The sequence below is a fragment of the Lactuca serriola genome, chromosome 8 (genome assembly GCF_051521515.1).
Source record: "Lactuca serriola cultivar US96UC23 chromosome 8, Lser_US96UC23_V15, whole genome shotgun sequence".
Classification (NCBI taxonomy): Eukaryota; Viridiplantae; Streptophyta; class Magnoliopsida; order Asterales; family Asteraceae; genus Lactuca; species Lactuca serriola.
Window position 1 is genome coordinate 3,870,182 of NC_136415.1, and position 72,089 is coordinate 3,942,270.

Here is a 72,089-nt window from a genome sequence, read left to right on the forward strand (position 1 = left end):
TATCTTTAATCTAAATCTTAGGAGTTTTTTAGTGATGTGGAGCTGTCTTTTTTTTCTAGGATTATAAGTTTTTTTCCCTGTAGCCGTTGAGGGCAGTTTTTTATTTTTTTGGATTGATAATAAAACATTGAGACTTTCATTGTTCTCGTTTTCTTCTACCTTGTGATTTTCTGGCCATTTGATTTTGCTAGCTTTTGGCATCATTTGGTATCAGAGCACAGGTTATCTCTCAAATGGTCGGACGTGGTAGACATGATCCTCCTCCCCGTAGATACGCCGATAGAGGCAACGAAGGAGAAAAACCAGATCCATGAGATGTAGAGATCTAAAGGCTACAACAATGAGTTCGGGAATTGGAGATACAACAAGAGGCTCAAAACCAAGATTCTCAATCAGAACACAACCTTCAAGATAACGAAGAGAGGGATGTGAATCCGTTTGGTAGGGGTTTCCATGGAAGGAATGCATTTAAAACTTATCAACGGAATACCCAAAGGCAACACTATGACGACCCTTTATGAAACTTGGGAATGAAGATAGAGATCCCTAAGTTTGATGGGAAAGCACATCCTGACGACTTCATAGATTGGTTGAGCATTGTAGAATGAGTCTTTGATATAAAGGATATTTCCAACGCCTTGAAAGTAAAACTTGTAGCCATTAAGCTAAGGAAGTTTGCTTCACTTTGGTGGGAACACATGAAGAAACAACGCCAACAGGAGAAGAAATCAAAAATCGAAACATGGTCGAAGATGAAGAAGCTATTACAGGGAAAGTTTCTCCCGGTAAATCATCGTCAAGAAGCCTTCTTAGATTATCATAGTTTAGCCCAGAAAACGTCTTCTGTTGAAGATTTCATCGTTGAGTTCGATCGACTCAGGATGCGATGTTCTGTTGAGGAAGAAGAGGAACAAATAATTGCATGTTTTTTGGGAGCCCCCAAACCTGAGATTGCTGATATTGTTCACTTTCAACAATATTGGACATATGCTGATGTATGTCGTTTGGCCTTAAATATTGAAAAACAGTTAAGAAATAGAGGAAAACTTGGAGCAAGCAGGTTTGTGTCGTCCTCCCGTTCACTACCGACGCAACAAATCATGGCAACCAGCTCTAAAATTGACACCCCAACAGGTATGACAGCCAATCCACCTGCTACACGTGTTCTTCGATGCTTCAAATGTCAAGGTGCGGGTCGTATGGCGAGGGAATGTCCAAACAAACAACTGGTCACTTTGTTGGGGGAACCGGACCATGTTTATGATATTGAAGGGAAGGATGAAAGTGACGGGGAGGAGATCGAGCTGGTGTATGCTGATCATGGAAATGATTTAGTTACTCAACATGTCCTAAACGTTGATGTAGAAAAAAACAGTAAATGATTGTTCTTGGTTGCGCAACAACATTTTTCGCACCAAGTGTACATCAAAAGGCAAGGTTTGTAGTGTCATAATCGATGGGGGCAGCTGTGACAACATGGTGGCAACAAAAATGGTGGAAAAGTTAGGGCTCAAGGTGGAAAATCATCCAGAACCATACCAGTTAATTTGGCGCAAGAAGGGGAATGTTATGAAGGTAAATAAATGTTGTTTAGTTCAGTTCTCGATCGGAAAAAAAATATGAAGATGAAGTCTGGTGCGAGGTTATTCCCATGCATGTGTGCCACGTGTTATTGGGAAGACCTTGGCAGTATGACTGAAAGACCAAACACGATGGTTTTTTGAACACATATAGTTTCAAGAAGGATGGAGTTAATATAGTGTTGGCACCCCTAGACACCAGGGATAGTAGTACTCGTAACAACTTGTTTATCTCCAAAACAGAATTCATTGGGTTAACCAAACTCATCCCTCAACCTACCATTTATACTTTAGTTGTGACAGAAGAAAATGGTTTTTCCTCAACTGTTCCAAATCTGATCCAACCATTACTCAATGAATTTAGGGACGTCTTCCCTGAGGATATTCCACCTGGTCTACCTCTTATAAGGGAGATACAACACTGCATTGATTTCTTACCTGGTTCCACTATTCCAAACAAGCTCGCCTACTTTGTGAACCCAAAAGAGTTTGAGGAGTTACACCGACAAGTCAGCGAGCTACTCAACAAAGGACTAATACGAGAGAGTATGAGTTTGTGTGTCGTACCAGCCTTGCTAGTTCCAAAACATGGGGTACCTTTTGCATGTTTATTGATAGTAGAGCTGTGAATAAAATCATGATTAAATATTGATTCCCTATTCCGCGTTTCGATGAGTCAATCGATCAGTTGCATGGGTCGACAATTTTCTCCAAGATTGATTTACAGAGCAGGTACCATCAGATTCATATGCGACCTGGGGACGAGTGAAAAATCGCCTTTAAAACATGTGACAGACTATACGAGTGGTTGGCGATGCCTTTTGGGTTGTCAAATGCACCAAGCACTTTTTATGCGGCTGATGAACCATGTTTTTAAAACTTTCATAGGTCAATTTGTTGTTATTTACTTCGATGACATTTTAGTTTACAGCCAAAGTGTCGAGCAACATGTGTCACATCTTCGACATGTGTTTGTAGTCTTGTGGGAGCAGAAACTATACGCCAACGGGAAGAAGTTCCATTTCCTAACTAATGAAGTTATCTTTGGCTACTTAATTTCAGGTGATGGTATTTGGATGGATAATTCCAAGGTTGAAGCTATTAGGAACTGGCCTACACCTACTACGATCCATGATATAGGTAGCTTCCATGGGCTAGCCTCCTTGTACCGATGTTTCATTCGAAATTTTAGTACCATTATTGCCCCTATGACGGAATGTATGAAGGGCAAGAAGTTTTCTTGGACTAAAGAGGCTGGAAATGCATTTGAAGACTTAAAACAGAAGGTTACACAAGCTCTTGTTTTGGGTTTTACTAATTTCAGCGAGGTGTTTCAAGTCAAGTGCGACGCTTCGGGTCTTGGTATAGGCGGTGTTCTAAGTCAAAATCAAAAGCTGATTGCTTTTTTTCAGTGAGAAGTTCAATGAAACGCGCCGCAAAATACTCTACCTATGATAAGGAGTTCTACACCATTGTTCGTAGTTTGGAATATTGGCGACATTACTTACTCGTTAACGAATTTATTCTATATTCTGACCATGAAGCCCTCAAATATGTCCAGGGACAGCAGAAACTCAACCCTTGCCATGCCAAATGGGTCGAATTCTTGCAAGCTTATTCCTTTGTTATTTGACATAGGGCTGGTTCTTCAAATATTGTTGTTGATGCTCTAAGTAGACGTCACGTGCTCCTTTCAGAAATGAAATTTCAGGTTTGCGGTTTTGATTCATTCAGGGACTTATACCAGGATGATCCAGATTTTAGAGCCATCTGGAATAGCTGCCAGGACAAGCCCCTTCACGACTTCTCAAGACACGACGGTTACCTCTTTAAGGGTGCTCGGTTGTGCGTCCCCGTGAGCTCGTTATAGGACTCAATTATCAATGAAATCCATGTTTGGAGGTCTTGCGGGTCACTTTGGCAGGGATAAAACCTTGGACTTAATCCACAGTCATTTTTTGGCCCAAGATGGAGCGTGATGTTGCCTGTATAATTGCTCGATGTCATGTGTCATATGTGTTGGATTAGTGTCTAATCCCGTAACTATATTTGGTATGTACTTGACCCGGTTGTGCATGGTCCTTTTGGGTTGCCTTCACCAAAGCAACTTGACAAGGTAATTTGATGAGAAAGAGACGATATTATGATTTGTTAATATATAATAAGAATAATATATTAAAGGAGAAATCATATTTATTTAGTTAGTATTACTCATAAATTAATTAGGATTTAATTTGGTGACTAAAAGAGATTAATTGAATAAAGGAGCATAAACTGTCAAATGTGTGATAGTTGTGTTTTGGGCTAGGAAACCTAATGGACTAACGGAGAACGAAATTATGATGAAGGATCGTCATATTTTCGTCCAAGGCCTTATTCCAGAAGGTTCCTTGGGTTGCTTGGTGACTAAGCTGTCCATTAGGGTTTAGACTGAAACCCTAGCAGCCTACAGTATAAATAAGACCTCTAGCCTTCAATTTTCGGCCACTTGCTTCCCAAGAGAAACCCTAGGCCGAAATTAAGCATCTCTTCCCCTCTCTTAAAGCTGCCTTCTTGCTTGTGGTGTTTGTAAGTCATTATAGGAGTTACACTTGTGACTCTAAGCTCAAGAACAAGAAGATCCAAAGGATTTCAAGCCAATTGAAAGAGGTATTCACTTAGATTTGTTCTTATAGTGTTAATTTCGAATTATGTATGCTAGATTAGGGTTTGCAAGTCTTGGATTCATTGCATGTACAATAGAGAAACCTAGATCCAAGCTGTGACATCCCCAATTTCATGGCCAGAAAAGACCGATTTGTTTATGCTTTGTTTTTAAAATCTGAGTAATCGTTTAAAGAAAATTGTTGCGGAATTTGTCCCCAAAATAAAAAAAATATGATAAGAATTTATCAAAGCATTTCTTAAAGAAAAGTATTTTCATTATATAACAAAATCTCGGGATGTCATGTTCCGATACAGACACATAAGCATAAACAGAACTTACATTTATTTACACTAATGATTTACATCTCCTTTATTCTCTCAGTGAATTATGTCTTCGTATTGATACCTGTGATACAAAGAAAACTGAGTGGGTCAGGCTTGGGAGCCTGGTGAGCATATAGGGTTTTCAACCCACAATAATACATTTATTAAATTCAATTATCAACAATCAACCCAAATACCCATCCCCATTATATTCTTTATTTATTAAGGTTTTACCCTAAGAATCGATTATACTTTCTTCATTCATTCCTAAGGGTTTACCTAAGGAACTGGCACACAGTCCATTTGCTACCACGATTTATACAACAGGCACTACGTCGTATAGTCACCAGGGTTCATACAATTGGCACTACGTCTCATAGTCACCAGGGTTTACACAATATGCACTACGTCTCATAGTCACCTGGGTTTACACAAAAGGCACGAAGTCACATCGTCACCAAGGTTTATCAAATAGGCACGAAGTCGCATCGTCACCAACTATTCCATCTACCCATGTTCTACCCAACATTTTTGTAGATATAAATACAAACACAATTTAAATCATTTAACACCCGTATAAAAACATCAATTCCAAATCCATCTCAAATAGATAATTTATATATAACACATAGCACGTATTTTATAAAATACTTCATATTTATGTGTAAGATGAAAGTGACTATACACTCACTTGATCAGAAGATGATCGGGCAGCACTACGGCTTGCAGAAGTAGTGTTTCTCCGTAGATCTGGAAGATCTTCACAAAAACCGGCTCCTCGCGGGCAGTGCTTCGGCTCGGGAATAACGCTCTTCGGGATCCTTGGGGCTTCGGATCTTGCTTCGGTGCTCGGAAATATTACCGGGGCTTTGGGGTATAAACGGCATGCAAAACGAGGCAAAAACTAGAGAGAAGAAAGAGTTTGAACAAGAGAAAATGACTGATTTCAAGTTCTATTTATAGGCTGAGGGTCTGGGATTACGTGGGGCGTAATCTCAAATTACGCGGGGCGTACTTGAGTTACGCAGTGCGTACTTTGACGTCATTGCGTGCGTCGACTGGTGGCACTCGAGTATTGGTCAGACAAGTTGCACCCCTTTGAGTACGCTGGGCGTAATTTGACTCGTCGAACTTCTAAATTGTGTAACTTTCGCATACGAGCTCCGTTTTCGACGTTCTTTATATCCACGCGTAGGTGAGACTACGCTCTACAACTTTCGTTTAGACTCCGTTGGCTAATTTTGACTTTATTTTTATTATATTATTTTTAGTAGGCCGGGACTAGAAAACTCCGTTATAAATTCATAGCTTCTTCATCCGACGTCCGTTTTCGCCTATCTTTTTATCGTTTCACTACAATTGTCGAGATCTTCGATTCTCATTTAGATTGTTTCGGCTAAAAACCGCTCGATCTCAAATCGAGTATTCGGGCTGCATACTGCTAAGCTGAAACTTAGAAAAATCATAACTTCCTCATACGAAGTCAGATTTGGACGTTCTTTTTATGCACGCTCACGGTTTAACGTACTATACAACTTTCGTTTAGATCACTAAGGCTAAATATCGCTCTAACATAAATTCACTTTTTACGTCATTCAGCGTCGTGCCGGTTCTGTAGCGAAACTTCGACAGGTCATAACTTCTTCGTTATAACTCGGATTTCGGCGTTCTTTATATGCACGGAAACCTTGTAACATATACTATAACTTTAGTTAAGATTATTCATTCTAAATAATCTTTCATCAAAAAATCCATTTTTGATGCCTATCGTCTCTAAATTGACTAGCCCGGATCTACGGGCGTTACACAAGCATTAGGGTTTGTATGAGCACAGATGATTGTTCTTATGCATAAAACCCATCAATATGGCCAAAACCCATCACACTAATGCGGGCCTATATACACCGTTGCCTGTTCCTGTTGCCCTGTGGGAGGATGTTAATTTGGATTTTGTTCTAGGTTTACCTCGAACTCAAAGACAAATAGATTCTATGATGGTTGTTGTTGACAGATTTTCAAAAATGACTCAATTTATACCCTGTGCTAAGACTTATGATGCGAGCCAAATTGCAAGATTGTATTTTTCTGAAATTGTCAAGCTTCATGGAGTTCCAAAGACCATCACCTCGGATTGGGATGTTAAATTCGTGAGTCATTTTTGGCAGACTCTTTGGAAAAGTATGGGTTCTAAGCTGCAATTCAGTAGCTCTCACCATCCACAAACGGATGGCCAAACCGAAGTTACAAACCGGAGTTTGGGGAATCTTTTACGGAGTCTTATTGGTGATAACCCCAAGCAATGGGATTTAACCCTTGCTGAGTTTGCCTATAATCGTTCCACGAACCACACTACTGGGTTCAACCCGTTTATGGTCATATACGGTCTAAGCCCTCTTACTCTGCTTGATTTGACACCCATTCCCCTGGTTGACCAAGTTAGTGTTGAGGCAGAAAATCAATCACAGCAGATCAAAACTCTCCATCAGAAGGTTCGTGATGAAATCATTAAACATAATACAGTGTATCAAAATCGAGCAAACAAGCATAGGAAACAAGTTGTCTACAAGGAGAGTGATTGGTTTGGATTCATTTGAGAAAAGAACGTTTTCCAGTTGGTCGTTTTGGGAAGTTGAAACCCCGTGCTGATGGTCCTTTCCGGGTGCTCAAGAAGATTAATGATAATGCCTATAAAATTGAACTGCTTGGTCATTACAACGTGTCGACTACTTTCAATGTTGCTAATTTATCGTCATTTCAGAAGGGAATAGATGAAGGAGCACACTCAAAGGCGGTTCCTTTTCAAGGCAGGGAGGATGATGCAGGAGCATCTGATCACAGCCTCATATTGGCTGTTTTTTTTTTTTTCGTTTTAGTCAATTATTTAGTTGATTTGTTTCCTATTTGAATTATGTTAAAATAATAAGAGATTTAGTGGTAGATAATATATGTTTACAAAATATATCTTTAATCTAAATCTTATGAGTTTTTTAGGAAAGTGGAGCTATTTTTTTTCCAGGATTATAAGTTTTTTCCCCTATAGCCGTTCAGGGCAGTTTTTTTTTGGATTGATAATAAAACATCGAGACTTTCATTGTTCTCGTTTTCTTCTACCTTGTGATTTTCTGACCATTTGATTTTGCTAGCTTTTGGCATCAGGTTGCTTCCATTATTTGTATTATAATCTTTATTATGTTTATTGATTTGTAAAAGTATTGCATGCATCATATCCATTTTGCGGGCTCTCCTGTCTTGCTTATTTCGGCTGTTATTTTTGGCTCAATTGGTTTGGTGTGGTCATTTCCTTCATAAAAAAAAAAAAAAGTTTTTGTAACCTCCATCTTTTGTATGTATGGTTCATGAGTGCTCCGCATTCATTTGAAATTTTTACTCGAACTCTTTTCCATCTTTCATTGTTAAGTCCCAACCTTCAAATCCCCTTAAATTCAACAAAAGATATACAAATAACTTTGCTCACCCAATAAACATGCAATGTTTTGAATTATAAATAAAATATATGATTTTAAGCATGTGTGTTATGCAAAAACAAGAAAAAATATGCTAAAAATGTACCTAACAATAATCGATTAAAATGACAAAGTCGAAATTTTTTTCCAACAGTTCCCGAAAGTCTATGGTTTACTTTTATATTAATGCGGATGCTTAGTCGTGTGCAACCACTACTTATTCAAAATCTTGAAACTTGAAATTAAAGTCTAATGATGTAAATTGAGACCTTACATAGTATATTTATGAGCTTATTAAAATGCAATTATTATGCTTAATTATAGAAGAAGGGACAATGATGCTCAATAATTTGTTTCATAGGGTCTCAGTTGGTTGCAAAATTCAATTTTGGATCTTATACCACTCTGTCTTTATTGTCATGATTCCATGATTGACGCTGATATATGTTGTCATCCCCTCCCTCTGCTCACACAACCTTATCATTCTTGAAACCCCAGAAGCAAAAACGATCCACCGAGTCTAGATCTCTCACAAAATTCGACCTTTTCATGGGCTTTCTTCTTCAACCAACTCCTGCTACTCCATGGGCAATTCGTTCTCTTACTCTCACTTCATCTCCTCTTCTTTGAAGCCACTTCTTAAATTACCCATCACTCGTTTCCACCTTCTTCTTATCTTCCTGCATACCCTTTTATAACTCCTTGCTTTTAGTCGCAGTCAGTCAAACCTCGAAATTGAAGCGGTGTTCTTGTTTTGCAACTTCGATTTTCACCCAAAACGACCAATTTCCAAAACGGGGCTGCTTTTTCGCTTATCATCAGTAGAGTCAACCCATCAATTGACTATTCAAATCTCCAAAACCGATCAATTGCAAATCAAGTAAATGGCATCGGTGTTTTTGTATCATGTGGTGGGGGATCTGACGGTGGGGAAGCCGGAGCTGGTTGAGTTCACCGAGAATGAGACGCTCGAGGCTGCGATTAAGGCAATCGGAGAGTCGACAGAGTGCGGGATAGCAATTTGGAAGAGGAGGTCGGTGCAGAAGGGTTTAATTGAGAACGCAGAGATGAGGCATCAGAGATTTGTGGGTATCTTAAATCCGCTCGATATCGTTGCTTTCTTGGCAAGAGATGATTGTTTGAATGATCAAGAGAAAGCTCTGAAGACGCCTGTTTCTGAAGTGGTTGTTCCTGATAATACTTTGATGAAGGAAGTTGATCCTGGCACAAGGTTAGCTTTCATCTTGTGTTTTTGTTTAGATTAAAGCAGTGAACTTGACATCAAACCCTAAAACACTCGATTTATCATTATCAATCTGTTGTCTTCATCTTTCGATTGTTCTTGTGTATGAACTTTTTTTTCGAAAGAGTTCTGTGTATGAACTTGTTGACATATTTGTTTATATATTAGTAATTGATCTTGGAAGGTTTTGGTCTTTCTTTAGGAGCATAAGATCTGAGATTTAATAATATGATAAGTTTAATACTTCATATGATTTTACATGAATTCAGATGTTATAATCTTAAACATTCACATTGTTTTTACAAGCTGTTAATCGGTAGCCATATGCGGATCTGTTTGGAATCGTACACAGTTTCCAGTTACCAATACTTACTCCGTTAAGAAAAGGGTTACTTTTTGATTCAACATATTCAAATCTACTACTTTTCCAATAAGACATAGATTCTTCTAGCTTTTGGGAGAAAAGGTTGGTTGTTGATGTTGATGTGAAGAGAATGATTCTTTGTCAATTTAGAAGATTATTATAATGTATATATGCAACCGCCAACAAGTACTAAATTTATCATCAATTTTAGGATTTACATATATGTGTGCTTCCTTGTATCCATCCATTCCATTAGATTCCTTATATAAGAAGAGACCATGGTTGGCATACATAAAAAGCACAACGTAGTTTTATCAAGGTTAAGAAATGGCAATGTACTTTCTTAGATTTATTTATTGTATCTTATTTTCGTTTTTTTTTTTTTTTTTTTTTTTTCTAATTCCAACATTGTAAATCTGAAAGTACAATGCTATTGAAAGCAAATATTGAACTCTTTTTTTTTTTTAAAATGTTTTAGATTAATAGACGCGTTGGAGATAATGAAGCAAGGTGTCCGGCGACTTCTGGTTCCAAAATCCATAGGATGGCGAGGGATGAGCAAACGCTTCTCAATTCTCTACAACGGAAAATGGCTCAAAAACATCGACAGCAATCCCAACATCACCATCCCCAATATCAACAACCGCCCTTCATCTTCATCGTCAACCCCCACACCCACCGCCCTCAGCCGCGACAAATACTGCTGCCTTTCACGAGAAGACGTCATCCGCTTCCTAATTGGTTGTCTCGGAGCCCTAGCCCCTCTCCCTCTCTCCTCAATTTCATCTCTCGGCGCAATAAACCCTAATTACTGCTCAATCGACGCATCATCTCCCGCAATCGAAGCATCCCGTCAGATCCCTCGCGAACCAAGCGCGTTTGCGGTTGTGGACCGCACTCCCGACGGCCAACACACGATTCTCGGAGAGATTTCCGCCTCCAAACTATGGAAATGCGATTATTTAGCCGCCGCGTGGGCCCTTGCTAATCTTTCCGCAGGCCAGTTTGTTATGGGCGTCGAAGATAATTTGTCTTCAAGGTCGCTTCCTGATATCGTTCTGGCGGGAACAAATGGCGGGAGTTTAGTGAATGGAGGCGGAGCGCGGCCACTGAGACAGAGGACGTTTAGTAGCAGGAGTGTTGGGTTTTTTAACAGTAACCCTTCGAGTCACAGTTTTGGGGCTAATCGGAGTATGTATAGAGGTCGGAGTGTGCCTTTGACATGTAAAGCTACGAGCTCGTTGGCGGCAGTTATGGCGCAGATGTTGTCTCATCGGGCGACTCATGTTTGGGTGACGGATGCTGAGAATGAGGAAGTCCTGGTTGGGTTGGTTGGATATGCCGACATCTTAGCTGTTGTGACTCGACCCCGCGCTGCCCCTATTACAGAGGGTCAATCCACTTAAGGTACTTAATTTAATGGAGAATGTTTGGTTTGCATTTGTGTATGTACATGTTTAATACATGAACCCATGAATCTGGATCTTTTTTGCCATATTTAATTCAAATTCTTGTATTTCGTAATCTTCTTCTTCTATTTTTTTTTTTTTTTATTATTATATAGGTCCATTATAACCTGTCCTCCCAAGAAAAGTTTGCGTGATCATGGAATATATATATATTTGACTTTTTTTTCCTTTGACAAATGATGTAATGGGTTAGGTCAAAAAATATTGGCTTAATATTAAGACATCAACCGTTTGCCCACTCACCATTTCTTCTATGTTTCTCTCTCTCAACTCCTTTCATATTAAATTGAATAATATTGTTAATATTAATGAATATTGTGATTGTTTTGTGGAATAAAGGGGTAATATGGTCATTTAGTTTAATTCAAGATGGCTTCTTTGGTCTAGATTATTGTATAACATTTTATACACATCAATATCCATTCAATCACTTTACTTATATAAGATTTAATCCATTCAGCCACTTCACATATACATGATTTATTTACTTATATAAGATTTAATCCATTCAGCAACTTTACATATACATGATTTAATGAGGGAAAAAAATGAACCCTTTACAAGGAAGGATGAACACTCAAGTGACCATCAATTCATCTTTGAACGTTTGGAGCACAAAATAATCGACCGACCAACAATTTATGACTATAAGCATGACATCTGTAGGTCATTGAAATTTTATACAAGTTGAATGTGTCACATAAGCAACAATTGGTTGAAAGCGAAAAGCATAGCCAAAGAAGATACTACGTGAGTGTAATTTTTCAAGAGCAATTATGAAATGGATGAATAAATGAACATGCCACGTAGAAGAATAACCACGCCCATATCTATCACCTAACATATACAATGAAAGAATCAGCACACCACATACCTACATTGTCCTTACAAATCATACGTATTCTGCATTACCCCCCTCAAATTTACATATACGAAACCCTAACAAATACAAACCAAACTTTATGGAGTGCTAAACTTATGCTATTGGTGTCTCTGATCCGATGAAGATGCAGCAGAAGCCTTTGATGTTAAAGCATTGATCATGGATCGAGTTGTAACCAACTTGTCTCGAAGCATCACGTTGTATTCATACAGATTTTTGAGGTTTTTATGGATTTCTTGAATGCTGATTTCAGAACCAGGCATGATTTCTGCCAACACATAGACACAGAATCAATGAAGTGATACAATTAAGTCCATTTGGTGTGGATTGGACTGGGACTTAGACTAATTAATGTCAATGGGACAAAAAGATGAAACAAATTGGGACAGTTGCAAAAGACGTTCTGACCCTCATAATACATAAATAAAAAATTGCCCTAGCCATAAAGACGTGTCGTCTCTTAACTCGGAAGGGTAATTTGGTCATTTGTATTTTACCTAATGATGGTGGCAAAGGTATATCATGTTGAGGCGTATCTGTGTTATTTGAATGCATGCTGCTACTATTTCTGTTATTTTCCTCTTTGCAATTCACATCATGTACCACCTGCAGCAGATGAGAGAAGAAGACAATAAGTTCATGTTCTATGACTTGTGTATCAAAAATAAAAATAAAAAGTTGGTTGCCTAAAATGGAAATGGTTGCCATTACAATTTACAAACAATGTGTATATATATATATATACTACTATTACAATCTATGCCTTGTAACTTCATACCTTCGCACCCGGTGTGCTAGCTTTAGTAGTGTTGAAACTGATATGATCCATTGTTGTTCGTTTCCTTCTTTTTGGAACTGCAAAACAATTGCAACATTCCCTTTCCACAAAAGCTTTGTCTTCTGAAGCCAATATTCCAGGGCCCCACGTAAAACTTACATACTTTCTCAGCTAGATTTGATAATTAAAGAAATATTGAAATTTAGTTTATAATCCAATCACATACAAAGGAGGAAATTATATTCGCTAAATTATTAAGACAAAATACCTTATTCCATCGTTCTTGGGCTTTCCGGCGATTTCTAATACTTCTCATCACTCTATCCTCACTACGGAACCTCTTGAATCTGTACTCAAACTAAACGGGACAAAACAAATTAGGATCCGCTTTACTTTATTTTATTCACACTTGAAATGACATGCTATCAGTTTTATATTTTCAAAAGTTAATTACATTTTCGGTCGTTGAGTAGCTGATTTTTGCAATTTTGGACGTTTTTGGTCCCTATTCCAAGTAAATAACTATATTTTTTGGATCAACATTGCAAACATCACCTATAATTAGGGACCAAAATAGTCATTTTATTTGGAACCAAGATTCTCAAATAAGGACCAAAATTGCAAGAGAAAACTTTTTTGGATCAAAACCACTATACACGGGGACAAAAAATGTAAATTTCTATATTTTCAGGCTAAAACAAACCCAAGTACGTATTCGGTTCTATTTTAGGTTTCCATTATTATCTATTTTCCGTTTCCATTGTTACTGCAAATGAAATGTTTGTTAAAATTCGGAAAGAACAAGGCTTAATTTTTTGGAAAAGGAATTAGAAGCATACTTGCACCATAAGGTAGAAAAATATGACAATACTAATGCAATACAAGCCGCCAACATCAGCAAGAAACCCCACTGCATTCTTCGAAAAATAACATACGTTAGACAAAGTATTAACATATCCTTCGAGCAAATATCTAATCTAATCAAAAAAATTGCAAGCATGACAAAAGGGCAAAGAAGTAATATTACTCACCAGGCCCAAGGGTGCTTTGATTGTCGATTTCCACAATGTAGGACGAAAGGTAATTGACATACAATGTCATATTCACGAGCCCATCTGCAGGCCTCTGTAATGAGGCCTGCAATTGGTTCGTCTCAGAATGAGATGAACCAGGAAGGAAGTCATGAAAAAGAGGTTGTATGAGTTTAAGATCGTGTTTAGTCCGGTATATTCTCGGAAACAAATTAAATTGCAAAATATTCGGATCTCTCCCTCTATATGTCACAAACTTTGCACTATTTGTACTTCCATTCTTCAAAGCCCCACTTACAAAACTCACGTGCTTTTTGTGACGCGGGTCTCTTGCGCTCAACTTAAACTCGAAACCAACCGCCATTGCAGGCATATTTGGGAGGTCAACAAATTGCCATGAGATGTATAAATTGTCACGAAGGAGTTGACAATCGTTGCATTTTAGAGATATGGTGGGGCCTGTTGTGGTGTTTTCGCAGGTGAAGTTGACCAAAGTGGAAAGAGGGGCGGTTCGGTAATTAATGAAACCGGGGTTTCCGGTGACCAAAGTGGAAAGTCCTTGTAGATTTGAGCAGGTCATGGTGGAAATGGTGGTTATGTTGAATTCCATGTCGTTGTGGAAGGATGCTAAGTCGGGTGCATTTGTTGCTATCACAGTGTGCACCTCAACGGTTCTCATTGATATGATTTGGTATAGTAATCTGTGATTGGAAGACACGTGGAAAAAATAAAGGTTAGGTAAGTTATACATGGGTGTTTCTTTTTGGCTTGATACAGACTGAACGACTTAATACAGAAAGTCAGAGAGGAGACTTTGCCCATCAAGTCCTAACTTTACCCATAAAGTGGTTAATGGGAAAAAAAGAATATGATTGTGTGACTAAATAATGTGTTTGTATTTGAACATGAGAAATGTGTGAAAGATAGTGGTGTGGTTTAGTTATGAAATTTATCGGTCACTCACGCAGCAAACAGACCAATAAAAAGAATCCAGCTTGCAATCGAGAAAGTTCCACCAAGTTCTGTTTTTCGCTTCTTGACAACTTTTTGATCATCCTACACAAATGATATAAAGAATAATGTATAACAATGTTCCAAGAAAAAAAAATACAAGATGAAAAAATGATAGGATAATCATAAAGAAGATGCCGATTAGATTTTAATTTATTTCTATCTACCAAGATTTTTCCTTCCAGAATTCCCAATCTCTACATGCAATTTCCTAATCAAAAGAAGGATACGCTTTTTAGTTCAGGTGATTAACATGTGATTTACAGCCTCACTAATCAGTAATCACAAGAACATATGAATAACCCAATCGAAAACAAGAATGCATCAAGATTCAAGATTCTGATGGCTAGAAAGTCTCAAAAGCAAAATCTATTTCATAGACATAGCAAAAGGGTCAAATCCAGTTGTTTCCGAATTGAAATTTAACATATTGTTTTAAGGCTTTAAGTTACTTATCTACATCATTTTTCTATTTACGTAATCTTTATATGGATACATAATGAAATTATTCACAATTTTTGACTGTATTTAATACTTGGCTAATTTTGACTCTTGAAAGTCAAAAGATGGAAGTAAATCTAAATCCAACATTCAACAATGAGTCAAAAAAGTACCAGCCAATGGCGAGTAGCAAAGGAGACATCCAGTCTGCTAATCCACCATCTGATCTGAAACCAAAGCGTTGTTCCATCACCGAGCTTCCCAAATCGCACAAAGAAGCAAAATACGAGCCACGAAGCAAGTAAAACAAGGGTAGTCTCAAGAAACACAGCTTGAGATTGTGTGAATTTCTTGATTGTGTCAAATGAGAAGAGGTTAGCAGGGATGTTGATTGAATAGTCGACTCCAGAACCCACCAAGAACTCGTCGGCACCGGAGGAGGTCGCCGGAGAGCAGGTGTTATCGGTGGTGTTGTAAAAGTATCCTGGATTGCAGGCGCATAAAGTGGTGTTGTATCTGAAGAAATTATTGCTTGGACACTGCATTCTGTGAAATTACGTTTGTGGGTATTCTGACAACTCGAAAATCAAGATCTTTTAGGGTCTGATCTTGTGAATCTTTTGATTCTTGGTGACCAAGACCAAGAGGCAAGACTCAAGAGGTGAATGACCAAATCAAGGAATCCTTGCGTGTTTGGACAGTACAACAATCGGTGCGTTCCGGATTCTTAGCCCAGAACGATCTTCCAACCCAAAATTGTTATTTTATTAAACATAAATAAACAGTTTTCCATATTTATAAAAAAAAATTTGATAAATTTCATACATTATGCAAGTAAAAATGATAAATTCTATTGTAATGAGAAAATCTAACACTTTTCTTCAATAATAATAATAATAATAATAATAATAATAATAAACACTTGTCTACCGAAAAAAAAAAGTGAAAATAAAATAACAATAATTTGCAAACGAGTTCAAATTTTGTAATGGGAAAATTCATACACTTATCTTCAAATTCAATAGACTCTATTGACCTTATTATAAGGATTAATTTTCCATGTCTAAAATTTAACGTATATAACCAGGCTTTGTGTATAAAATTTGGAAAATAAATAACCCAAAGAACCCTACGAGCTCTTTGAAAAGGTCATTTGGTTAAATAAAGGGTTTTAAAAGTTTCATTATTTTGGAAAATTTTTGATAAAGTTTTAAAAGTTTTTTTTAACAGAAAAATCCTATTATTTTAAGAAAACTACGTAATTTATCATTTGTTGTTCAAATATAAAAAATGATTTTTTTGTTAATTTGGATAAAAATTTAAATAATCGGGTCTTTTCTGTTAAAAAAACTTTTAAGACTTTATTAAAAATTTTCCTAAAATAATGGATTTTTCTGCATTAATCCCTTAAATAAACTATGGAATTAAAAAAATTATTGTGAGAGTATTTCGTCCTATTTTAGTACTGTTTGTAAATATACCAGCTTAATAGATAGAGTTTTTTTTTTTTTTTAAATATTGTAGTAATACTATTTTATTTATTTATTATATAAATCGATATTGGTAGAACTCATAAACAAGCTTTGTGAAAGAACTCTGTTATGTTCGTATGCTTTTTGGGTTGTTTGATATGATGATAACATGACATCAATAAATTAATTGAAAAAACTCGTCTATTATAAATGTTTTTGTATTGTATCTTTTTAAATAATTATAGACTTTTTCGATTAAATAATTTAATATTTATTTATGATAAAAAAAAGTACGATTATTCAATACCGGCGGATAGAAAATTGTAGAAAAAAGTAACACGAGTCCACAATGAAAAAAGGACAAAATAATGTGACTGAAAATGTTGACGTAATCTGCATCCACGTGGCAATTATTGTTGAATGCCATGCTCTTTCTTTGCTTCTTTCGTTCTAATATTGAGGTGCAATCCCACTACAAGTCTCCATGTATTTTTTATAAATATATAATTTTGACTAGATATAAAGTATATATAGGCGTATATTTTGTAATGTGAAGGAATCAAATAGGAACAAACAATGTATAGTATTGACTACTGACTAGATAAAATAAAAGTGATCAAAAAGTAATAGCTTAGACCAAAGGGTTAGTTAAGGGTTGTCTTGGTTAGCCTTTCAAAAAAGCAAGTGGTAGTTTAGAAGGGTTTATAATTAATAGATATATTCAGTAATTAATGGAACGTGAAATATGATGTTTACTAAACATGTAATAAAAAACTATCAAAAGTTATTAATTTCAAGTAACAGTTAGTTAGGAAGAAAAAGGTAAAGGTGTGTATAAAAACTTGTTCAAAAGAAAAGATTCAACATGTTATCTTCCAAAACACTAATTTAAACATCTCAAACTTATGTAACCAGTGCCAAAACAAAAACACAAGTCCCCAAACAAGACGACAACTTTTGTGTTATTTATTTATTAAGTCGAATTCACTTGAACACGTGGGATCTCTGAGCTTTTTTCAGACAATTCAACTTTAAGCCATGTGTCTTGGTGTGGGTACAGTATTATATTACAAAACTCCAAATAAGTTAAATTTAACTTATTCGAATTCAATCTTAGATATTAATAAAGTCTTTATAAGCTACAAGGAAAATATATCATTGTTTATTGTTTGTTTCTCGTCTCTCAAACAAAAACAAAGAATGTAATCTATTACATGACGTAGCATTATTCTTTTTAATTTATTAGTACATCTCAACATACAAGTAGTCACTCACTCTGAAGGGGTAATGTGAATGTGATAAGTAAACTTTGTAAAAAAAAAAAATGTTTGGTAAGATACGATTATGATATGGTGTCAGTAATCTTTTCTCCTGGTATTCACAAGATCATCTGCAAAATTGTTGTTTTCAGTTTTTTGGAGATCTTTCAAGTATTTGGCATAAGCTGGATCATAAGTTGTTAAGATCCGCAAATACTTTGCTGCCTCATCATCTCGTCCTATGCTTGCCAAAGAACTGCAAATTCACTTACAACTGTCAGTCTCAGTCACTCACTAACTTTGTGATTTTTTTTTATTTTTTTTGCCAAAAAAAAATGTTGCATTTAATTGTGAACCTTGAAAGCATAAACAAGGCATCACAATAATGAGTTTTGCTCTTGGGGTCCTCTGGCTCTTTCATATTTGCTATTCTTTCCAAATGTACAATTCCTTCTACAACTTTACCCTGTCCAATATGCACAAAACAGCAATTATTTGATTTTTTTTCTAGAAATAGAGAAACTATAGTGTGATATTTTCTTTTAAAAATAAAAAATAGTTCACCTGCTTTGCAAGGGCCACACCTAACCATGTACATGCTAGAATCAAATGATCAATCTCTTCAACATCTGTTGGATGGCCCACAAGAAGAAGCTGCCAAAATAATAAAATGAGTTTTTTTTTCTTTTTTTAATTAATTAATTAAAAGTAAAGTGATGAAATTTTAATTAATGAAGATCTGAATACTTTGGTGACAGCACGTTCCAAGTAGTCAGTAGCTTCAACTAAATTTTCATCTTTCATTAATATCTGCCCCATAACAATCAATGCTCTCGCATACTCAGGCTCCTTTTCAAGTGCTAGTCTGTAATTAATGTTCTTCAGGAAAGGGTAAATGCAAAAAATAGCAATGTACTTTCAGCATTCCACTTTTATCTTTTTTTATTAAAACATTCTACTTTCAACTTTGTTTTTTTTTTCTTTATTAGGACATTATACTTTGAAAAATATACCCAATTATAGCCATCAGAATTGCTTTAGCATTGTATTTTCAATGCTACAATTTTGGATACATATGTTTATAGAAATGCACTTTCAGTTTTTTCCCTTATTAATACAATACTTTGAACAAATTACCCAACTATAACATTGTACTTTCAGTTTTTTTCTTATTAAGACATTATACTTTGAATAATCTACCCAATTATAGCGGTGAGAAATGCTCTAAATTTGCATGACATTGTTATAAATGGGTAAATGTAATTTCTTCCCAATTATAGTGTTGATTTTTCTTATTACGAAGGACATTATACTTGGAAAAATCTACCGAATTATAGCTAAATAGCAATGTATTTTCATTGATATATTTTTTTTTATTTTTAAATTCTATGACAGTGGCATGTTTTGAAAAATCTACACAGTTATAGCAATGCCATAAGCAATCAAGATTGCTTATGGCATTGCTATAACTGTGTAGATTTTTCAAAACATGCCACTGTCATAGAATTTAAAAATAAAAAAAAATATATCAATGAAAATACATTGCTATTTCTTGCATTTAACCCATGAAATTAGTTTAACCAGTATGAAAATTTACCTTAGAAGTGTTACTGCTCTATCTTTTTCCCCCTTGGATAGGTGTTTAATCGAAAGCTATATATAAGGATAAGCAACAACCAAGATGAAGAATTATGAGCAAATTGATACTGAAATGAAGAAAAGAAAGAAGCCTAAAATGAAAAAGATGACCTACATTAAAGAGTTCTAGCAGTGATAATTCTTGAATGGGTTTTTGAACCAAAGGGACAGTAAATGTGGCTTCTAGTCCATCCATTTCATGAGTCTTTTTTGATTCCAATGGAGCTGATTTGTCGGGTAATCCTAATTTTTCGCGAATGTGTGGATGCTTCAAAGCTAATTGCTGCCATATTGATCACAAAGTAGGAATGGAATGAATTTCCACGTGATTTTTTTTTTACTTATGTAAATACAATGTACATTTGTAACTCTACTCTATACAATATTTGGCTAATCAATGATATCATTAAAAAAAAATCATTACAATATCTAGTTATTTTAGGAAACAAAACTGTAATGTAATTTAAATTGTAGATTAAAAAAAGATTTTTGTTATTAGAGCTTACATAAATAAAAATGGGTTATATTGCAAGTTTTCATCCCACTCTACGATGGAATGGAAAATGATACCAATAGCTAAGGATTAAGGAATGGAAACTAACAAAATAGGAGGAATTACACCCTTTGAAGAAAAAATGTATCTATACTTCTAAATATGTAAAAATACGTATTTATACTTCTAAAAAACATATTTACTCCTAAAAATGTATTTATACATTTTAAACTGTACAGCCAAAAAAACCCGTATATAAATAGATAGAATTTTTTAAAAATTGTAAAAACAATGGTTAATTAAACATTTTTTCTAGTATAAATACGCTTTTTCTGTATAAATACGTATAATATAAAAAATAAAAAAATAAAAACTTAGGGTAAAAACGTAATAGATTTGTTTGTAAAGTTAAGGGTTTTCTTGAGAATTTTATTGCATGGTAACCTGTAAACCTATGATAGCAGGTAATAAGGGCAAAAGAAGAAAAAAACTAGCAAAGTTCTGGTTTTAACGCACCAAAAAGTGATGTTCGGGTAAAAACCGTATTTTTCTGAAAAACTTAAGGGTTTTTATATCAATATCCCCCAAAACAAACAGTTTTTTTTTTTCTGTTGTGATGGAATGAGCTATGATGATTCCATCATAACGAACACTGTCTTAGAAAGCTAAAACCAACCTGAACAAGGGTTAGGGAGCTGCTAGCTGCCCAATATAGCAAACTTCCCTGCAAAAGCATATTACAAAAATCTGAATCATTAGCAACTACTAACTCACATTATCTTATTAAAGGATATTCATGGGTAAACTAGTCAATAACAGCAACAAAGAAACACTATAAATTTTCCTGACATGTAGTTAAGATTTCGATGATATAAATTGCAAGTATGTTAGTTGCGATATATGACAACTTAAATTCACCTGGGGAAGATAAAATCCAACAAAAAATATAGGAATTGTGAGACACTGCAAGTAGAACCTGTAATACTGCAACAAAAAGCCACAGATGTTAGAATACATTTCTTACTTAAACAACAATAAGTTTAACTTAACATAGAATGTTAGCATGTGATAAACTGAGTATATTTGTAAGGGCGCTTGGTTTGTAGAATCTTTTTGGAAGTATTTCATTATTATTTATTTCAAGATACATAAAAGAGGGTATTCTGGTCTTTTAATAATAATAATAATAAATAAATAAAAAAAAATAAAAAAAAAAAAAGGAGGAAGGACATGAAATTTGAGGATTCCAACAGAGTTGAACTCTGTCCATTTGGCAACCAAATCAAACACCCCATGGCATGGAATCTTAAATTCCAATTCCTTCCTTGAGTATATGGATTATTTCACTCACCTTTGCTAAAACACCAAATATATTGGGGAGCATTGTCAGAGAAGACTTCTCAAATGAAACCTAGTTGAAACAAATGATAATTTATTTCAGTAACATACAACATAATCTGAATAAACTCGATTGAGACAATGCTATACAGCCTCTACAGAAGAAATACTTACACAAAAGACATAAAACTCAGGAAAATAATTCAGCTAGACATTAGACAAGTGAGGCTCTTCATATTGTTTTCTATTAACAAAAAATATCAATTTACTCAAAACCTTATTCTTTCTCGAAGAAAGAGAAATATTGACTTTATAACTTGGGAAATTTTGTATCTATTAATATTAGTAAAAAAAAAGTGAAGTAAGGGATTTACCTTAACATTGACAAGATGCAGTGAAGCTAACAACACGGGAAAGATGTAGCCTGAAGCACCATGTGACACTTCAGTCAGATTCTGGAACCAAAGAGTGCCCCCCTGAAATGAATTTCATACAAGACAGAACTTGAAAATTTTATTTTTAGGCTACCAATAACTAAGAGATGTTGGATAAATAGGTTCCAATATATTATGCATTAACGAATAGTTTTGTTTATACGTTGCCTTACAGTTTCAAAGCCTGAATGATGATCCAGTGCCATTCGTCGGACACTTGTTGTTCCCAAGAGAAAGCAAGGAATCTGAATGATAATTGTATCAAAATATTATAAATAAAAAAATATATATATTTGATGTCTATGGACAGTTTGGGGACAAAATAACCTGAACAGAGGGATATGCTAAGACCCATAAAAATGAAGGGCAGCCAATTTCTTTCCTTTTCTCCCGAAAGTGTTTGTACTGCTTTATCCAACTCTTTCCTGAGAAAGGTGGTGGTAACGGGGGAGGCACTTTAAGAAACATAACAAAGTCAAAACCACATGTGTAAGTGTAAGTTAAATACTAAAATACCCAATCTCTATTCAACTTCTAGTTATATGCACAATGGCAATGCTTCCAAACAATATAAAGCATTAAGCTGTTCTATATGTAAGCTAATCAAAAGATTGGTTTTAGACACTAGTGAAATATGTGCAGCCTTGATATCGAGCATTACGTGGTATAGTGATAACACAGCCATGCCATGAGCAGTTAGTATTGAATGCGTAATTTGTGTTACTAATTTTTGTAAATATGCACGATTCCTATCTTAAGTGCAACATTCTTGATCAAAGCAGGGAGAGGATACCAACATTTTGGTGCTAATTCTGCATTAATCTTCAACTTCTGGAGTTGCACCAGAAGCACGGGAAGTATAGCAGCTCTTAGAGCTAGTGTGGAGATGATGATAACCATCCACCTACAGAAATAGTCACAATTAAAACAAATATATTACATGAATAAAGTAAGAGAACGACTCAAAGAAAGATAGGAATTGTATTATGATTTACTCCTTTCCCTTTACATAACAAAACTTAATAAAAACTCATTTGTGGTATGCATGTGCATACCCCCACCGTCATCACTTTGCAGATGTCATCTTCATCATCAAGTGTTTAAATTTGGAATGCTTTTCCTAAAGATGAATGTCGATTTGATCATCATGCAATTAGTACCATAACTAACACACTCATATCATTTTTTTTTCCGGGAATGTCTACTAATTATACAGTCTCGTTAGTCAAAATACATTTACTCTCTGGTCGAGCATATAAAAATCGGTTTAAGCTTACCAAGGCATGCCGGTGAGATCATGAACTTTATCCAGGAACCAAACCAAGCAGCGAACCGGAAGAATTGCCTCCTCGTCACTGCCAGCCGCATCACTAACCTCACCGGGAATTCCCCAATCACCTCCACCATCATAGTTGTAATCAAAAAATCCTGGCCCAGATAGCTCTTCACTCGCGGGACCATCTGTGGCCTTTTCTCTACCAGTTGAAAAGGAACGATAAGATGATGATGCTAATGAGAACTTATACGGTCTCAAAAATCGACCACCATCACCGTGTCTATGGAAGTCGTGTGTAGCTAAATACCGATCGAATACATTAGAGGAACGGCGGGGTTCGATTGAATAAGAAGGGGAACTAAGACTAGGTGATGAGGAAATTGAAGAAGTAATTATATGAAGAGTGTGATTTCGGCAGCGGAGAAGCTTCGATAGCGATAGCTTCCTCGTAGCCATGGCGGAAAAGATGATCGATGATGGAGAGGAGCCGGAGCCGGAGAATCAATTGGCTAATAGGGAAAGAATGACAGGCATCGTCCCCGATTCCTGTCGGGCAACCCACCCGTTTTAGGCCCTTTCCAAATCTTATCATGGGCCAGCAGATCCAGGTTCTAAAAGTATGGTCTCAAGCAAAGGTCAATAACTTGTTAGATATAAATGGGATATTTGTTAGATATAAATAGGATATAAATAAAAATAATTCGTAGATACCTTTATTAAATTAAATTAGGTTTAAACCCGTAGAAATTCAATTTGAATAGAATTATACTTTTGATTGTCTAATAAAAATAGATATCAAAATTTATAAAAAAAAAAAGAATCTCTAAATATTATTAAAAGAGAACCCTTAATTCATCAATGAAGCAATCAAGGTCATTGATTGTATTTCAATCATATGATTTTCATCATTAGATTAAATTGATGACATCATCTTCCTAACATAGAATTCAAACATTTAATTATAAAATCTTTAAATTTACCAATTACATTTCAAACACAATTACATTAAATTATAGAATCTTTAATTATAGAATCTATTCATATTTAATTATAGAATCTATTCATACTTTCGAAAATATATTTCACAATTCGGGAATAATTACATTTAATTATAAAATCTTTAAAATCAGCAATTATATTATCAATTAAAGCATATCATTTTATTTATATATGAGACATCGGTTTCTCCATAAATCTAGCCAAAAACATGAATAACCGCCCCCATCTTTCTCCTCTATTTTTTCTCTTAAACCAGAATTCCCTAATCCTCTTCTTCGTCATGTCAATGGTTGTGCTTCAATTGATGTTTTGTGTGTTCATAACAGAATGTAGCACCATAACGCGGTTCCTTTTCCTCATGTATTCTTAGAATTTGCGTATTGCCTCTTCCTTGCATCTCTAATTATCACACCTCTGCTTTGGCTTCACACATCTTTTGACGATCTCTGTCATCATTAACCCTAATTAATATTGTTCATAATTTAATTCCGTTATTTATAGTTTTTGGCTTCAAAATTTAAACCTGATTAGTTTTTCTTTTTTAAAAAAACTCATTAAATAAGCATATCAATAATTATGTTGTTTTTAATCTCTATATATATTAAAAGAGAAACTTGATTACATCATCTTCAAAAATCAGGTCTGTTGATTGGCTTTTCCTTATAATTTTCCACCCTTAGATCAATTTGATGATGCCATCAATGTTAATAGGATTTTTTAAAATCCTTTCAAATGTTGATTAAGGAAATAATTATTTTTTTGGATTCCGACATTTATGATTAAAATGTTTATTAAGGAAACAATATCTTTAAATCATTTAAAATCGTTGACCCTTATAATGTTCAAAATCATCATTTAATCAAATCTCATTAAATATGCATCTAATTCATCTATTTTTGACAATTATTTGAATTTAATATAAAATCACACCTCCTATTTTCTAATTATTTATTGAAAATCGTTAATCAGCTCTCATTCCTTATTATTTATTGAGAATCAGGAACATTTATTTGTTTCTTGTCATTCAATTTGCAATAGAATTATGGCATAAACTGATTGTGATTGAGTATATCGATCTATTAGGAAACAGTATATGGACATTTTCGTTAATTTTTATATAATAACACACATTAATCCTTTGTTTTGGGTCATTTTTGCTGACTGATTTGGTTAGTTTCAGATTCCTTTGTGAAAATTTGATAATTTTCTTGGCTTTTGGTGCAAGTGTATGGTTTATAGTTTTTTTTTTCATTTTTTTTATTTATAGCAAAGTACTATGCTATTTGTGTATACGTCTTTATAAAACAAAAAAGTTTTATTTTTTGGTTTGTGCGAGATTCGATCTTCAAGGAATTATTTTTGTTAATCTGAAATAGCAAAAGGTTTTAATCTAAAATTATAAAAATATGATTAGAGACATTTTTAGCTATTTGGCTATTCGATCAAGGCCCAGATGTCAGGTTTGAAACCTGTGAAATTTTTGCATTTTATTCGAAGCTTATGGTTAGTTTGGTTCTCATGATATAAGTAATGCATATTTATGTATAACATTATGCTTTGAATGTAAAAATAATAATAGAAAAAAAACTTTTATTTAAATAAAAATGTGGGTTTTAAACAAAAAAAATATATATTTATATGGTTTAAAATGTAATAAAAATATATTTATATGATTTCAAATGGAAAATGGTCAACATTGAATAAAATTGGATAAAATGATGTTCGATTTGGAACAAAAATGCAGAGTGTCAAAACTGGAAAAAAATTACATTTAGTGTCAAAATTTCAAAAAAAAAAACAATAACTTAGTGTCTTTTGTGGGAAATAAATTCAATTTTGACATGTCATGTCAGCTTGTCACGTTATCATGCCACGTCAACAGCCAATCGGGTTGAACGGTCAAGTGGTCAGAATTGTAAAAAATTGAAAAACGCAGTGTCAAATTTGAGATAAAAATAAACATAGTGTCAAATTAGAATTTTGGTGTAAACTCAGTTATTACAATTAGTTATAACTAAAGATGAAATTACGTTTAATCTATTGGTTATTTTAAAATTTTATTAACATTTAGAAAAACGAATTTTTAAATGATATAACTTTTATTTTATCGATATTATTTAATTATAATTTGAAAGATATGTTAAGATTGTATCTAAATATGGTATGATATCATTTTTTTATTTTAATGAAAATATTATAAATCTTTATTAATTTTGGTATGATGTTAAATATTTTTGGTATAATTTTTTAGATGTATATTAAATTTTAATTTTAATTAATTTTAACAAAATCGAAGTTAATTATCTTTGGATTTGATACTAATTATGAAAATATCATTTTTATATATTAGAGATGATTATGATTTTTTTAAATATTATGTTATAAGAATCGGATTAATTTTGATATGATTTTAAAATATTTTGGTATGATCTTATTATACTTTTAGGTTGATTTAATAGTAAATAATATATAATCTATTTATGCATCATTTGAAATTAAGTATAGAAACAATTTTGTTGACATCTATAATATACGGGTAATAATTTCCAAAATTGTCTTTAAACTTCTGTTGTATATATTGTATATGACTTCCTTAACGATTACTGTTATTCACTGTGAACATCAAAGCTCTCTAATATCGGAATCAAGATACCGAGAAATACACAAAGTTAGTGATTTTATTCTTTTTGCGTACACAATATCAATTTTTTTACTTGACACACATTGAAAGACAACTATTACATGATGTTTTGCTTACTAATTGTCAATTCGACTTATCAAATCACTTCAATTTATCAAATCAATAATTGATTACACTTCGAGCAATAAAAGTAATGATGCACAAGATCACTCATCTATCATATGTGGTTTACATCTTATTGTCTAAAGGAAATACGATTAAGTATGTTGTTCCGGCACATCGTTTCTCAAGAAGTATTTTCATTTCAATTAGATTTTGAGATAGTGACTATGCCAAGAAATATATTTTAATTGTCAACTCATGTTTTATTTTGTTTAATGATATTAATTTTTTTAAGTTACTTTATCATTTTTTTATTATGTCGACTTTTTATAACTTTATATGATTTTTTTATACGTTTTTTCGCGTTTAACGCGGGTCATAATCTAGTAGTGATATTGTAATTAACATGACTAAATCAAATACAATAAAATATTATAAATAAATTAATTAATATGATGGATGAAGTGTGATTTACGAAAACTAAATAAAAGATGGTAGAAAAACACTGTTTATAAATTCCCAAAAACTTCCTTATAAACAACATTGAAAGTTTTATTTGGGAGACTACCATCATTATCTAAAATTAACAATTTTAATTTGTCTCTGTTTTGAACTCTAGATAAGGCAATATACAATTGGCCATGTGAAAACACGGGATGTTTGAGAAACAAACCAACCTTGGATAACGACTGTCCCTGACTCTCATTAATGGTCATTAATGGTCATTCAGCCAATAAAAATTGTCTTCTTCAGATTTTGAAGGGAATTTTCTTTTCAGATGGGTTAAAGACATTCTTGAATAAAAGTGCGGTTTTCCAATATTAGTTTCAGATATGATATGTGCCTCAATAACACGTTTGCCCAATGATATCACTTGGAGTCTTGTCCTATTACATAAGCCATTTTTCTGATTAATATTTCTCAGCAACATAACTGGAACACCGATTTTCAAAACTAACTTATGGTTTGGTAAACCCAATACTTTCATACCATTTAAAACATCAAGTGAATATAAATTTGCATCAAACTGATCATGGACAAATTCAGATTGGCATATACTATATGAACTTAAGTATTCAACCTCATCTCCTGGAAACTTCGATAGCAAATAGTCGTTTATTTCCTGAACCACTTCATTCTTTAGAGAAAGTATTGCTCTTTCTTGAAAATAGCTTGTAGTGTTATACTTCTCCAAAATCGAAGGATATACAAACTCGATTAATGAACCTATAGGATCATGTGGATCATTAATGAGAATATATATATCTTTATTATAACATCTTATCTTGTTAGCATTTTATGAACCCAATCAATAACACTTGTGGTTTGGTAAAGAGTTGCAACCCATTTTATAAAGTATGTCTTTTGTAAACTAAGTAGCTTTTGGAAATTGACAAATTTCAATGTTTTCTTGGTTTCTACATTATCCTATCCATAATGGACCAACAATGCAAGTGATTTGTATGAACATAGAATTTGGTTTTTTGGAACTTGAACAGGAAAATGATGCTCCAAAAGTTGTTGTTGCTAGACTGTTTACATCTGTGAAGAAGAGTTGTGCAGAAGTTGTTGTTGCTAGACTGTTTATCAGGTGTGTTATGTGACACTTATTAAGCTAATTAGTTCCATTGTTGAATGTTGTAGTGTTTTGGTGAGTAACAAACAACATAAAAACATTGAAATAGTTCAACTTTCATGAGTTTAGTTTTGATTTCCTTCACGATTTTATGTGTTTATGAATAATTTCTCATTTTTTTGTGATTTTAAATGATTTTTAATAGGTTCATTAGTTTTAAAGTAAAGTATCAGTTTGATACCATTAGAAATATTGCATATGTCAATGTTGTTTTACGATTGCAATCAAGACTGTACAGAAGAAAACTATGGTAGTTAATATAGATGGTGGTTGATTGTGATGGCTATTGTTTAAAAAGTTTACCATTTTGCATTGTGTGAAAATATAAAAGTGATTCTTTATATATGTTATGTTTGTATAAAATTTGATATAATATCAATCTCATCGTGATACAAAACAATTTTAATTGGTATAATTCGGTATATTTTTCACACTATACTGCCTTAATAATAAATGTAGAAGCACGTTGCTATAGTACACAAATATATTTACCATGTTATCTTTATGATTTTAGGTGGGAACAGTTATGGTTACCCCAAGACGATGGGAGATTAGTTGTTAGCAGACTTGGAGCTATTTTTGATCAGGTATAATTTCATTGGGTTTTAATGAAGTTCATGCATAAGTTTCAAATATAGTAACTCACTAATAACTGAATTTTCCAAGTAACAATAGAATATGTCATTTTTATCCTTTCATTTCATCGATATTATGTAGCAAGGGATGCTTTTTGTTTAACTTATAACCAACTGTCAAATAAAGTGGTATGTCAAAGAAAGTGATATGTAAAATTAAACATATAACTAACTGCCAAAACACACATATGAATGTAATTTTTCAATAAGTTATGAGAATAAAGAAATGTACTTTAAAATAAGTTGTACCAAAAACAAAATAACATTGTCACACCCCAAAACCGGAACGGCGGAAACGTTCTGGGGTGGATGACGTCATGTCAAATATCACAACATATGCAGTATAGTAATCAAAGTACAACAACCATTGCATTAATAGTAATAGTTTTACATAAGTTACATTTCATATAAACATTAAAGTAATACAGAAACTAGTATAGATGCAGCTCGGTTCTAGACTGACTTCACCAAAAGCTCATGGGATGTACCTGTTTATCGCTGACTTGAGAATACAAGTTATTTTGAAAGCGAGTATCATCATTTTTATAAATGCTAGTGAGTTCATAAGTATTTAGTGTCATTTGTGTAAGTAAGCATTTTATTCAAAATGACTTTATAAAAAGTAGTAGTTTAGAATCTACGGTGTATTAGCGTCCTTTCCAGAAAATCCTATATTTTCTAATTAAAAGCAGTCTTCTACCAAGACTCGACAGTGTTATGTTTTAAAGAGAAATTTTCCCTGAAATACTATCATTACCCAAAATACGGTATTTGACTTTAAAGAAAGTAGGAGAATATCACTAGTAAAAATACTAGGGGAAAATAACATATGCCTCAGCAGAAAAATACTGCTGACTAAGGCAAAAGAAGTCATAGACTCCAGGGAGAGTATCGAATGAATGACACGCCTGGCTCAGTCTAACAAAAGGAAACACAGACCCCAGACGGTATCAAATGTACGATACGACTAGCAAGGTCTAAAACAAAGAAACACATACCCCAGACAGTATCAAATGAAAGATACAGCTAGCAAGGTCTAAAACAAAGATACACAGACCCCAGACAGTATCAAATGAATGATACAGCTAGAAAGGTCTAAAACAAAGGGTAATCCAAAGAGTGTTGTTTCAAGAATACAATGTTAATTATCGTTACCTTAAGGACATGAATTATAAGGTAAACATGGAGATACTCGTAACCATATTGATTGACACTAGAGTACTTGACGCCCTGCAAGCGTCGGAATAAATATGACATTTGTCACCCCTTGGCTTGGTAGGCCGTGGACTGTAGCTAGCAGTCAGGGTGCGGGAATGTCAGTCTCGTATAGATCTATACACACAATGCCCGCTCTCCCTATAGGAGACTCTAGTTACCAACTCGACGACGAGGAGATCCGTGTCTTGAAGATGCATCTCGTAATCTGAATTCTATTAGAGGCGCTGGAGAAATGATATAGACTCGCGTATGAACTGACTCCTGTGGAATTCTCGTACTAGAAAGGTTGACTAGAACCTCCTAACTATTCCTATAATAGTTACTAGTGTCCCTGATCTATGAATGATGAGTGGAAGGATGCCTTTGCTACCCAAGGGAAATGAACTGGCCGATGTAAAGCTTTATGTCTATACATGTATACATGATATATAATTAATGTTTAAACGACCTTCGGACGGATATCCGATACCCACCAGACCACATCCCAACGAGGAAAAGGAAATAGGGTGAACTAGCCTTCCTAAGTTCTTTAAACATTATTTATATAACTATACAAGTACATGCATGCATTTAATGAAGTAGAAGCATTTAACGAAGTAGAAGCATTTAACGAAGTAGAGGCATAGAAGCATGGAAGAAAACTTTGACGAAAACTTTGGAAAACCTTTACACTTAAGAAAATCGTGACTTGATATCCTTTTGTCACACCCCAAAACCGATAACGGCGGAATACATTTCGGGGTGGAGGACGTCATGTACAGTATCATCACAATTGCATAATAGTAAAAACAAGAAACATACAACCATTTCATTACATAGTGAGTTTAGTTACAAGAGTGTTCTGTAAAGTTTCAATAGACACCAAAAGTATAACAAAAATAAGAGATGGATCTTGTATGCTCCATCTTCTCCAAAACGTTGCACCTGTACCTGTCTATCTTTGACCTGAGGATACAAGTTATTTTGAAAACGGGTATCAACATAAAGCTGGTGAGTTCATAAGAATTTAGTGTGAATTTTGTATAAAATGTATTAGAACGTGTAGTGTGAAAAACTGCAATCTACATTTATAAGTAGTAGAAAACCCTAGAAAATCCTATATTTTCCAGAAAATACGTCGTAAGTGAAAAACTCTAAGTTGCATGTAAGTTTAATCATTGAAAACTGTTTGTTGTAAAAGTGTGGTACTAAAATCTCCAGTATGTAATGTAGATAGAGGAAAAGTTATGCCTGTTGACAGTGATAGTGGTGCAAACTTCCATTAGTAATAGATACTTATTTACTTCGGGATATTAACTGAGACTTTAGTCTTAGTATTTTAGTGTGGATGTAGTGTATTCCTTTTATGTGACCAATAGTGTGAGTAATAGAGGATCCCATGACCTTCCCGGTCATACACAATGTAGTGAAGTAGTGTCATCCCTGGGCCTGCTCGGCTCGGACTGAGGTTAACAGTCGGGATATAATAGGGTCTGCCCCGTATAGATCTATACATGTAGCGTCGCCTTCCTTCCGGAAAGCTCTGGTCACAGTATGTAGCGCGTAGAGTATCTTGTAGAGAGTTAGTGTATTATCTTCCGTATTAGTGCTTTCTCTTGTATTATAGTGTAGTAGTCTTTTATGTAGTTCATAGTGTGTTATCTTGTTCGTGTATCCTTTTGCAATAGTATGAATTATGGTATGTATAGTAGTAGCGGTAACGAGTAGTATTGGCCTTAACTATACCTATTATAGTTAACTTAGTGTGTAAGGTTCTTGGAAATTAAGTAATATAGGCATCGAATGAGATGAAAATGATCATATCTAACACCAATATACATGACATATAACTAAGAAATCAACGACAGTCGGACGGATAACAATTACCCTAAGCCCACATCAAACAAGAACAGGAAATAAGGCGAGTTATCGGTCCTAAGTCCTTCAAGTCTTACTTATATAAGTATATTAGTATAGATACATTTTATAAGAAAAGTAATTTAATAAAAATCTTGACCAAAGAAAGCATTTAGAAAATAGTTTATTTTTCCAAAGTAGTTTTGAAAGCGTAAAGTTCTTTTATAAAGCATAGTGATAAATCACATGTGATTTGAACTACGGGTAGTAAATCACATGTGATTGATTTCCATAAAAATGTATATTTGACTTGTATCCCCCCTTAAAACATATGAAAACATTAGAAAGGTTCATTAAGGGGTATGAACTCACCTTAAAACGAGTAAGTCGGGTAAATTGGGTGAAAGTGTCGGTTGAGAGTTTGGTGTCAATTAAGGACTTGTACACCTTTTAAGACCCTATTAACATACGAGATATTTGTTTTACAAGAAATTAGTCATTTATACTTTTTATTGAAACCTTTACATATCCTAAACTTGATTCGGGGTCTTATGGATTAGAAGTGGTTCTCGGGGATTGTACAAGGCCCAAAGGGGGGGGGGGGTACTAGGGAGTCCAAGAGTTTACTCCCTTAGAGTTTATGGCCCAAAGGCCACTCCCTCGTAGTTTACGGCCGTAAGCCTCATGGCTTGGCCGTGAACTCTTGTTCACTCCCCAAATTTGATGCAAAGGCCCTTAAATCAATCCCTTTAATTTTCTAGTGAAGGTCTAGGGCTAATTAGGAGGTTTAAACCCTCATTTGGTGAGGTTGGGGGGAGTTTACGGTCCTAGCTTGTGCTTGGGCCGTAAACTCTAAATTACCCCTCAAAATGTGATGTCTAATGGTCCCAAACTCGAATTGGAATTTCCTAAAATCATATCTCAAGCCTAAACATGCATTGGAAGGGTTTTTGGGGCATTTTACATGGAAAAAGGGTGTTTACGGCCTAAGCATGTGCTTGGGCCGTAAACTCTCCTTAATGACCTAAAACGTATGGCTTTGATGCTCAAACACTCCTAGGTAAAACCCCTAACTAGTATCCAAGCTTAAAAGAAGGAAATTTGGGACTTTTTGGCACATTTTGGGTGTTTACGGCCTAAGGAGCTTCTTAGGCCGTAAACTCCTTGTTCATGTCCCATTCATACGATTTTTGAGCTATAACCACTATGATGCATGTTTAGAACAAGTTAGGGAGGAAGATCTTACGTTTGGAAGCCGGAATTTGCGGTTTTGGAGTCGAAAACGGGTCTAGAGAGAGAAAGTAGTGAGAGAGAGAGAGTGTTTGAGTGGTAAAAGTGTTCAAAGAGGTGTTCACCTTCCTTATATATGCCTCGGGTATTGCATCCGGTACACGACTACCCGATGCTAAAGTTTAACGGGGTTTAAACTTTTTACCCGGGTTAAGTGGTTGAAAAATAATATAACTTTATTTCGTTAAATGGGACTAACATTAATGAGTTATATTTATTTTTACTAAAACAATAATCACATGAAATATAAATAAATAATTAAATATTTATTTATTATACGACTCCAAATTACGGAACTTTTTATAAATGACATATTCCGTTAGCGGAAACGGAATTATATAACGGATTAAACGTTGGGTTGTCACACCTTTTGTAAAATAAGTTTGAAGACCTTTGGAAATCCTTGAAAATCTTTCATAAGCAAGTTTTGAATATAACTTTGATAAAACAATATAAGTAAAGAAAAACCTTTGTTTAAAATACTGCTGTAACTGGTTTTGAAGTAAAACATACAACACGAGAGATAATTTGAGAAAAGAATTAAACAAGTAAAAATGTTTTGGAAAAACCATCTATGGTATTATACTTGGTAAAACAACTGAAAGTGTAATAAGTCCTTGTGCATGCGGGTTATTAATCACATATGATTGATATGATAACTGGCATGTTTTAACTTGTATTCCCCCCATAAAAGCATGTAAAAATATTTAAAAGGTTAATTCAGGGGTATGAACTCACCTGTTGTAAGTGGATCGGATGGAGGTGCCGGTTGGGTGCTCGGTGTCAAGTAAAGACTTGAGCACACTTAGTGACCTATTAACATATGATGACATATATTTACATACAATTAGTAATTATAATACTAATTAAACACGTAATTGCATCCTAATGTGCGGAAAACACTTTGGTCAAGTGCTAGGAGGCTATTGGGTTGCAAATAGGGGAGTGTATGGCCTAGATAGGGAGTTTATTCTTCAAGAGTAAACTTTGTATAGAGTTTACGGCCCTAAGACCATATCCCCATGAGTTTACGACCGTAAAATCATGGGTGGTGTGCTCTTGGATGCATTAAGGTCTTATAACACTTGTGGAACTAGGCTAGGTTCAATTCTAAGTCATAGGAAGGGCTTAAGGCCTCATATGGACCATTTTAGGGAGTTTATGGTTCATGACCACTCCTTGAGGAGTTTACAGCCGTAAACACATGAGTTTATGGTCGTAAACTCATGTTAGCCCATTCCTTTTGTTGTTTGGTGGTTCTAACTCATGCATGCAAGGTTCTAGTCACTTAGAAGAGCATAGGAAGGTGTTAAAGGCACTTAAACACCTTGGAAAGGTGTTTACGGTCTAAGGAGGTGTTCTTGGGGAGTTTACTACCTTAAACACATGAGTTTACGACAGTAAACTCATGTTAGTCCATGAATCATGTCTTTTGGTGCATCAAATGAAGGATTATAAGGCTCTAGGCACTCATGGAAGCTTTTGGAGGTGTTTGAGGGGTAGTTTAACACCCAAAAAGGTGTTTATGGTCCTTGAAGATGGGTTTACGGTCTAAGAATGTTCTTAGACCGTAAACTCATGTTTACTCCCCATTTGTTACGATTTTGGTGCTCTAAGCCCTTTCATGCAAGCCCCTAAGTCATTGCTAAGTACTAGAAGTGGTTTGGAAGGGTTTTTGGGCACCAAAACCCTCTTTCAAGGTGTTTACGGTTTTGGGATGCTCCCAAGACCGTAAACTCTTGTTCTTGGGTTTTTTTGGATATTTAAGCCACGAATTTGCAAGCTAGATAGGATAAACAACAAGCTAGGAAGGTTAACTTACTGATTTGAAGCTCGAAGGGACGATTTTTGACCAAAACCCGTTTTGTAGAGAGAGAAAGTAGAGAGAGTGTGTGTCTAAGGTGGGAATGAAACCCACTCAACCCTTATATAGGGTGGAGTTTATGGCCTGGTTGGGGGTTCACCCAACACCAACCGCGAACGGGGTTTTTCACGACTACCGTTAAACACGAAAATTTTAAAATTATACCTCCTTAATTTTGGTTCGCTTGACGAATATTATTTAAAATATTCCAACTGGTTTAAATCCGGTCAAAAATATTTTGGGATAAATTTGGCTAATTTGTGATGTACTTAATTTCGACGTTAAAACTAACGGAAATTTTTGTGTTGTCACAAACATAGCAACGACATTATAGGACTGAAAAAAAAAAACCCAATGTACTTTCAAGAAACAAATATGAAAACCATCAGATCCCAAAAAAAAAAACACATTCAAGCCCATCAAAGTTAAAAATGTAAACGGCTTAGGAGTCTTTATGCGGAAACAAAATTAATCACGAACTAAGATTGTTTGTAAAAGTAAAATGCATTTACCTTTCTTTCTTGGGTACCAAAAGAGGCATTGGTTGTTCATCTGGTGGTGACAATCGAGCACTTTTAGAAGTAGACAAATTCTCCATTTCATGAAGATCTATGCATGTAGCAAGGTTTGTTTTCAACTCAGTTGGTGTAGAAATCAACTTTGTAGCCTTTTCTCAAGATATCTTCCAAACTGCTGGGCTCCTTGCTCCGGATGTTGTTCGTACGGTGTGAAAGCAGTTGGTTACGTAGTTTTAGAATTCTGCTGATCCCAAGTAGTCCATCTCTATCATTGCATATGGAAATATAGAAAGTAAAGAGGAAAAGGCATGCCCATAAGAAATGTGTGAAATAAGTGAGTTGATCTAGTTGGCAGACCAGTTCCTGCTTTCCAAGAGAGAGATGCTTTATTGAAAGCTCTCGCCCAACGGGAGAGGGACCAGATGCGTGATCCATGAGGTTGGTCGCCCAACATTCACTTTTATGTCCGTCCCCAAACTCATTTTACGAGGAATAATCAAGTGCGATAAAGAGCAAGCGAAAACCAATCCTTGCCTTAATCTTAACAGAGATTACCTTTAATAATGATCTAATTGCTTGACGAAAGTGTCATTTTGCCGAGTTCCTTCGACATGGTTCTCTCAAGCACCCTAGTATACTTTACTTGTTCACCTGTGTCGATTTGGGGTACGGTCAGTTCACCAGAAGGATCGCCCTCCCAATCCGAAGTTTTTTCCTGGAAGTTTCAACCTTGACTTGTTGTAGTTGAGTTGTCCCTAGCACACGGTGTTAAATTTCCAGCTGTCTGTGAAAAAGAATCCTAGAAAAAATTTAGTTAGTTGTTATATATTAAAACAAAATATTTGAGAATTATAATTTAAAAAGTACAACCTTGAGAACTTTGGTCTCATGGGAACCAATATCCGAAGAACCAATCATGAATGAATCAGAATTAGCATGCTGCATCATAAGATCAAAACAAAATGCTATTGAGTCAGATATAGTACGGTCAATGAGGTAAAAAATAAATATAAGTGTTGAAAAAAAACTGTGGAATAAATTCTTTTTTTTTAGTTCATCAATTATGTCTGCATTCTCGGTTAATCTTGTTATCTCATAAATATTCATTGTAACTTGTGATATCAATTTTAATTGCCAACTTTTTGTCCACCACAACTTTCAACTCCATTGGAAACAAATCCAAACTTATGCCAAACTAAAATATAAATGAATATTGTTCGAAAATTTGTATGTAAAAAATATAATGCCAACTTTTTGTCCACCACAATTTCAACTCCATTGGAAACAAATCCAAATTGATGCCAAGCTAAAATATAAATGAATATTGTTCAAAAATTTGTATGTAAAAAATATAATGCCAACTTTTTGTCCACCACAACTTTCAACTCCATTTGGAAACAAATCCAAATTGATGCCAGGCTAAAATATAAATAAGTATTGTTAAAAAATTTGTATGTAAAATATATAATGTATAACATAAGAAGTAATTAACAACTATGAAATAATACCTTCTTGTTTTTATTATACAACTCTTTAGCTGTGTATTTGAACAACTTCTTCGCTTCTTGATCAAATAAGGTTAAAGTCAAGGTTCTTGTGTTGTCTTGAACCCGAAGTGGGATTTTAAATCTACATTAAGTATAAAATTATATTATATTACACAAATATGATAAACATATATTGTCATTATGTAAAATAAATATGTAATACCTTGGAATAACCAAAATTTGGATATTTTTGCATATAGGATTAGCACATTCATAAGTAACGATTTCAGCCACTTCATGAGAACTATCAACCTTATCGGTAGAAGACTTTTTTGTCTTGCTGACTTTTTGCAGTTGCTACAAGCAAGGTAATACCAACGTATGTTTTAACGTATTCCCCTAACAGTACCAACAATAATGACCATTTTTTCCTGGAAATTTATATAATGTTCAATGTTAATAAGTGTTAGTTTGCGAAAGTGTATGTTAGTTTCGTTATAACAATATACTCTGTTTGTTTCTTACACTTTTAAAATCTAAAAATAAAAGTGTATTAAACTAACAACTTTAAAAATAATGTAAAGTACCTCCAAATGTTCAAACACATCATCAATGTTATAAAACAAATGATTTTTCAGAAAGTCATTGTGTTCCGTGTCTTGTTTTGATGCAATCATCTTGATTCCACTTAATGAAAGTTGTTGTCCATTTTTAGAAACCAATATGTTTATTTATAACAAAGAAATGAATTAAATTTATTACAGTATGGAAAAAATAAATCTAAAAATACAAAGGAAATTATAAACAAAAATACTTGTCTTTGTAGCTTGTAATTCCATCGATATCATTGCTTATGAACAACCTACTAACATCAAAGTAGGTGGATGAAAAAGGACGACCTGCAAAAATAAAATTGATTATTTAATTATATATAAAATTTTAGAAAATGGTTGTTAAAAATAATTACAAACCATTAATAAATTTCACTGTGATAAACTGCACAATAACAGCAACCGGAGCAAGGTTGTTATTGTTAGCAAGAAAATCACACATGTAGTATGTATTCTGACCCCACAAAGTTACATTAAGCTTAGTATCCCTGAAACAATATACAAATATTAAAGATAATTTAAAATAAATTGTATTAATATTTGTTTGTAACAATGGTGAATACTCTATATATTGAAGATGCAAGAGCATTTTGTGTTTTAATTTATCTTGTTTAGAGACATCAAAGTAGGTGGATGAAAAAGGACGACCTGCAAAAATAAAATTGATTATTTAATTATATATAAAATTTTAGAAAATGGTTGTTAAAAATAATTATAAACCATTAATAAATTTCACTGTGATAAACTGAACAATAACAACAACCGGAGCAAGGTTGTTATTGTTAGCAAGAAAATCACACATGTAGTATGTATTCTGACCCCACAAAGTTACATTAAGCTTAGTATCCCTGAAACAATAAACAAATATTAAAGATAATTTAAAATAAATTGTATTAATATTTGTTTCTAACAATGGTGAATACTCTATATATTGAAGATGCAAGAGCATTTTGTGTTTTGATTTATCTTGTTTAGAGGTATCCATACGACCATATTCAAAAATGTGTCCAATAATATCTACAAAAGCAACAAAATATAGGCTTAAATTAATAAAAATGATCAATTTGTAGTCCAAAGAAAGAAAGTAGGATGTTATATAACAAAAGTTGATATTAAATGAACTAACCAAAAGAGTTTGACTCCAGGATGTTGTTTGAAACGATCATATTGAAGTCAACAAAAACAAAGTCGTGTGCAGATCCATAAAAGCTTTCACAATCTTTTATAGTTGTATCGTGGTAAAAGTTAAGTTTTCTTTCCGGATCAGCAAACTTAAATTTTGAAGTATTTGGTGTTACGTTAGGTTTCTTGACGTATACTGAACTATCTTTTTTTTTTTTTTTAAGATAGCGCTGGAATTTTGAAAACTATTTCTTCACACAAGATGCATGAATTTTGCTTCCCTAAAAAAGCAACAAATAACAAATATTTAAATATAATGGCTTATGAATATGAATAAATTTTTACAAAAATAATAATTGAATATATGCATCTTATACCTCCTCATCCATCATAATCATTTCTATCAAGCATGTGTCGTTTGCATCAAATTTTGACATTTGAGTCCAAAGACGTATGATCCGAACTTTAATTGTGAAATCTTCATTGATTGAGTCAATTTACTTTATAAGAGTAATATGTTCCATTGTACCTTGCAATTTAAAAAAAAAAACTTTATATTTAAAAAAAAAATCAAATATAAACAAAAAAATCGTAAAGCATTGATTGATTTATATATTTAATTGTTTTACTTGTAAACATATGTATCAAATACTTTTCAACTTAGGAGCAACATGGTCTTTTATGGAGTAAATGAAGTGGAAAAGAGGAAAATTGTCGTTTTAAAACTTGTATAACAATTGTGAAGTATAAGCACATACAATTATATAAGATACATACATAGCATTGTTTTAAAACTTGTATAAGATTGTGAAGTGTAAGCACATACAATTATATAAGATACATACATAGCATTAAAAGTACAATAATATAATGAGAAAAAAACTAAAAATCGAAAACTATATCATAGACTATATCAGAAGTTTATTACTCAAAACACGACCAAAACTTAAGAAGCAGAAGCAGACATGTGATATACCATAAACCTTAATTAAAAAAAGTTAAAGCGACAAGTTTGATCCATGTGGTAGACTTTTTTTCAGACAAAATGAAACTACAATGTATATACAAAATTTCAGTACATTGGTATTTAGTATTCATACACACATAAAATGATATACACACATAGTGACTATATGTATCAGACTCTTATACATAAAGAAATACCAATTTATCAGACTCTTATACATAACAGGTAAAAAAAATAAGGAAAAAACTGATGAAACTTGGTTGTTATTCATCGAAATGGTTAACATGTTAATAAATCAGAATTCAAGAATGAAAAGTGGGTTGGAATCGATTAAGAATGTGGATGAAAAAAGAACATCTAAAAGGTAAAGAACAATGTAGTCTTGCTGACCTGATGATGATGAATATGTGACCTCTGAAATCGTATTGAAGTAGGAACGTAAACATGAATCGTGTTTACCTCTAAAATTGTATTGAAATATATCATCTCTTCCTAAACTGATTGTCCGATTTATTGGGGTTGATATTAAATGGAATTTAAATTGATTGCCTGATTTATTGGGATTGATATTCCATATTCCACAGATTTAAATTTGAAATTTCCTGATTTCCTGATTTACATATTTCCTGTTTCATGATTCATGATTTACAGTATTTTTTTCGAATGGAAGGGCAAAGTGGGAACTTCACTTACAGGTTTTGAGCGAGAAAATGCAAGGGGGAGTCGCTAAGGGAATGTCACGTGACGATTTTAGTACTGTTTTATTAGAAGAAAAGATGTTAAAATATTATATTTATTTAGTTTAATATTTAAATATCATATTTGTCTTTCTCAAATTTATAAAATATCATATTTACCAAATACATATCATTTTAGTATTTTTTTTAGTACTTTATATTCTCTTTTATATTTTAAGATCATTAAAATTGAAAAGATAAAAACTAAATGAGTAAATTACATGAATGGTCCTTATGGTTTGGGGTAATTTGTACGTTTGGTCCCTAAATTATTTTTTTAAATCAGAAGGTCCATATAGTTTGTTTTTGTTGCATGCTTGGTCCCTATTTTACCTAAAAAGACTATTTTGCCATTGATTTTTGTAATGCCCGTAGATCCGGGCTAGTCAATTTAGAGACGATAAACATCAAAAATGAATTTTTGATAGAAGATTATTTAGAATTATTAATCTTAACCAAGTTGTAGTATATGTCACAAGGTTTCCGTGCATATAAAGAACGCCAAAATCCGAGTTATAACGAAGAAGTTATGACCTGTCGAAGTTTCGCGACAGAACCGGCACGACCCAACGCGACGTAAATAGTGAATTTAAGGTAGATAGATATCTATCCTTAGTGATCTAAACAAGAGTCGAATATGTCTTCGATAGTATTCCAACGATAAAAAGACAGACGAAAACGGAGTTCAGATGAAGGAGCTATGAATTTCGAACGAAGTTTTCCTGTCCCGGCCTACTAAAGATAATATATAAGTAATATATTAAAAATAAAGTCAAAATTAGCCAATGGAGTCAAAACTAGAGTTGTATAGCATAATCTCACCTATGCGTCGATATAAAGAACGTTAAAAACAGAGTTCATATGCGAAAGTTATGAATTTCTGAAGTTCGGGGCGCGAAACCCCAAAACTGTCAGATACCACGACGTGGCAAGCAGTGCCACGACATGACAAGTCTTCTGACACCTCCAAGAGTCCCCCAGATGCAACTTGCGATGACGCATGTAGTGACGACCAAGCCCACGACGTGGAAAAAGGTGCCACGACGTGGCAAAGGCAGATTTTGCCCTATAAATACATTTGAAGGGTCAGCCGAGTTTGGTTGCTCATTCTCTCATCTCTCTACCATATTACATCGTTTTACGTGCAATTTTAACCCCCCGAAGCCCCGGTATCACCCCGAGACCCGAAGCAAGTCCTGAAGCCCGAAGATCTCGAGAAGAAAAGAGTTTCCGAGCCGAAGCTCTGCCCGCGAGAAACCCGGTGTGTGAAGTGATCCCGGTTTCACCAAAGAATACTACTTCTGCAAGTCGTAGTGCGGTCCGATCATCTTCTGATCAAGTGAGTGTGTGGTCACTTTCTTCTAACACATAAATATTAAGTATTTGCTATGAAATGCGTGCTATGTGTATAATATAAAGTTGTTTATATGTGTGGGTGTATAGTCCCTTTCATAAACACAAGTATAATACAAGTATTGTTTGAATTTATTAAGTATATGTTTGGGTGAGTGTGTAGTTACTTTCTTCTAACACATAAATACAAAGTATTTGCTATAAAATACATGTTATGTGTTTATATATCATTTGTCTATTTGAGATGGGCATGGAATTGAAGTTTTATATAGATTATAAATGAGTTAACCTGTATATGTATTTATCTCTACAAATATGTTGGGTAGAACATGGGTAGACGAAATAGTTGGTGTGTGATGAAGGATTAGTTTGAGGATGAGACGAAAGATAAACCTCGGTAGCTATGGATCTAGTACTGTAAAGATAAGCCTCGGTAGCTATGGATTTAGTACTGTATATAGATGAACCTTGGTAGCTATGGATTTAGTACCGTATAGATAAACGTTGGTAGCTATGGACTTAGTACCTACACTAGTAGCTATGGATTTAGTACCCGATGAATGAACCATAGCAGCTATAGAATTAGTGCTTTACGAAAGAACCTTGGCAGATATTATCTTAGTGCCTAATAAAGAATCTTGGCAGCTATTGTCTTAGTGTCTATTACGAAGTGAACGAATAGATGACTCTTAGGGTAGACCGTTAAGAGTAAAGAAGATAATGGGGATGAGTAATTGGAATGATCGTTTGATGATTGAATATATATATATATATATATATATATATATATATATATATATATATATATATATAGGATATAATATTGTGGGTTGAAAACCCTATATGTTCACCAGACTCCCAAGCCTGACCCACTCAGTTTTCTTTGCATTATAGGTAATGACACAAGAGTATAAGTTGGTGGACTTGACGAGAGATTTTGGAATATAGATCAGTAGTTATAAATAACTGTTGTAAGGTCTATTTTTATATTGTTTATGTTTTTGGTCTGTATCGGAACATGACATCTCGAGATTTTGTTATTTAATGAAAGTACATTTCTTTAAAGAAATGTTTTGATAAATTCTTATCACATATTGTTTTGGGAACAAATTCCGCAACTGTTTTCTTTAAAAGATTACTCTGATTTTAAAAACAAAGCATAAACAAATCGGTCTTTTCTGGCCGTGAAATTGGGGATGTCATAATTTTTTAATTTATTTAAATAAGGTGGGATAAGTAAGGTAAGGTAAGGTGAAATGGAAGTAGGGTTGGGGTATGTATATTTAAATAAATTAAAAAATCAAGGTCAAAATAGTCTTTTTTAGGTAAGACATGGACCAAGCTCGCAACAAAAACAATCAGTAGGGACCTTTCGAGTTAAAAAATAAGTTAGGCACCAAACATGCAAATTACCTCAAACCATAGAGACCATTCGTGTAATTTACTCAAACTAAATAGACTATATTACGTCAACCATATAAATTGTAAGAACTTCGTCTTCGAGGCCTATTGTTAACCTCTTGTGTCGTTACGTCAATTGCTTTCGGTTACTTTTTGATTTTGAATTTTTGCTTCTTAAAAAATGAAAAAGTGATTAAAGTACGACTTTTCTTTTACTTTTTGAGTTTTTATTTCTTCAAAAGTGAAAAAATAGATTAAGTAACTATCATCGATTATGCTACAAATTGCAGTATATATTATATGTGGTTTTGTGTACAATAACGGATAAAAAAGTGAATGATTTATAATATATATAGTGTATGTGGAAGTATGTTGAGAAAATAGGGGGAAACTTGTTGTGTTTAATGAGTTTTTACTTTAAAAGGATGAAGACACTGTGACACTAGTCTTTTTGATGGCAATCGGCAAAGTTCAAGTTTAGTATGCTGATGAAGTTTCTACGTTAGAAGGTAAGGGTAATATGATATATTTAATTATTATTTTATGTTTAATGATTTTAAAATATTAAAAAAAAATTGGACAAATATGATATTTTAAATATTAAAATATCATAGCCATCTACCAAAGAGTCCGTGACAAACGTTATTGGAGGTTCGGTTTTGGATGTTGGGCTCGTTGATCAAGTTTTTAAAGCGCCTATCACTACTGTCAAGAGTATCCCCCATAGTTGTCGCCCACTTTCTCTCAGGCTTTGAAAACAACTCTTTACAAAGTGATTACCAATCCTGGTTCAGTTGATGTGTGGATTTACCTGTTACTTTTTCCTCTTTGCATGTTGCAGGTGTTTAGGCTCAATAATATACAAGAATGTAGGTTTGGGAATAGGAAATCCTTACGACAAAGATCCATCTTGAAGTCCTTGGATACATGGGGGAAAGAGGATGGTATCAACACCTTAGTTAAAAATATGTTAGACAATCCCGGGGGTTGGGTCCATGGAAGGGTGGAGGCATCTTTCAGAATGAGTCTACACCGAGTAACACTAACATCAGGTAGTGTCTCCGTAAGGTTGCATATGAGCATTTTACCACAACAGTAAAAGTGTTATACTTCTCTGGTGGTGTGCCATATGATGGTGATACTATTAAAGCTTTGGAGGACAACCACCCTTTCAGGTCATCCCCATCCATGCCGAGACCCATATTTTCTAAACCTCCCCTTGTAGCAGACATTGATTATGTATTTGGATGCATTAAATGTTTCCTTAAAGGAACCTCATGCAGGAGAGATTGCTTGAGGGCTCAATGTATTTTGGATGCCCTTTGTGGAGAAGGGTCTGCTATAGTCATTTATCTCCTACGTCACTACGTGTTATCATTGTAATGGTTAATTTATGGTTGACGGGAAGATGTCCGTCCATTTTGGCAGAGTTTGTTACATACTCGAAATCTCTATCCTATAAAGCCAATCTAATCAATCATCAGTCAGACTTATTTCTGTTACCTTTTGTTGTGTTAAGGGTCAGCTTGAGGGTCTCTAAGCCTAGTACACTTAAGGATTGAGTGTTGGTAGGAGTTGGCTTGAGTTCAGTAGTTTTTAATTGAGCCTGGAACACCTTCAAAGGTGGTTCATGGCCGCAAACTTGGTTCACGGTCGTGAACCCACCTTTGGGCCGTGAACCACCCTCCACACACACACACACACACACATATATATATATACATATATATATATATATATATATATATATATGATTCACTCATTTCCTCCTCATTCTTCATCCTCCTGGCCGAGATCATCAAGGAATCCTCTCATGTATCATCTTTCAAAAGTCCTCATCTCACTCCAAAATCGTAAGTGTTTCATTCCTTTTCTTGTTCATACTTGAAACCCCCTTTGTGACATCCCCAAAATCTCGGCCAGAAAAGACCGATTTTCATTTATGCTTTTAAATAATTTCAGAGTAAATCCTTTTGATTTGAAAGAGTTGCGGAATTTGTTCCCAAAAACAAAACATGATAAAATAATATTTATCAAAGCATTTCATCAAGAGATGCATTTCATTATATAATCAAAACTCGGGATGTCATGTTCCGATACAGACCATAAAGCATAAACGATAAACATTACAAGTCATTCAACAAATATATACATATACAGACTTGTAAACAAAACAACAAGATGATCCATCCATCTTACGCCCTTGTGCCACTTCCTGTAATACAAATAAAACTGAGTGGGTCAGGCTTGGGAGCCTGGTGAGCATATAGGGTTTTCAACCCACAATAAATAAGTTATATTTAATTTCACCAACCAATCACTATCCCGATTACCCATTCCCGTTATCCTCACTTTACGTCCCTAAAACAACTATCTCAAGGGACCTAATCTAGGATTTTCATCGGGACGGACATCACTGCGAAGGGGTTTCCTCAACAATAGATATCCTAAAGGCAACCATGAGGGGGATAGAGTACACCGGTGAACACATCGTTCACAACACCTACAGGTTATGAACCTGCTAGCGTTCCACTGGACTGTCTAGAAAGAGTCCGTGGTCGTTATCCATACTCCGCTGAATAACTAGATCAACAACAACAACAACATCGAGGCCTCTCATCTGTTTATTACACACCAACTATCTACCCATGTTCTACCCAACATATTAGTAGATAAAAATATACATTTGTATACATAGTTTAAAGAAAACCTGTATAGCATGCTTGAATCAACACATATATCACATAACAGACGAGGCGCACACACACATAACACATATCTCATAAAGAAATAAGCAGATCTATAAGATAGAAGAGAGTGAATACTCATTCACACATAACACAACCAAATATATACACATAGCACGTATTTTTATATAAAATACTTCGTATTATTGTATTAGAAGAAATAACTACACACTCACTTGATCAGAAGATGATCGGACAGCGCTACGGCTTATAGAAGTAGTATTCCACAGCAGATCTGGAAGATCTCCTCGAAAATCGAACTTCTCGCGGGCAGAGCTTCGACTCGGGAACCGCGCTTCTCGGGATCTTCGGGATCTTAGGACTTGCCTCGGGGCTAGAGTATGATACCGGGGCTTCGGGGTAGCTTCGGCATGAAAAACGATGCAAAAGACTAGAGAGAAGAGAAGAAAATGAACAAGAAATGAGGCTGCCTTCGGATCCTTTATATAGAGGCTGGAACCTCGGAGTACACGGGGCGTACAGGCGTACGCAGCGCGTACGCGTCCAAAATCGTCATTGCATGCGTCATCCGAAGTGTCGACACTATCGGAGTTACGCGATAGCGTAACCTCGTACGCGGGGCGTACTCCGGATTACACCGGTGACTCGGCTTCGGATAATGCCTCCGATTTTGAATTAAATAAAAATATAAAATGATTAATAAACTTCGGAAATTCATTACTTCTTCATACGAACTCCGTTTTCGACGTTCTTTATATCCACGCGAAGGTGAGACTACGCTCTACGACTTTCGTTTAGACTCCGTTGGCTAATTTTGACTTTATTTTTATTAATTATTTTTAATAGGCCGCGACAGAAACTTTCGTTATAAATTCATAACTTCTTCGTTTGACGTCCGTTCTCGCCTAACTTTTTATCGCTTCGATACCAACAATGAGATCTTCGATTCTCATTTAGATTGCTTCGGCTAACAACCGCTCGATCTCAATTCGAGTATTTCAGGCTGTATACCGCTAAGCCGGAACTTCAATAAATCATAACTTCCTCATACGAAGTCAGATTTGGGCGTTCTATATATATTCGGAAACCTCGTTTCGACTACTACAACATTAACCAAAGATATTAAGTTTATTTTACACTTAAATTTTGACGCTTATTTTTATTCTTAATTAATCAGACCACATAATTAAGCAATTAAGCACAAAACACATAATACTCAAATAATACATTCTTATTATTTCAAAACGGGTCACAAAGATTAACCTAGACTATTATATTGCTAAATATGGCAAACCCGGAAACACAGGCGTTACACCCTTACTTCCATCCTTTGATTCGTCACTTTTCATCATCTTTCCAAGACCTTCAAGAGTTCATGGCCGTGAACCCTTCATGTAGGGCCGTGAACACTTCAAGTGTTCTTCATGTTCTTGGACCATGAACCCTTCTTAAGGTCGTGAACATTCATTAAATCCGTGAACACATCATGGGCTGTGAACCTATAGGGGCTGGTCGTGAACCCCTTCTTGCCGCTTATTTTTGGTCCTAACACTTCATTGTAAGTGTTTCCTAGATCCTAAGGTTGTTTCCTATGTTTGTTAGTGGTTATAGACACTAACTGTATGCCTATATATGTCAATATATGCCAAATAGGATCCATTTGTGCTTGGGACTTCACTTGGCATACCAAACATCCTATATCATATCTTCAATCAAATCTCCTACATCAGGTGAGTTCATACCCCTATAATCTACCTCTTAAATGATTTTAAATGCTTTTCTAGGGGGGAATACAAGTTGAACGCAAGCTAATTGTGTTAATATTTACACGTGATATCAATCACATAAAAGATTTCCTTATGGTTGTAAATTGCATTATACAATAAAGGATTACCAAATGCTTCCATAATGACTTAAAGTCATGTAAACTCATTTTAGAATACCGTTAAACTCTTTTAAATGTTTTTATAACTCTTTAAACTTATAATTGTCAAAATCATGTTCATATATGTATAAGTATATAAATAAGACTTAAAGGGCTTAGGACTAATGAGTTGCCTTAATTCTTTTTCCTTGTTTGGATGTGGGCTTAAGGTGAGGTTATTTGTCCGAAGGCTGTTTTCTTCTTAATTATATATATTATACATATAGGAATATAAAAGATTACTTCAATCAGTATCATTACCTTTGTATCACGCTAAGCAAAGGGGTACACTCATGAGAAATCATGCTAATCAGATAGAACATATAAATTATAATAGGTATAATTTATAAAACAAACGAGAAATCTATTATTACTAGATAAGTATAGAAGGTCTAAACTACTTTATTAAGAAAAGGGTATAATTTGATCTTTACTTAAACCAGAGAACCAGAAATGTGAGCCACTACTTCACGACATAGCAATATACTTGTTCAGTTGTGTTTTGTAACAAAAGTTTCCTGGAGGGAGAGCATGCATTGTGTGTATAGATCTATATGGGAATAACAATCCCACACCTTACCGCTAGCTACAGTAGGACCTAACGGTTTACGGGTGACAAATGTCACATATTCATTTTCGGCGCCAGAAGGCTGTCGTGTTCATTTTTGTCTATTAGCATGGTTACAACTTCATCACATTTCAACCCTAATTAACTAGTTTCATAATAGGGTAGCTATTACACCAGTAGTGTATTTTTAAGAGATACTACTGCACCAATCATTTTCCTTAACAAAAACTGAAAACAGTCTTCTTATAATTTTATGATGAGTTAAAATTTTGTCGTACTAGATTATAAGTACAATAACACTTAAACAGAACGGTTTTACGGAGTAAAACTACTTTTCAGTTGTAAAGTAGAAAGTATAGGACTTTCTGGAGTGTACTCAAACATTTTCTTTAAACAAAAGCAACCATAACTAACGCTTATGAACTCACCAGCTTAAATGATGATCCTCTCTTTCGAAATAACTTGTATTCTCAGGAATCCAGTAGACAGGTACACCTTCGGAGCTTTTGAGAAGACAACCTCATTCTGTGCTGCGTCTTTTTTCTTTTGTTATATCTACTTTGATGTTTGATTATCAAATGTTTAAACACTTATGTAAAAACTTATACATTATTAATGCAATGGTTGTTGTACTTTGATTACTATAATACATGTGTTGTGATACTTGAGCAAACAGACCAAACCGGCCGAAACCGGCCCGACCGGACCCGAACTGGGAACCGGCATCGGCCAAAATCAAGAACCGAACCGGCCTGGCGGTTCTACCGATTCTGGTTCTACCGGTTCCGGTTCTGGTTTTTGCCGGGTTTTTGATTTTGGAACTGGTCTTCCAGAAATAGCAATGTATTTTTGGGTTACGGATTCGGTTTATGTCCGGTTTTTGTTTAGTACATAATTTTTTTTACTAATTGTTTCAGTTTCAAAAATGGTCTATAGATTTTGACAAATATATTACCCGCTTAAATACAAACATCGATGACTGGTATGGAACATATACTACACACAAATTTGTAATGTAAAATATGACAAATTTCTCTGTTGAGGATAGCAACGTGCAAATTGAGGGTTGTTTTCGTGCAGGGCCGGTCCAGACGGTGGGCAACCCGGGCGATCGCCCAGGGCCCACATCTCCAAAGAGCCCAAAATTTATGGTCTATGTAGTGTATATATATAAAAAAATTATTACCTAAATGATTTTTAGGGCCTAAAGTTGGTTCAAACTCAATTTAGCTCAAAAGTTAAATAATTTGGCTTGCTTCTTATTGCTAATTAAACGCGTTTACAATTAATAATAAATGATATTTTTTTTGAATTTTTATTTTATTTGTCTTTAAGGGCCCCTTTTTTTATTTTCGTCCCGGGCCCCGTATATGTTTGGACCGGTCCTGTTTTCGTGTATGTGTTTTGCCCCACTCTAGCCATATGCAAAAGAAAAAAGCAAACATTACAGGTCCCATCATCTAATTTATTATTTGTAAATATATTAATGTTTGTAATTAAAAATACTTGATAATAAAATTAACTAAATTCAATATATATTACACTATCCATTGCTATGTAAGGAAAATCATCAACGATATTACGAATCAATGCGAATTCTTCTTCCAGATTGTCATTCCACACCTCTCGAATTTGAATCAAATCTCTTTTTGCTAAAAGCGACATATCTCGACACAATTATCGAATTATTTATCAAGATCTGAATACACACATAACCTTGATTCGCCGAGTCGTGCTACAGTGCTTGGATTCCGTGGATTTTTTTTTACGATCACTTTTTTTTACGTCCCAGTTAGAAGTCCAAACAACAAAAAAGGCATGGTTTTTTTAAAGACTATCCGGTCCGGTTCCCGGTTTTGGGCCGGTTCCAACGACCGGTGCTTACCGGGTCCTGGTTCTGAAAATTGACGAAATTATAGTACCGATCCCGGCCCGACCGGTTCCATCGGGTTCCGGTTCCGGGACCGGTTCCCCGGTCCATATGCTCATCCCTATTTCCGCCATTCTGGTTTGGGGGTGTGACAAAACCAAACAACAGGACCCGTTGTGACATCCCCATTTTCATGGCCAGAAAAGATCGATTTTGTTTATGCTTTGTTTGAAAATCAGAGTAACATTTTAAATAGAAGTGTTGCGAAATTTGGCCCAAAACAAAATATGATAAAGATTTATCAAAAGCATTTCCATAGAAATGTATTTCATCAAAAAGACTCGGGATGTTATGTTCGATACAGATTAAAAGCATAAACAGTAAAATATAAGTCTTACTACATTATTTAATATTTACAAGCCTATATCCATAATCCTTCATCTAAAACATCACATCTATGCTCGAGCGCCACTACCTGTAATACATGAAACTGAGTGGGTCAGGCTTGGGAGCCTGGTGAGCACATAGGGTTTTCAACCCACCATAAATAAGTTATTTAATTTCATCAACCAACAATAACCCGATTATCCGTTCCTGTCATCCTCACTTTACGTCCCTAAACACCTATCATAAGGGACCTAACCTAAGGATCATCATCGGGATGGATACTACTGCTAAGGGGGTTCCTCAGCAATAAATGTAACACCCGCAAGTTAGGCTAGACATTAAAGGATAATAATAATAAATATTTGTTTTATCGAACAATTAAAATCCTCAAATAGGATAATTGTTCTTCGTACGCGTTTTGTGTTATATAAATACATATTTATTATATACTTGTTATGTGGACAAATATTATGGGTATATAATATTTGTATAAATCTTATTATAAAATTATCGAAGAGCGATAAAATAACATTTTTTAAATAAAAGATTATTTAGGATAAATAGTTTTAAAGAAACGTGTAACGACCAGAAATCTCAAACTATATAAGATATATTTGGTCTTAATACATTTAAGGGTGAACTCAAATAGTGAAACAACGTTTTTTGTGTTATACCCGTTTTTCGACGATAACTATCAAGTATATTTTAAGAGTTTAGACATCGATAATTATTAAGACAGATCAAAAATAATACTTATTATATATTTGATAATAATCCATGATATTTCATAGTTTTATATTTATTTTGCATAAATATATATTTGTAAACATATATTTAAAAAGTAAGTGACTTTATATTAAAAAGGACGCATACATATATATTGTATGTTGTTAGTTATTTAAATTCACACTATATTATTCATTGAAAAGTTAAAAAATAAAAAAATAAAAAAATAAAAAAAAATACGTTTCTTATCCTTTTCACTTTGACTTAGAGTCAAAGGTTACCCAACATATTAATTATTATAAAAACCATCTGTACAAATGTAAACGTGTTGCTCATACAAGAAAAGTGGCATACATGTATCTTGGTGTCAAATTTATATGAAGGGAAGGTGTCGAATATTGGAAAGTAATAAGTTTTTATAATTAGTAAAGAAAATCGGAAGGCGGTTTAAATTTTTGTATAAATAGACAAGTCAAGCAAACATTTTTTTTTCATATTAGATTACTAACAGTAGCTCAATTTAGTCATCGACCAAAAGGATTGAGATTATAAAAGGTTTAAAGAATGAGAAATCACATTGATCGGCATGTTAGTGCATATCACAGTCAAGTATAAATAACATAAAGTGTTTTATTTCTTCGACTGGAATTACAAAAGTTCGAACGAAGAATCGTAGAAAAAGAAAGTGAGTTTCGGCAAGATAATAAGTTGGAAAGCAGTGCTAAGCTTGATGTCATGATAATAGTTAGTCTCCACTAACTAGCCAAGTGAGTGCATAGTTACTTTCATGAACATGATTTTAATACAAGTATTAATTAATTTATTAAATATTTGTTGAAAGTTTATATGTCAATTATATGCTTATTGCCTAAAATGTGTGTTAGATATATATTTGATGATATATGATGTGCGAACCTGTTATGGTTCTATATGTGTTAAGATGTATATATATGATATTATTACGTGATAATAATAATAACAGAAGTATTATTTCTAAAAAAAGTAAATTAATACCTAAACCTTTGTGTTAAGTATACACTAGTTAGCGTTGCCTAAACGGAGATGGTATTGAAAATTGATTATAAGCATTGTAGTTTTGCCTAGTGATGTGATAAGACTTAAAAGGGGATTGTTTTTAGTTCAATTAAGTTTGGACATTTGGTAGCCTCTTATTAAGAGTACGTGTGTGCTGAGATTGATGATCGGTGGAGTACTTCCTACGTATAGAAGTATATTTTATATACGAAGTATTTTTCAAAGCTCTCTGTCTCAGGTGCTACTTGTGCCAGGGTATTATTATGTTCTAGGGTACGAGTCCTACTCATACCTGAGTACTATAATATGTCAGAAGTACTATCATGTACAAAGTCTTTTTTTGACACTATTGTGTGTCGGTTACAGGAGCGTATAGGAGTAATTTATTAGTATTTCCCCATACTTTTATTTTGAAGAGCTTTGGAGTCATCGTTTCTTTTATGAAGTGATCGGACGAGCTTCATGTGTCAGCGTTTCCTTTCACGAAGTAATTGAGGGAACTTCGTAGACTGCCTAATAAAGTGTGTTGGTAATAGACTACTAGTAGGTATGTCTGGTGTTATATTGTCGGATAGGGTGAATCTGGAGGTAAAATACCCCATGGTGTCAGACCATTGCTAGGCACCGTTATCTAGATAACTACCCCTGACTTAACTGGCTTGTGGTTTTTACGAACGGAGGTTCGTGGTGAAACTTATTCAATTCCCCTCATTTGATGTCCTTATTGGTCATCGTTTGCTGCCAGGGAATTTCCGAAGTAGCGTCGTTAGTTTGTTGTTCATATTGATCCTTTAGGCTAGATCTCGTAAGATCATTGTATAGGATTAGTATGTGGGGATCGACGGGATGGGATAGATTGTTTTAGGGATATGATATATCTGTGTTAATGATAATGGTGGTTTTGCAGCTTTGAGATATACATTATTATCACATTGTGGGATTGAAAACCCTATGTATCTCACCAGGTTTCCCAACCTGACCCACTTAATTTATATGCATCACAGGTAGCAGTGTAAGACTACTGAATACTCGAGTATGATGCTGAGAGAAGACATACAATAGAGTTCAGGACCGCTAGGTCTTTACGCTGTAACATATGTTGTGTATCAGTTATGACATACCAAGAGTTGTATTATTTTGAGACAATATTTTGTACTCAAATTGTTTTAATATACTGGGAATTTCCGCAATAAAAGATATTATGATTTTTAAAGCGTAAAGAAATATTTTTTTTCGGTTCTGAAAATTAGGGATGTCACAATAAATGTCCTAAAGGTAACCATGAGGGGGATGGAGTACATCGGTGAACACATCGTTCACAAACACTTACAGGTTGCGAACCTACTAGCATTCCACTGGACTGTCTAGAAGAGTCTGTGGTCGTCATCCATACTCCTCTAGATGACAGAATCAACAACAACAACATCGAGGCCTCTCATCATTTTATCACACATCGTCTATTACATCTACCCATGTTGTACCCCAACATTTTTGTAGATATAAAATACATATACAGTTTAAATCATTTAAAACATGTATAAAATCATTCACCCAGCATAGACAGCAAGTATTCGGATAATATGCACACATAGCACGTAATTTATATAAAATACTTCATATCTATGTGTAAGATGAAAGTGACTATGCACTCACTTGATTAGGTGGTGACTCTGTACTCATGCAACGCTTCGTTACTCTTAAAACAATTATCCCTCGATAGAACCTAGTATCAATACAACTAGGGTTTAGTCTAACGTTAACCGTGACTAATTAATAGTCTAGCTATTATTATTATTATATAAGCGTTAAACAACACTCTATATAACTCATAATAATAGTCTAAATATTTATTTTAAGGTCCTAATAATGTTACTATAATTAATTATAAGCTATATTAAAATTTTCATAGGCGTAGCTCACTTACAGCGGATATTAAAGAAAACCGGGCTTCGCTCGGAGCAACGATTCGAAACCGGAAGACCTATTTTTCTCGGGACTCCGGGAGCCTCAGGGCTTCCTTCGGGTGCTAGAGGTTCACCTAGAATTTAGGGAGGGTTTAAAAACCTAGAGAGAGAAAGATTGTAGAGAGAGAAGTGGAATTGGTGTGAAAAATCCGGAAAAGTTCGCATCTATTTATAGGAGGCGAAGCCTCTCGGAATGCTAGGCGTTCAGTAGCTAAGCGCCGCGTAGCATTGGATAAGGCTGTCTCGTAGATCCAACTGGCTTGCACTCGGAAGGGGATAAGGACCGAAAGTACACTGGGCGTTCCCACTTCGGACGCGGGGCGTAGGGCGAAGCGAGGCGACGTGGTGTGACATCCCCAAAATCTCGGCCAGAAAAGACCGATTTTCATTTATGCTGTTAAATATTTTCAGAGTAAATCCTTTTGATTTGAAAGAGTTGCGGAATTTGTTCCCAAAAACAAAACATGATAAAACAATGTTTACCGAAGCATTTCATAAAAGAAATGTATTTTCATTATAATCAAAACTCGGGGTGTCATGTTCCGATACAGACCAATAAGCATAAACGAATACATTACAAGTCATATAACAAATATAAACATATGCAGACTTGCAAACAAAACAACTTGATGGTTCATCCATCTCATGCCCTTCCGCCACTTCCTGTAATACAATTTAAAACTGAGTGGGTCAGGCTTGGGAGCCTGGTGAGCATATAGGGTTTTCAACCCACAATAAATATCATATTTAATTTTCACCAACCAACAATAACCCAATTACCCATTCCCGTTATTCTCACTTTAATGTCCCTAAAACAACTAACATAAGGGACCTAGTCTAAGAATATTTCATCGGGGCGACAACACATGCTTCGGGGGTACCTCAGCAATATAAGTCAAATAAGACAACCATGAGGGGGATGGAGTACAGCGAATGAACACCCAAGTTCATTAACACCTACAGGTGGCGAACCTGCTAATGTTTCCACAAGACTATCTAGAAAAGTATGTGGTCGTCATCTAAACTCCGCTAGATGACTAAATCAAACAACAACGAGGCCTCTCATCTGTTTATTACACACCAACTATCTACCCATGTTCTACCCAACATATTAGTAGATAAAAATATACATTTGTATACATAGTTTAAAAACCTGTATAGCATGCTTTAATCAACACATATATCACATAACAGATGAGGCACACACACGTAACACATATCTCATAGAGAAATAATCAGATCTATAAGATAGAAGAGAGTGGATACACATTGACACATAACACAACCAAATATATACACATAGCACGTATTTTATATAAAATACTTCATATTATTGTATTTGGAAGAAAGTAACTACACACTCACTTGATCAGAAGATGATCGGACAGCACTACGACTTGCAAAAGTAGTAATCCTCAGCAGATCTGGAAGATCTCTTCAAAAATCGAACTTCTCGCGGGCAGAGCTTCGGCTCGGGAACCGCACTTCTCGGGATCTTCGGGATCTCGGGACTTGCCTCGGGGCTAGAGTATGATACCGGGACTTCGGGATAGCTTCGGGGGTTTTTGCGCAGAGCTTCGATACAAAAACGAGAGGAAAATAGCAAATGAACCTGGAACCCTCGCATCCTATTTATAGGAGGTTGGAAGCCTCAATTACGCGGGGCGTACTGGTCCGAGAAACGTCACTGCTTACGTATCCGAAGCCACTTGCTGCGATGTCGACACCTTCGGAGTACGCGGGGCGTACTCGAGTACGCAGGGCGTACCTCGGATCAGACCGATGACTCATCTTCGGATAATGCTTCCGAATTTCCATTTAAATATAAATACAAAATATTTAATAAACTTCAGAAATTCATATCTTCTTCATACGAACTCCGTTTTCGACGTTCTTTATATCCCTGGAAAGGTGAGACTACGCTCTACGACTTTCATTTAGACTCCGTCGGCTAATTTTGACTTTATTTTTATTAATTATTTTTAATAGGCCGGGACAGAAAACTTCGTTATAAATTCATAACTTCTTCGTTTGACGTCCGTTCTCGCCTAACTTTTTATCGCTTCGATACCAACAATGAGATCTTCGATTCTCATTTAGATTGCTTCGGCTAAAAACCCCTCGACCTCAAATCGAGTAAAACATGCTGCATACCGCTAAGCCGAAACTTCGATAAATCATAACTTCCTCATACGAAGTCAGATTTGGGCGTTCTATACATATTCAGAAACCTCGTTTCAACTACTACAACATAGATCAAAGATATTAAGTTTATTTTACACTTAAATTTTGACGCTTATTTTTATTCTTAATTAATCAAACCACATAATTAAGCAATTAAGCACAAAACACATAATACTCAAATAATAAAATCTTATTATTTCAAAACGGGTTACAAAGGTTAACCTAGACTATTACATTGCTAAAAATGGCAAGCCCGGAAACACAGGCGTTACACGTGGCGTGATTTGAGGCGGCGCATCGGACGATTGTGGCTTGGCCACGTCATCATGTTCGCACCAGATTTCGTGATTTCGATTCCAAACTTCAAAAATTTGTATCTTCCTCATACGAGCTCCGTTTTTGACATTATTTATATCCACGCGAAGGAGGGAACATACTCTACAACTTTTGTTTAGATTCCGTCAGATAATCTTGACTTTATTTTAAAAGTTATATTATTAACAGGCCGGGACAGGATTGGTCCGTTAAAAATTCATAACTTCTTCATCCGACGTCCGTTTTCATCCATCTTTTTATCGTTAAGATACTATTAACGAGATCTTCGATTCTCATTTAGGTTGTGTCGGCTAAAAACCGCTCGATCTAATATTCGAATTTCGGGGTGTACATTGCTAAGCCGAAACTTCGAAAAATCATAACTTCCTCATACGAAGTCAGATTTTGGCGTTCTTTTTATGGACGCTCTTGGTTTAATGAACACTAAAGTTTTCGTTTATATTTATATGGCTAAAAAGTCCTCCATTGTAAATTTACTATTTATGTTTCCCGGTATCGTGCCGGTTCCATCGCGAAACTTCGACGGGTCATAACCTCTTCGTTATAACTCGGATTTCGGCGTTCTTTATATCTCTGGAATCCTTGTTTCGACCACTAAAAATTTATGTAAAGATATCAGGTTTATCTCACACTTTAATTTTTACGCTTATTTTTATTCTTCATTTATTATTCATTTATAAATAAGTAATAAGCATATAAATTCACATAATTCACATAATACTCAAATATTTCATCTTTATTACTTCCAAAAGAGTTACAATAGTTGACCTAGACTATTACATCATCTAAAATGCTTAGCCCCGAAACCCGGGCGTTACAATTCTCTCCCCCTTTGGATGATTCCGTCCCGGAATCATGCATCAGCAAACAGATGTGGATAGCGACTCATCATGTTGCTCTCTGTTTCCCAGGTGAGATTCAGCCCATTCGAATGTTTCCATTGGACTAGCACTAAGTCTACCATCTTGCGTCGTAGCTGCTTATCTTACGTTTAACAATTGCCTCTGGCTCTTCGATTAGCCTCTTATTCTCATCCATTCTTAACTCTGAGATTGGAATTATGTCGGGAACTTCTCCTGTGAACTTCCTGAAATAACACACATGGAAAGTGTTATGAATACTATCAAGTTCTTCGGGTAAGTCGAGCTTGTAAGCTTGGTTCCCAATCCTCTGAAGAACTTTGAATGGCCCAATAAACCTTGGACTCAGCTTTCCCCGTTTCTCGAATCTTATAAGTCCCTTCCACGGTGAGACTTTAAGCAAAACCAAATCCCCAACTTCGAAGGTCATCGGTCGTCTTTTCTTGTCAGCATATCTCTTCTGATGATCCTGAGCTGCTAACATCCTTTCCCTAATCACTTTCAACTTCTCAGCAGTCTCATGGACTATCTCAGGGCCCATAAACTGATTCTCTCCGGCCTCAAGCCAACAAGACGGCATACGACACTTATGTCCGTACAAAGCTTGGTAGGGCGCCATTTTGATGCTCGAGTGGAAACTATTGTTGCAGGAAAATTCTACCAGAGGTAAGTGCTCGTCCCAGTTCCCTTGGAACTCGAGGGTACATGCTCTCATTATATCTTCTAGTGTCTGAATTGTTCTTTCGCTATGACCATCAATCTGTGTATGGTAAGCCGTACTCAAACAAAACTTCGTACCCAATTTCTCTTGTAGGCTTCTCCAAAATCTTGAGGTGAAACGACAATCACGATCTAATACAATCGTTAGAGGAACACCGTGAAGTCTTACAATTTCCTTCACGTAAGCATTTGCGAGCTTATCTATAGACCACCTTTCGTTGGCTGCTATGAAGTGTGCACTCTTAGTGAAACGATCCACGACCACCCAAATCATGTCGTGCCCGTTCTTCGTCCTGGGCGGTTTAGTCACAAAATCCATGGTGATGTCTTCCCATTTACCCATGGGTACAGGTAAAGGTTCTAAACTCCTGTATGGTTTTTGATGTTATGCCTTAACTCTCGCACATGTCACACACTCGGCCACATACTTTGCAACATCGAGCTTCATCTTCGGCTACCAGTAGTAGGGTTTTAGGTCCCTATACATTTTAGTGCTACCGGGATGAATCGAGTACATGATCTTGTGTGCTTCTTCCATCAGAAGATCTCTTATTCCTCCCGTCTTAGGTATCCAAATCTGATCTTTGAATACCTTCAGTCCTTGACGGTTTGTACCGAACACCAACGTTTTTCCTAAACGTTCTTCTTTTTGGTCATTCTTCTCTGAAGCTTCTTCTTGAGCTTTCCTGATGCTTTCCACAATCATCGAGACGACTTCAATTATCAACGCTCTTGGCCTTTTCCTTTCAAGATTGACTTTCCGACTGAGAGCATCATCAACAACATTTGCTTTACCGGCAGGGCCGGCCCAAGGGCAAGGTGAGTTGGGCCACTGCCCAGGACATCAGAATGACACGGGCATCAAATATGGTCCAGTTATTATAGGCCAAAGTCTTGATCCAAGGGATTCGGCAAAAGAAAAACTGGTACAGAGTGCCAGTTTCAAAATTTGGAAGACGAAGAGACGGTGTTGCTTCAAGTAGGTTCAGGAAACGAGGAGACTGACTGCTGTACGCAAGCAGACTCTGTCGACTGCCCCCGACTCAAATCCGATTATTCCATCAGTTATAATTATAACCATCGCTCACATCGTTGATCCTTCTCCGCTCCAGGATTCTGATCTCCGGCTTCGGCCCTAGCTGTAGTTGTTTCCTTCTCTGATCCCTTCAACTGGTATGTCCTGTTTTCTTTTTATGGTTTTGTAAACACATACTTATTTATTTTCTGGAATCATTAGTGAACATGAATTTCTTGTTAGATTTCGAATCTATAGGTTAACTTCTGTCTCATTCCTAGTTTAATCGAATTCCTGATTTTGGATTTATTTTTAATCCCAATTTTTTTTATCGTGAATTGGTACACCTCTTTTGTTCAAGCAATTGATATCAATTGGAACGAGTTTTTTCAAGGGAACAAGGAAACAAAGGATCATAATCTGGAGTGGGTTCTCATGGTGATAACTGAAGGGAAATTCATTGTTTGCTTCAATTTCGAGAAGAAGGCTCTCACGAATGGAATGAAACTTTGAAGATCGAAATGGAAGATTACTCCTGCAAGGAAAATCAATAAATGACACATAATATTTTATTTGTTATCAAGATTTAAGAGATGGTGTTCCTTTGTTCTTATGTCACTACATTAGAACAAGTATAGGTGTTTTTACCAAAACCAAAAAAAAGTCAATTTTACCCTCTGTGTTGGAAAGGATCGCCTGACCCTTTTGCCCATCTTGTTTTAGAGTCTTTGAATATGGTTGCTTAGTTTTTCTTTTGGCAGATGTTATTTTTTTGTTTTTTTTGCCTCTATTTTTGTTGCTTTAGTTAGTTTGTATTGTGACCTCCAGCTTCATGTTGGTTTTTTGGTTTATATATTTGCCTCTGCTGTTCAGAAAAAATACAATTGTATTAAAATCTTAATATAACCTGTAGTGGTTAATGTCTTTAGTGGCATTATAGTTATTACTATTTGTTATTTTTTTTGGTTTTAATTATTAAGACACCGTGTGTATGTGTATATATATGTATGTTAGTATTTTTAATTACAAAAATGATTTCATTGTGATTGTATGGGCAATCAGTACAATCATAGGGCATCATTAAGCATTTTCGTCCTGGGCATCAAATACCATTGGACCGGCCCTGTTTACCGGGGTGGTAAAGTATCTCACAGTCATAGTCCTTGAGTAGTTCTAGCCAGCGTCGTTGCCTCATGTTCAATTCTTTCTGATTAAAGAGATACTTGAGACTCTTATGATCAGTGAAAAGTTTGCACGTCGTGCCATAGAGGTAATGCCTCCATATCTTTAAGGTGAATACTACCACTGCCAACTCCAGACCATGAGTGGGGTAGTTATTTTCGTGCTCTTTGAATTGTCGAGAGGCATATGCTATCACCTTTTCTCATTATGTCAAAACACAACCCAACCCGACTCCAGATGCGTCACTGTAGACTGCGAAGTCTTCGACTCCATCGGGTAGAGAAAGAATCAGTGCTTCACATAACTTCTTCTTTAGCTTCTCGAATGCCTCATCGTGTTTCTCACTCCATGAATATGTAGCTCCTTTGTGGGTCAACGTTGTTAATGGAGCAACTATCGAAGAAAAGCCTTGGATAAATCGTCGGTAATACCCAGCCAATCCTTGAAAGCTTCGAATCTCTGTGGGACTCTTTGGACGTTCCCACTTCATTACAACTTTGATTTTTGCTGGGTCAACCATTATTCCCTACTGGTTAACCACATGACCCAAGAATTTGACTTCTCGGATCCAAAAATCACACTTGGAGAACTTAGCGTAAAGTTTCTTCTTCTTTAACACTTCCAACACTTCTCGTAGATGTTTGCCATGCTCCTCCTGGATTCTTGAGTAAATCAGAATGTCGTCAATGAACACTATCACGGATTTATGGAGGAATGGTTTACAAACCCTGTTCATCAAATCCATGAACACTGCTGGAGCATTGGTTAGTCCAAATGACATAACCAAGAACTCGTAGTGTCCATATCTCGTTCTGAACGCAGTTCTCTCAATATCCTGCTCTCTTACCTTCAGCTGATGATATCCTGACCTAAGATGGATCTTTGAGAAGTGGCTCGAACCTTGCAGCTGATCGAATAGGTCATTAATCCTCGACAATAGATACTTGTTCTTCACCGTTGCCTTATTCAGCTCTCGGTAGTCTATACACATCCTCATGCTTCTGTTTTTCTTCTTCACGAATAACATCGGAGCTCCCTAGGGTGATGAACTAGGTCGGATGAAACCGTTGTCCAACAGCTCCTGAAGTTGCGTTATAAGCTCCTTCATCTCCGTCGGTGCTAATCGGTAAGGTGTCTTTGCTATCGGTGTTGTACCTGGTAACAAGTCTATCCGAAACTCCACTTGTCTATCAATTGGTAATCCGGGAAGATCTTCAGGAAAGATTTCCGGATAATCACACACAACCAGTATATTCTGCACCTCTTTCTTTTCCTTTTTAGCATCGATAACAAATGCCAAATATGATGCACATCCTTTGGACAAACATTTTCTGGCTTTCATCAGGGAGATGATTCCATAATTTACTCTGCGTTTGTCCCCGTACACCATAAATGAATCTTTTCCGGGTGGGTTTACTCTTACTATCTTCTTTCGGTATTTAATCTCAGCGTCGTTGTCGCTGAGCCAATCCATACCCAAAACGATGTCGAAACCGTTTAACTCTATGGGTAATAGCTCTTCGTGGAATTCGTTTCCTTTTAAGTTGATGACGATGTTCCTAATATGATCACTAACAGGTACGAATTTGCCACTGGCAACTTCTACAATCAGAGCATTATCAATTTTTTCTACAGGCAATGCTAATTTCCCACCAAATGTATGTGAACTTGCATTCGTTGGCATAGTGCCCAGGCTGTAAGGTCCAAATATGGATCTTTACCAGTAGTTAAGCAACAATCAATCACACAAGAAGAATAAGGTGTTGTTTGTTTTTTTGAAACCAAAATGTCTGCAGTCTGCGGGCCACATCTGCAAGCCTCTGCAGCAGAAAAGGTGGACCAAATGTCTGCAGTCTGCAATAAGAAGACTGTTTGTTTTTAACGTCTGCAGCCATTGAAATAAATTAATTTTTCAAACTTAATTTCATGTCATAAAGATTAAAAATGCATTTTCAGTAAAAAGAGAAAGAAAAAAAAACGGGTGTTTTTTTTTTTGGTTAAAATGAGGTCTGAAGACCTTTGAAGACAGTGGTCCATGTCTGCGTCAGGAAGACCTCGTGCAGACGTTTTTTGGTCTGCGCACTTCCAAAAAACAAACACTCTGCGAGGGCATATGTCTGCGCGTTGTCTGCGCGGCGCAAACAAAAGTGGTTGCGCAGCTCTTCACACAGAAAACAAATAGCACCTAAGAATAAGATGAAAAGAAGCCAAGCTTGCACACGATTATATTTCAATAAATCGTCAGGTACAACTTGATGGACTCTGTGTAAACGCAATGGCATCAACAACCACTAAACACAAACATCTCCTCTATATATACTATACCAGACCGTAAACTGGGTTTGCGACCGTAAGCAGGGTTTACGGCCGTAAACACAGTTTACGGTCGTAAACACACAAAATGTCCAACAAACTAACAAACAACCCTTAAACACAATTACAGACTCATTCTAAACCAAATATACTGAAAGCCTAGACCAAACCATTTACTGGATCCTTCAATCTCCCCCTTGGTTTGGATCTAGCTTGGACTTAGTCCTTATCGACCACCAGTACGTTGGATTTTCCCATTGCTCCATTCCACATCTTCTTCTCAATAATTTCAGCCACCATTGTCGTGTATTCTTTCGCAGCAGGCTCAGAGATAGTCTCAGCCACCTTAATCTGTTGAGTAGCAAGATGGTGTATGTCCCATTTGCGAAAATGAAGCAAGTCCCTCTTCTCATAGAGACGGATGCAATCTTCCTTGAGCTTGATGACCACAGCATCTGTGGCTTCATTATACACCTAATATAGCATGGATGCAAGAGAGCCATCAAGGTAGTTTTGAAGAATGGGGACGTGCTTCACTTGTGCAGTAGCAGGCCACATCACTTGTCTAAGTGGTTGTTTTGTCATGGGATCAAGAACTTTGGAGTGGACCTTGACAATTGACTGAGCAGTATTCATCGAAGGAAAGCCTTTAGTAACTTGATCCTCCAAAAATGATTTAAACTGGCTCGCCCTGGGATTATTTGTAGGATTGGAGAAAGGAGCATTAGACAGCTCAATAAGATCAATCTTGGTGAAAGAGTTAAAGTCATGAGAGTCTTTGTATATTTCATTGTTGCCGCTCTTTCTCCTTACCATGAACATATTCAATGTGTCATGGAATCCCCATGAGATGATTCCAGACCCGTCACCATAATTGTCTCTAAAGCGACGTACGCCCAGATCCGTAACAGTAACCTGTTGTTGATCATAGGGTGCCTTATCATCTACGCTCCGTTTGAAAAGAAGTTAACCCTTTTCAGTTTCCTGGGCCGACTTCTTGCGTTTTAAAGCCTTTCCACGAGGAGCTTGCTCCGGTTCTTTTTCGAAACGGTTTACGATGTTGGTGGTTCTGATAGTTGTAGGAGCAATGGGAGCATCTTGATTGGGAAGATAAATATGAGGCTCTTCAACTGATGACTTGAACTCGTCTCCAAATTCATCTTCCAACTTTTTCTTCAAGTCATAGTAACTAGCGGTCAGAAGGCCGAAATGAGTCTGGAGATCTGTAATCTGTTTGGTCTTCGCAGCATTTTCTTCATTAAGTTCTGCCATTTGAATACTGAGCTGTGTGTTTTCAGCTTGAAGGTCTGCGACCTTAATGTCAAGTTCAATATTCCTCTGATCCAACTCGACATTCTTCTGACTCAGAGCATCGACCTGCTTCTGAAGTCCAGAGAGTGAAGGACTCTCTTCTCCTGTGCTACCACCCCTAATAGAAATTCCTTTGCCGTGTGGGGGAGGTGTTAAAAGTTGTTCTCTGGCCAAGAATGTGGCTAATTTAATAGAGGAGGCATCGTGATCTGGCCTAGGAGGGGAGAGGTCTGTTGGAAAAGATGAGCAACCAGTTTTGAAGAAGGTACCAGGACCTTCAGTGATTGGTTCAGTTGAGGCTATAACTGGGGTTGTTGTTGGTGGAGCTGAGGCACTTTGAGTTGCCAATCTTAGAAAGAGTCTGCGTCTTTTGCTTGGTGGAGGAGAGGCTTGTGTGGTGGTGTGATCACTTTCGATTAGCGTAGATGTAGGTAAAACAACATCAAGGGGAGAAATCCCTGACACCGTCACCATAGGAGTTGCTATTTCCGCCGATGGATTTGAAACAGGAAGTGCAGCTACGAAAACGTCTTCTTTTTCCCTTGTCTCTGTTGTCATATGAGCAACTTCATCGACATCATCAAGCAAGTTGTCAAGGTCTTCTCCAGTCATAAAATCATCATTACTGCCGAAGTTCAATGTAATATCATCTTTATCGAATCCTGTGAGGTCAACATCCTCGTATACTTCATTCTCGTTCCCTGATCCCTCATTATAATCCCTTTGAACATGTACAGATTGCAGCTCGTGTTCCTCGGCGACTTGAGTAATTGTAGCTTGAGCTTCGTCGTCATCCTGATCTGAAACTGTGATGACATCTTCAGAAATAACTTTTTCAGAGGAAGTCGGCTCGGACAAAGTCTTTTCGAACGTTCCATGGGACTCGGAGGACTCGTTAATCTCAGCAAAATTCCCAAACTTCACCAGGGGATGTAAACCTTGAAAGACAACCTTGCCCTTTCTATTTTGCTTGATAAGACCAACTGTGTGAGGGCCCAAGGATTTTATATCCAACTTGTCACCATCCATGATCATTTTTGGAAACTGGCCGTCAATGAATACTTGAATGAACCTTGGATAAAGCAAGAATACATCTCTGGTTCCCCGGGTCATGGCGTTGATGTTCACCAGGAATTCATCGAGAATGAACTTTGAGAAGTTAAACTTTATGCCAGCAGCCAAGGAGACAATTGCCCCTGTGTTCCTGAGGGAGATCTCATCGGCTCCTGATCTCCTGCCAGAAATGCAGCTCATGAACACGTGTGCCAAGAATTTCCAGTAAGGAGGCAGGAGCTTCTTCACCGTGGGAGGGTAGGCACTCTCATATCTCATCTTCTGAAGAATCCGTTGTACATCATCAATTCCAATTTCAGTAGGGAAATTGGATTCATCGTTGACCAACAAAGTATCTCTGATGTACTGCTCTGTAATCTTGATCTTGCAACCTTTGACTACGGCTTCAGTTGTAATTTCTCCATTGTCATTGTCCATTTTAGCTGTCTACCAAAACTCCCGGATGATATTCTGATAGATGATGGGATTTACTATGATAGCACAAGATAAGCAGCAATCTCTCAGCCTGTAGATCATTGACTTGAATTCTGGACGAGCAGCCGGAGGATCATCCAACACGATCGCCAAGTTGTGCATGTCCGCAAACTTAAGATTCGCCATTTAACTGCACTAAACAAGCCAAGTAAGAAAACACAGAATTTTAACAATTTAAATCATTTAGTTTTCTTAATTAAACAATATAATTTTGGCCTTTAAAAATTAGTTTGACTACAAATGATTAGAGTTTACGGTCAAAATAGTCAAACAATTGAGTTTACGGTCAAAGGCAGTCAAAATAGGGTTTACGGTCAAAGTTGGTCAACTGACCGTAAACTGGGTTTACGGTCGTAATACAAAACTGGGGTTTACGGTCGTAATACCAAAACTGGGGTTTACGGTCGTAAGACCAAAACCTGAGTTTACGGTCGTAATACCAAAATTGGGGTTTACGGTCGTAAGACCAAAACCTGAGTTTACGGTCGTAAGACCAGATGGAGTTTACGGTTCTTGAATGTTCTTAAACCGTAAACTCCTCATGAACAGTAAACGCCGACAATTCTTTAAACTATGATTACTCCTTCGATTTTGGTCGGAATGGCGAATAGAAAGCAGATTCTTGGTTGGTTTTGTCATACCTTTGAGATGTACTTGGCCGATTTCGCAAAGATTCAAGAATTTTTTTTTGATGAGAGAGAGTAGAGAAAGAACGGTTGTTTGCAGCAGCAAGGAGGAAAGGAGGAAGTTGAAAAGGGTTTACAGAAGTAAACTCTTCCTTTTATACTCCCTTCCAAATTTCCAGTTTCCCACACAGTGTAAAACCCAGTCTTTTATCCCGATAAAATTTTTAAGAATAAAACTTTAGAGGATTTTTAAAATAAAATTAAAATTAAAATTAAACTAAAAATTAAAATAAACTAATTTCGAAAATTTTAGAATTAAAGGATTTAAAAAATAAATTTTTGACAATTATAAAAATAAAAATAAAAATAAAAATAAAGGAAATTTTAAATTTTGAAAGGCAAACTTTATTTCAACACTACTGACAAAATCTTGTGACACTAGGATTAAAGTTGTTGGACAACCTTAATCCACTTATCGGTACCTTTCATCTTCACATATTCGTCTAGTCGATCGCCAGTATTGTGGTCCACTTAAACACGAAAAATTGTGACAGATTTAGGACATACTATTTGTTACAAGACAAGGTGAACTTAAGTTTCTAGATATTATATTTGATCCTAAGTTCTTAGATACTATACCTTAAGGACCATTCAGCTGACGACGACCAGGGATATTGTTGTCCACTTAAATTGAGCAATGAGATCTATAGACAATCTTTGAGTGTTCAATTTTAATTGTACTAGAATATGTTTCCTGCTTCCTGATATGCCCTAGTAATCAAGAACTTCCAGAGTACTCCTTACATCGGGTGAGCAGACAATCACTAGGAGAGAAGATAGATTCAGATTATTATCACTTATAGTTTTTGAGGGATTGAGAAGTAGAAGGATGCATATGCTGTGTACCAGGTCAGATTGTTAGTCACGCAAAGGAGACAACATATGGCAAACAGATAAGAAGAATTTCATAGATTTAATATGCAGAGAAATAGATTTGCATATGTTTCAGTCCAGGTCGGATCTCTTCCAATCACGCAAAGGGTACAACATATGACTGACAGATAGAAAGAAAGAAAATAATTTTCTACAGACCTAATTCATCGAAATTTACCAGTCGCCCCATCAATACCGGAATTAAGGACAGAATCCGCACATCGAGGAAAAGTTAATCCACGGTTCCAAGTACGGGTTCATTTAATGTGACGAGTGGATTCCTATATATATATATATCTCCCTGCTCAACCTATCCGAGCGTCGTATTGTCAGGCTGAACGAATCTAAGTAGGTCAAGATTTGTCAAGACTAAGAATTTCTTAAGTTCAACTATGCCTAGTCAAGTCCATTTAGAATCTTTCGTGCCTACTGACGCATCAAACCAGAGCAAAGACCCTTCAACTTTGGGTACGTTACGCAGACTCAGGTTGCCTGTTATCACATGATCATATCACTTCCCAATACAATAATCACAAGCAGAACTATTAGCGACAATATTTTTGATTTTTCTGAATTTTTGATGTTTTTGGATTTTTGATTTTTTTTTTCTGAAAAAAAAATTAAACAGAAACCTAATATTTTTGGATTTTTGGTTATTTCTCCCCCTAAATTTGTGCATGGGAGAGAATTAAATGACTAAAATGCGCAAATTTAACCTAAGTCTAACCAAAAGGTTTAATTCTCAAAACGAATCATTTTTAAAAATCCCACAAGCACATCGAATCGAGCTTTGTGAAAAGGCTTTATGAACAGGTCCGCCACATTATCATCAGTGTGAACATGTTCTAGCATAATGAGCGAGCGCTCATAACAATCTCTGATAAAATGAATTTTGATGTCAATGTGCTTGGTTTTGGAATGTTGGACTGGATTTTTAGCGATTTGTATAACAGCCTCATTATCACAAAGAATTGGGGTTTCTAGATAATTCAAACCGTAGTCCAACAACCGATGTTGGATCCATATGACTTGAGAGCAACAAGCAGACGCAGCGACATATTCCGCTTCTGCTGTTGAGGTTGAGACCGTATGCTGCTTCTTGCACTGCCATGAGACCAGTCTATCTCCAAGAAATTGACATCCTCATGAATTCGATTTTCTATCAAGCTCACACCCGCCATAGTTGCTGTTTGCGAAAGCATAAAGGTCAAATTCGATATTTTTCGGATACCAAAGGCCCAGTTTTGGGCAACCTTTGAAATACCGAAAAATCCATTTAACAGCAAAAAGATGAGAAAGTTTAGGATTGGTCTGGAAGCGTGCTCATTAACAGACCGCAAACATTATATATGGGCGACTAGCAGTTAGATACATGAGCAATCCTATCATTGATCGATAATACGTCTGATCTACGGATTCGCCTTCAAGATTAGGAGCCAGTAAAGGTCTCTCCACCATGGGTGTAAGAGCAGGTTTCGCGTCTCGGAACCCTAACTTCTCTAACATATCATCCACATACTTTGCTTGGTGAATTAGGATTCCGGTAAAAGATTGTTTGACCTGAAGCCCCCATAAACATGGTCATCTCTCCTAGAGAACTCATCTGAAACCTTTTCTTCATCACGCCTTCAAATTCCTTGCAAAGCTGTGGACAGGTTGACCCGAAGATAATGTCGTCAACATAGATCTGAACTAGTATCTGATCATTACCCACATGCTTGATAAACAAAGTTTGATCAATGGTGCCGCGAGAGTATCCATGCTCGAGCAAATGCTTCGTTAGAGTCGCATACCATGCTCGAGGAGCTTGATGTAACCCATATAAAGCTTTGTCCAACTTATAGACACGATTAGGGAACTTTGACTCAACAAACCCAGGGGGTTGATCAACATAAATTTCTTCCTTCACCTTGCCATACAAGAAGGCAATCTTGACATCCATTTGGTAGACCGTGAAATTCATGTAGGAAGCATATGCGAGAAAGATGCGAATAGCCTCCAACCGAGCCACGGGAGCAAATACCTCAGTATAGTCAAGACCCTCAATTTGACGAAACTCGCGAACCACCAGCCTTGCTTTATTTCGCACGATTACACCCGAATCATCCTGCTTATGACGATAGACCCGACGCGTGTCAAGAGCCCTTTTTCCCTTTGGTAAGTCAACCAATTTCCAAACCCCAAGCTTTTCAAACTGATTAAGCTCCTCATGCATTGCATCCACCCAGCTGGGATCATTCAAAGCTATTTCTACATTCTTTGGCTTTATTTGAGATATAAAGCAAGAATAGAGACATGCATTAATGTCTCCACTCTGACTTCTGGTTTTAACTCCATCTCCCAGCTGGCCAATGACGTTTTCAATCGGATGATCGCGTTGAATTCTTGAGGGTATGTCTTGGCTGATATCATTGATAGAAACAGGAAGAGTGTGAATATTGAAACCTCCATCATTTACTGATTGATTCAAATTAGATTGATCTGCTACAAACTCATTAGCGATTTCTTCAGGAAAGAGTAGTTCCATAAAAGTTGAAGTGGTAGCGGAAGCATCTCTAGACATGAACTCTCTTTCAATAGGGGTAAGAGGTGTAGCATCAGCATCAGGAGTTCCATCATGAACTTTAGACTCCGGACTAGTTGGTTGATCAAATGACTCCCCCTCAGGTGTAGTAGAGGACTCCCCCTCACGTGGAGCAGAGGACTCCCCCCCAATCGTTGGAGGTTTGTAGAAAACTTCTTTGTCTTCATCTTCATACACAATCTTCGAACCAGAAGAGGATCCACTTGAACCATCTGAAGACACATTGAGAGATTTGAAAAGTAATGTGTAATCAAATAACCATTCGGGACCCACTCGAGTGTCTGTTTCATTCTCCTCTAACCAGCGCACGTCATAGGATTCGACTATTTGCTTAGTCTTCTTGTTGTAAACCCTATACGCGGTGCGCGCAGCATACCCTACAAAGTAACAATCATCGGCTTTTGCTTTGAATTTAGGGTTGGAATCCAAGTGAAGAAGGGTGCAAGGACAGCCAAATACGCGGAAATGGCTAATGGAAGGCTTGTGTCCATAGAGAATTTCGTACAGGGTCTTCATTTGCACTTTGTTGATTAGAACACGATTCTGCACATAGCAAGCAGTGTTAATCGCCTCGGCCCAAAAGAAAACAGGTAGTTTGGAATCACAAAGCATTGTCCTTATGACGTCTTTCAATGTTCTATTTCTTCTTGCAGCAACACCGTTCTGTTGAGGCGTGTGAGCAGAACTGTATTGATGCACTATCCCCTTTTTGCGCAAAAGTGGTCAAGAACCGAATTCTTGAAGTCAGTTCAATTGTCAGTACGAAGTGCCTTCACTTGGTTATTGGTTTGCTTCTCAATCATCACAACGAACTTCTTAATCAGATCAGCAACTCCCGCTTTGTTAGATAAGAAGAAAACCCACGTAAACCGAGAGAAATCATCGATCACAACTAGATAGTACAAGCTTCTGTTGATGCTCAGGACGTTGACCGGACCAAATAAGTACATATGCAATACTTGGAGTACTTGACTGATTGAGTTGACATGCTTGGGCAGGTGTGGTTTCCTATGGTGTTTGCCTTGAGCATAGGAAACACACTTCTCAAATGTAATAAAGTCTCTGACAGGTAGGCCTCGGACCATCTCATTCTTAGCAAGGCGATTCAAGTTTTTCGCGTTAGCATGACCGAGCCTTCGGTGCCATAGCATTGCGTTTTGTTCGAAGACTTTTGAGAAAAGGCAAGTGACTTGTTCAAGTAGGTTGTTGTTCATGTCAATAATGTAAGCATTGCCATCCCGCTTAGATTTAACAAAAATCCACTCTTCCGGGATAACAATGCCTGGCTTGAGAATCATACATTCTTTGTCGGTAAATGGGTAGAATAGCCTTTGTCGCAAATTTGGGAAACGCTCAACAAGTTGTGTTTTAACTCGGGAGCGAAGTTGACATTTTCAAAGCTTAACACTCCATTTGTAACAGTTCCTCTTTGTGTGATCTTTCCACCATCTCCGCCCACAAAGGAGACATAACCCCCATTAAAAGATTGAATTTCGCTCAATTGGGAGATGCCTCCAGTCATATGCCGGGAGCAGCCGCTGTCGACGTACCAAGGACGGACGACATTCCTCCGCAACTGTCCCTGCAAAATGAGCGGAATCATTTAGATTTGGGAAACCAGGTCATCATTGTCATGGGTTTCCTTTTCACTTTCTCTGAACTAACATTTAAAGATCTCAAACAAGGATCCTCATTCCTAATCACTTTAGAGGATGGTAATGATGGATTGGAAAT

The 72,089-nt window shown here is 35.8% G+C and overlaps 3 protein-coding genes across 3 annotated transcripts; 1 reads left to right on the forward strand and 2 right to left on the reverse strand.

The window, feature by feature from the left end:
* The first annotated feature begins 8,402 nt into the window (after nucleotides 1-8,402).
* CBSX6 (Cystathionine beta-synthase (CBS) family protein) lies at nucleotides 8,403-11,145 on the forward strand. Its single transcript, XM_079016788.1, has 2 exons — nucleotides 8,403-9,245; nucleotides 10,100-11,145. The coding sequence occupies exons 1-2, from the start codon at nucleotides 8,899-8,901 to the stop codon at nucleotides 11,025-11,027; spliced, it is 1,275 nt and encodes a 424-aa protein (XP_078872914.1). The 5' UTR covers nucleotides 8,403-8,898; the 3' UTR covers nucleotides 11,028-11,145.
* Nucleotides 11,146-11,847: 702 nt separating this feature from the next.
* LOC145069844 (uncharacterized) lies at nucleotides 11,848-15,980 on the reverse strand. Its single transcript, XM_079016787.1, has 8 exons — nucleotides 15,408-15,980; nucleotides 14,747-14,838; nucleotides 13,783-14,483; nucleotides 13,591-13,661; nucleotides 13,020-13,109; nucleotides 12,752-12,922; nucleotides 12,471-12,579; nucleotides 11,848-12,241 (listed from the first exon to the last, which is right to left on the reverse strand). Exons 1-8 carry the CDS (start codon nucleotides 15,777-15,779, stop codon nucleotides 12,072-12,074), a joined length of 1,776 nt encoding a protein of 591 aa, XP_078872913.1. The 5' UTR covers nucleotides 15,780-15,980; the 3' UTR covers nucleotides 11,848-12,071.
* Nucleotides 15,981-17,837: 1,857 nt separating this feature from the next.
* Nucleotides 17,838-23,735, reverse strand: LOC145066977 (ALBINO3-like protein 2, chloroplastic). The gene is made up of 14 exons (XM_079014210.1): nucleotides 23,146-23,735; nucleotides 22,666-22,772; nucleotides 22,196-22,323; nucleotides 22,042-22,113; nucleotides 21,809-21,910; nucleotides 21,448-21,507; nucleotides 21,015-21,080; nucleotides 20,773-20,820; nucleotides 19,719-19,886; nucleotides 19,563-19,618; nucleotides 18,713-18,830; nucleotides 18,530-18,619; nucleotides 18,322-18,431; nucleotides 17,838-18,221 (listed from the first exon to the last, which is right to left on the reverse strand). The coding sequence occupies exons 1-14, from the start codon at nucleotides 23,598-23,600 to the stop codon at nucleotides 18,062-18,064; spliced, it is 1,740 nt and encodes a 579-aa protein (XP_078870336.1). The 5' UTR covers nucleotides 23,601-23,735; the 3' UTR covers nucleotides 17,838-18,061.
* Nucleotides 23,736-72,089: the final 48,354 nt, after the last annotated feature.

Coding starts and splice junctions, on each gene's coding strand:
- CBSX6 (XM_079016788.1), top strand. CDS start 8,899: ATGGCATCGGTGTTTTTGTATCATGTGGTGGGGGATCTGACGGTGGGG. Junction 9,246..10,099: donor GAAGTTGATCCTGGCACAAG/GTTAGCTTTCAT, acceptor AAAATGTTTTAG/ATTAATAGACGCGTTGGAGA.
- LOC145069844 (XM_079016787.1), bottom strand. CDS start 15,779: ATGCAGTGTCCAAGCAATAATTTCTTCAGATACAACACCACTTTATGC. Junction 14,839..15,407: donor TTGCTACTCGCCATTGGCTG/GTACTTTTTTGA, acceptor TCATTTGTGTAG/GATGATCAAAAAGTTGTCAA. Junction 12,242..12,470: donor ACCTTTGCCACCATCATTAG/GTAAAATACAAA, acceptor ATGTGTTGGCAG/AAATCATGCCTGGTTCTGAA.
- LOC145066977 (XM_079014210.1), bottom strand. CDS start 23,600: ATGGCTACGAGGAAGCTATCGCTATCGAAGCTTCTCCGCTGCCGAAAT. Junction 21,911..22,041: donor ATCATTCAGGCTTTGAAACT/GTAAGGCAACGT, acceptor AATTCATTTCAG/GGGGGCACTCTTTGGTTCCA. Junction 21,508..21,808: donor TGCATCTTGTCAATGTTAAG/GTAAATCCCTTA, acceptor TGTTTCAACTAG/GTTTCATTTGAGAAGTCTTC.